Source organism: Staurois parvus, unplaced genomic scaffold (assembly GCF_062004578.1).
Source record: "Staurois parvus isolate SC_StPar_1 unplaced genomic scaffold, SC_StPar_1.0 ptg000104l, whole genome shotgun sequence".
NCBI lineage: Eukaryota > Metazoa > Chordata > Amphibia > Anura > Ranidae > Staurois > Staurois parvus.
The window spans coordinates 7,194,841-7,266,929 of NW_028317900.1; the positions used below are offsets into that span (position 1 = coordinate 7,194,841).

General features: G+C 40.6%; 1 long non-coding RNA gene across 1 annotated transcript; it reads right to left on the reverse strand.

Annotated features, from left to right (window-relative positions):
• Positions 1-1,854: 1,854 nt before the first annotated feature.
• Positions 1,855-56,706, reverse strand: LOC149467679 (uncharacterized). Its single transcript, XR_016311898.1, has 4 exons — positions 56,575-56,706; positions 56,361-56,422; positions 6,627-6,785; positions 1,855-2,012 (listed from the first exon to the last, which is right to left on the reverse strand). It is a non-coding gene; the product is annotated as an uncharacterized LOC149467679 (long non-coding RNA).
• Between the last annotated feature and the right edge of the window lie 15,383 nt (positions 56,707-72,089).

Genomic DNA, 72,089 nt, shown 5'->3' on the forward strand with positions numbered 1-72,089 from the left:
AGGTCTCCCTTGAATTGGTTGTCAGGCATAGGGCCTCTTACAGTGACGATCATTGGAAGAAAATGACCTGTTACACTATAGTTGGAATATTGGAGAGCTTAATAAAAGACTGCATAGATGAGTTTTTGATAGAAAAACATATATTAAGCAATAGACAGCATGGATTCACAAAAGGCAGAAGTTGTCAATAAATCTTTCTTTTTATGAGGATGTATGCAAAAACTTAGATAAAGGAGTAACTGTGGATGCAGTATACCTGGAATTTGCAAAAGCACACATGGCTATTGTGTAAGTCAGAATACTGGCCTGAAAACTCAGTTTGTAAATGGATAGAAAACTGGCTAAAGACTGTTTTCAGAAAGTAGTGAATCATGATTCCTACTCAGAATGATCCAAAGTTATTAGTGGTGTAAAGGTCGGTGTTGGGATATTTTTAAGATATTTATGTAGCACTACCCCTAGTGAAGCTGCTGAAATGTTTTGTGATTTCTCTGCACACCTAAAGGTGACACACCTCGCTCACATAGCACTTAACAACACACCTTGAAGTATTTCAAATAATTTTTTGGGCCATGCATAGCCTAAAAGAAGAGAGGATTAGCATGTGAACTTATACAAACAAACAAGACAATAGCGTTACTCAAAGAGTTATGGTTAAACATATGCAGTATTCTGAATTACAGCAATTAACAGAGCTGAACTGCATTTGCCTAGCAACAGTATATAAAGTCAGCCCCAACTTGCTATAACAGTCCCTGTTCTATCACACTGGCCAGTGAAGGAGGAAAAAGTAATAAAAAGTGTTGTCCAGCAAAGTTGGGGCCTAGACCCAGAGCACACTTTCCTGGATCTCTGGACACATGCTCTTATTGAGTAAAGGTAAACTTCAAGTCAGGCTGGGATAGAAGTTGCTGTGAACTCTGTTTTTAAATTATGTTAAGACAGTATCTCTTTTTCTTCCTTACAGTGGAGGGAGTGCTCTCTAGTACAGTCTTTGTAACCAAAGGGGCACTTGATTGTTCCCAAATAAAGAGAAGTTAAGTCAACCCCACTGGGGCAGGACTATTTCACAGAATCAAGAAAAGTCAGCATCCAACTGGCCTGGGCAAGTTTGTTCATTTTTCCTGTTTTTAGCAAAAATGTATTTGATTCTTGCATTCACTGTGCCACAGCTCAGGTGACTTGGAACAAGTGTACCCAAGTGACTGAAAGACAGCTGAATGAAAAGAAGTCTCTGGGGTGAATAAATAAAATGTGTCTGAGAGACACTTTCCACGCAGCTTAGAACATGAACATTTTTAAGCTGATTGACTGTGCTCCAGTTGAGAAAGGTTCACACTTTTATTAATTCTAAGTTTTAACTCCTACCCTTTAAAACTGTCAGAATGAAGACTGACTAGTTTGGCACCAACCAGTCACCAAATGTTACATGTTAATGTAATTTTAAACTGTATTTCCAATCATTTAAATCTGCAGTTATCATTACACTAATAGCTGTGGATCTTGCCATGAAGGTCCTTGTTGTATATATTTTTATAGGGTACCTGTCCCCATTTATGTTCTACATTATGCAAGCATGGTCCACTGTTGTCACCATCAGGATACCATGCAGCCGTCACCAGAGTACATAGAGGTGGACAGAAAGTGGCTACAAGAGACCAGTAAGATGAATAGGATAAACAAAAGAGAAAACACATATTCACAGTGGCTTATTGGTTAGCACATTTGTCTTGCATCACTAGGGTCCTTGGCTTGGAAACTATCTGCATGGAGTTTGCACGTTCTCCTTGTGCTTTTGTGGCTTGACTCCAGGTACTCCCACACTTTCCTCCCACATTCCAGAAACAATTAGCATTCAAAAAGAAACAAACTTTTATTGTTCCGTTATTTGTACACCAACAAATTCAAACTCCACAGATAGTCCAAAAGTCCCACTGAAATAGCTATAGAAACTGTGAACTGGCAAATCAGGGGTCTTGCAACTTCCAATGATCTGTAGGCTAGTGGACAAGCTAAAGAAAAAGAAAAGAAAAGAAAGGTAAGTGCAGACTCTAGCACAGTTAAACCTTTTAATATAGCTTGGTAATGTAAAAAAATTATTAAATTCACAGTTAATAATGTATAAACAGGCACATCGGTACTGGATGGAGTCTGGTATGGTAGGACAGGCCTCTGCTTGTGTGTGAGTATTCCACATTCACAACAAGACTGGGCTGCTGGAGGATGTAAAGAGTCAGCATTCCCATGCCTGTCAGTTCAGTTACAGCACAGGCACAGCAGGGTTATTGAGTGGCTTTGGCTGCACTACACTGAAAAGGTACTGCATGCCCAATCTAATCCACTGAACACAGACTGCTAGTGGAAGCCGGCCACACGTACAGCTATGGGGAAACACGGGTGGCTCTCACTTCAAGAGGGAAGATGCCAGCCACCACAGGAGAATGCAGAGCATCATATCATTGCCATGACAGCGCATTTCGGGGCATGTCAGTTGGCTCTTGTCTAAATTGGCCCTAGAATGTGTATGAGGTAAGGACCTTAGCTTCATGAGAGCAGGGACTTATGTGAATGGTTAATATAAAAGGGCTGTGTGAATAATCAGTGCAGAGAAATGCCTGTAATACATGTTATTTAAAAAAAACAAATGTTCAGAATGTTTTTTTCATTAGCACACTAAATGTCATTGTCTCTAAATCTACTTTAAGCATTATTGTTACATTTGCCTAACCTTTTAAACAATTATTCAACCCCATATATTCTACATTAGGGATTACAATTATACATTTTTTCTGTGCATTTCTAATTGCAAAACAGACACTACTGGCCTATTCCAAAAGACACATTTTTGTAAATAATTTTTTCTTTAATATCTGTAATTTTATATAAAAATAACAGTCTTGCATATACAAAGCTTGTCATTACTAAGAAATGAAAAAATGACTTATTAAGAAAACAAAGAATATATGAATCATGCATGCTACATAGAACAAAGCTACATGTTTGCAGGGAAGCTGTATTGTTTGATTTAAATGGCATAGGCAGGAACTTACCAACTGGAACAGCAAAGTCATATACAAGGAAAATCAGATGCTATTTTAATTTCCTGGGTTAAAATTGTGTGTTCCAACCCACAAGGGAAACACTGGTAACAATATTTAATAAATATCATAAACTGCCGAGACACAACAAATTGTTCATAAACTACCTGTTTAATTTTTCAGGGCTATCACACCACATATTTCCTTATTAGTTGTGTGATCCAGCTGGGTGGAAGGATGGATGGCACCTGTCAGCCATGGAATATAATGCAGCGGTTTTATGAATTATTTCTATGAGCAAAAGCCTATTACATCTGACAAGAGGATGATGATATTAGGCTATCATCATTCAAACGGTATCCACCCGTTCCCCCTTTCATCCATCAGCCCCCCTTGCATGCAAGTTTAAAGCCAGTGTGTCTACACAGCCAACCCAAGACAAATATGCCTGCCTTTTGCCGAGTCCATGAAACATTTAGCATTTCATTATGAATCACAGCAGACGACAGTAACAAATGGTCCAGTGGATTTGCCTTGTTGTCAGAGATGGGGAGAAGAACAGCCAAGCAAAATGTCTATGTGGGTCTACAATGATCAATTCAAAGTAGAAACCTCTGCTCTCTTATTATGTCACAAGACTCAGCAGATTTTATCACAATGGACTGGTGATCGAACATACACTTCTAAAATTCTGTAATAGCTCAAGTGATGTTTGTGCATTACACTGCAATAATTTCAAATTATTTTTAAAGAGGAAATCCTCTTGTCACATACAATTCAGCTAAGGGGTTAGCCTTGAAAAAAAAAAGATATTATGATAATAGGTGGAGCCTGGCAGGCTGTATTGGATATTCCAAAAGTGAGATCTCCCTGCCATAGTTCTCCTCTCTGTTCCTGATCCTTTGCAGCTTTGGGTGGTTCCATCCACCATTGCATGTTCCAGCACCTCCTGCAATAATTAACTAAATAAAATACATTAAACATTTGGAAGAAACATCTCATAATGGTCACAGCAGACCCAGGAACTCAAGATCTCCCCAATAAAGTCACCAGAGATATAAAAATTGTTACTTGGTTTAATTCTCCATGATTTCTTAGGACGGGTCTCCCTATGGTAATGACAGGGGACAATGCCTGGCCAATGGGCATAGACATGATCACTTGTAGTCACCATTGGGAAAGTATATGACAGAATGACAACAAAGAGAACAGCTGGAGACCTTATAACAGGAAAAGCCTCAAAAAGAACCTTCATGGCAGGAAAACAAGGTATTCGTTTAATGAAAAGTGCATATCTGGACACCCTGAAAATGACTTTCAAAATTAGATTAACATTTTAATGCTTATATGAATTTTCAGAATCAGATATGCATATACTCTACCTACCTGTACTTTTTTGCCTTCAAATGCCCATGTTGACTGTTTTCTGGATATAACAGGTTCTGAAGCCTATTTCCAAGAGTTTGACTGATTGATTTTACAGACTCTTGTAATTTGATATTATTAAGGATGTTCCTTTGTGTCACCAATTTTTAATCTGCCTTTGTATTGGTAGCTGACTAGTGATGAAAACAGCAAAAATAAATTGCTCACATTTTGTTTTGGTTAAAGGGGGATTACTTATTACAAATTACAGTTTGATTACAATTACAGTGTCTTTATGGAAGACACTTTTTGAAAAGTTTATCCTGATATCAGTCACCTTAGAGCTCAACTTCACTGTTTCTTTTAAATCCCCGTTAAAGTGTTGCACTGTGCATCCTCCTCTGGTCCTGGCCACTGCTCCTCTCCCGGGCTGAATGATGCCCAATCTGCCCTAGGTTTACAGCAGAATCATACAGAGAACAGGGAAGCAAGAGTTTTGCTTTAAAGTGTACCTATAGCCAACACTTGTCTTTCTAGTTTTGAATAGAGTAGGGAAAGAATAAAACCTGCCATGTTGTTTTTTTTTGTCTGTGTACTATTGTGGAAACTTCCCTTCATTTCTTGTCCCAGAGATGCAACAGAAAGTCAGAGAAAATCTCCCAAGGTGAGGCAAACTCCTCTCTTGGACAACTGTCCCAATTAGAAAATTTCCCCTTACCCCTTATTCTGTTGACAACTCACTTTCCTTCTCAGTAACCATTGTCACCAGTACAAACTAAGGGGTAAATCTTCCCAAATGTGACACATTAAGCGTTAAAAACATGACAGAGAGCTTTATCCTTTCCCACTGCATACAAAACTAAAAAAAAGAGTTTTGCCTAGAGATATACTATTATTCTATGACGTGCTTTGCTTATCACAACCTCTAACTGATTTGTATTGTGATGCAAACATTAATCTTTTTTAGGTAACTAAAATACTCACTAATCATTGTAGTACGTATTAATTATTAATCAATTATTTGCTCAAACTTTTAAATACCTTGGAGTTACTTATAAAAGTAGTTGAAAGTCAATAGCATACAATTGCATATTGTCATTTATTTCATGAGGCAGTGTGCAAAATGCAACAAATGATTAGATTAGAGTTTACTAAAATCACATAAATGAGATATAGCTTCTTATTGGCTGCTGTAGTGTAACACTTGCACATTGTTCTTTGCTGTACTGAATATGCTCAAATGTGTAAAACCTCTTCAACAAGCAGGCTGCTTTCTAATAAATAAACTGTTATCTAATGTGAATGGATAGCTTCAGAGCCATAACTAGCACTAGCTGCATCAAAACTGACCACATTGCATATTTCTAATGGCATTTAACCAACAGTTATGGAACTATTTAAAAACTAGGACATATGTGTGTGGCCATTGCTCCTCAGTATGTCACTGAGCAGGTAAAAATTAGGAACATTAAAAATTCTATCACATGTCACAGTAGGAACTTCCCTTTTTTTAAATGCTAAGTATAGTTTAAAACCAGCTCTCAGTTCCCCATCAAAACAACACATCCATGTTGAGAGTCGCTCTGAAGGCCAGTGACTCTGTAAGAACCGGACTTATATTACATCAAATTGGAAACTACTGCATCTTCTATGAAGGAAAAACAATCTATGAATGGAGGAAGTGAATCTTTTATTCATCCATCTATCCTCCATTCATGGACCATTTTTTGTTCATAGAAGCTATAGTGGTTTCCAATTTGATGTAGCATAAGTCCGGTTCTTACAGAGTCACTGGCCTTCAGAGTGACTCTCAGCATGGATGTGTTGTTTTGATGGGGAACTGAGAGCTGTTGAGCTGCAGTTGCAGATATCTTTTCTGGTCAGCGAGGAGGGGATTTACAGAAATGACACAGTGAATAAATAGATCTGAGGGGTGGGAGATATTTTCAGCAGACCCTCTCTCTCAGCGATATTTCTAAATGCAGGCCATGCTTTCACAGGGCCATGTGTTACTGCAATAAAGAGTATATTATTGCACAGCATGAAATCATAGCTTTATAGAGATTAATCATGATGTATCTCTTATGTGTGTTCTATATAGGAAATGTTCTATGACTTATTTGTCTTCTGTACATGACAGCATAGTTATGAGTAGTATAAAAGTGACAGCTATTATTGTCTGCATTTGTGTAGACACTTGTTATTAATGTAATTTCATCATACCAGGAATTGAAATATGACTGGAGTTAGGTCCTGGAAGTGAAAAATACTTAGCCAGGATTGTGGATTCCAAAAAAGACTCGTCTGCATCTGGGAATCTTCAAATTGTCATACGTAAACTTGATCCATCTCCAAAATCAATTCTTATGTGTCCATGTGTACCTCAAAAAAACAAAATAGCTACATATAGTGCATTACACTCAATTATAACAAAATCAATATCAATGTGCACTTATGATCAAACATTATAAAAAAAATCACCCGGAGTCCACCAAATATGGCTGAATAAAATACTCTTACCCTAAAATTAACTTTAAATGACTTTATATCTCACTCTCCTTAAGGATCCACTCACGGCTGATCCTACGGACTCATCATCATCATATAAGGGATACCTCCAAAAAAAACGCATCATAGTGTGTCATCCTTTAAACACGTGGTCAGTGCTCCCTTCTTCAACACCACTTAGTGAAATGCAAAATCACTCTCCACCACCTTCCAAACCATGCACCTTACCGAACTACAGATGTCCAATAGCATAAATAGATGTAGGATATCATATCGAGTTGCGCTCATTCCAATCTGTTAAGATGTAGGATGGCTCCTCTTTAATCCATACTGATCCAATCTCCAATCCCAATAAGCATCATATCATAATTCAAAAGAAGAGAGAAAGACCATATAGTGTAGGAAAATTTATATAAATGTTCTATTTATTAAAATTGTGCTTACAAGACTCAACTTTCAAATCGCATATCTCCTCAATGAAAAACAGTGTATATCCATCCAAATACAGCACACTTTATCCAACTTTATCAAAAGGAGACCTCTTTTTGGGGAGTCCTCATTCGATCTAGTGCTGTGCCTATTTGTAGCGACTCTCTCCTCTTTCACTGCATTCAAAGGACAGAGAGGCAGCAGCGGGAACCAGAAAGCAGGAACAGGGATGAGCCACACTGCTTCTTCGGGAGTGAGCCTGCACATGCACCCCCATAGAAAGTGGATTCCTATGGTGGTGCATGGAGAAGAGGAGGAGCCAAGAGCACTGGCGGAGGACCCAAGAAGTGCAGGTAAGTATAACATGTTTGTTAAAAAAAATGTAGCCTTTATAATCACTTTAGGTAGAACTCCTACATAAATACTTGTGGAATGTATAGAGTCCCATAGACTATGTGCCTATTTACGCCAGCCATTTTTAGCTAGAGGTTGCCAGAGGTTCCTTCAGCTGTTGATGGTGTCTGCCAATTATGGTCCTGGTCCAGGGCCATTGTCACTTGACAGAGCCAACAGTATGACATTGATGATCTTTTTATCATTCTTCCCATTGAACACAAATGTAATAGTATCTTTTCTTTTACTGACCATAATGTAGGGATGTGCTTCTTCTACTCATCTCAAATGAAATGGTGCACTCTTTTCTCTGACCATCAATGTAAGGAGTATTTTTCCTCAAACATAGATATGGAATATAGATAAGTGGGCACACTCTCGCTAATAAGGGTATCCTTCTCCGACTAATCAACAATGTAAGGAGACATTTCAGACATTTCTACAATGACCACTAATATAAAGAGGCATTTCTCCACTACCCACCAATGCAAAGTAGTCTTTTTTCCTGGACAATATTATTTTGCATCTTAATTTTGCGACTGTAACTGAAAATTATTTCATCACAAAAAGCAGGAGGTGTTAAAAATTATCCACTTTTGGTCTCAATACACTAAATATGATACATAAATATTTTTTAATTTATTATTATATCTGCGACATACTTGCTAATGTAGCGTGAGCTGTAGATATCATTTTTAGCAGTGGTTTCTTGAGATCTCAAAAGTATTTTATGGTTTCCTCTAGGGCAGTGGTGGGCAACCTTTTTTTTCAACTGAGCCAAATCTCGCCAAAACCACGATTGAAATTTATTTTGAGAGCCACATTTTTAAAACTGAAAATACATAGAATGGTACACTGTTTTTAGTTTCAATAAGTTTTTATAGTAATTCATCCCCCATAGTAATTCATCCCCCATATAGTAATTCATCCCCCATATAGTAATTCATCCCCCATAGTAATTCATCCCCCATATAGTAATTCATCCCCCATAGTAATTCACCCCCCATATAGTAATTCATCCCCCATAGTAATTCATCCCCCATAGTAATTCATTCCTCATAGTAATTCATCCCCCATATAGTAATTCATCCCCCATAGTAATTCATCCCCCATATAGTAATTCATCCCCCATATAGTAATTCATCCCCCATAGTAATTCATCCCCCATATAGTAATTCATCCCCCATAGTAATTCATCCCCCATAGTAATTCATCCCCCATATAGTAATTCATCCCCCATAGTAATTCATCCCCCATATAGTAATTAATCCCCCATATAGTAATTCATCCCCCATAGTAATTCATCCCCCATATAGTAATTCATCCCCCATATTAATTCATCCCCCATATAGTAGTAGTAAGTAAGTAGCAAGTAGTAAGCCAAGTCCCCCCTGTGTCAATTCACTTACCTTTGCTCCGCGCGTTCCTCTCGCCGTGTTCCCGCGCCGTTCCGGTCTTCAGGGCGGACTGTTAGCAAGCTGGCTGGCAAGTTGTCCAAGAACATTGTTCTCTCCCCCTTTTTTTCACTATGTGATGCCTGTTTATGTGTCCTTGCTTCATAAGCCAGTTATAGACTTGGGCGGGTGGCCACTTTTATGCATGTTTGAGTTTTTGGTACGTGGGTGCACTAGGGCCCTGGTTGCCATTGTGCTACATGCTGGGGTCCAGTGCACTCCTTTGCCTTTAAGAGGGGTGGCTCCCTCAGGTCCACCTGCCCTTGATCTATCCATTAAATGCATGTGCCTCTACTATGGGGACTCATAAATTTTAGAGTTAGGACCACAGATGATCAGGGTGCCGTGTCGTGGCTCTGTGGCTTACGTATGTATTTGCAAATGTGTGCTAACTAAACCCCTGTTATAAACGCATACTGTTAGACAGGTTAATTCGGTTGTTAGCAAGCTGGCTGGCAAGTTGTCCAAGAACATTGTTCTCTCCCCCTTTTTTTCACTCGGACTGTGAGAGGAGCCTAGCTCCTCTCACGTTCGTCACGCTGCCCCGCCTACACACATCCTGACAGCCAATCACTGGCTATCAGGATGTGAGTGGCAGCGAGACTGGCCAATCATTGCATTTGAGCTCGCTGCCATGGCTGTTTTTTTTTTGGATCACGCTGCAGAGTCCCTGCCGCCCGAGAGGAGGGAGGGGAGCGGACGCCCGGCACACAAGAGCCGCATTAAAGCGTGTAAAGAGCCGCATGTGGCTCGCGAGCCGCGGCTTGCCGACCACTGCTCTAGGGTAAAAAGGTTGAGACTGGCTGACCTAAAACATATAATACTACATCCCAATCCAATTGGCACATAAACAACAACAAAACAATCAACATACTCTAAAACATTTCCCATTTAAAACAAAACAAAATATACAAAAGGATATTACCTTTCTTCTACATGATATTTGAAAAATTCAGAATGCCTTGGATATGACTAAGGCCTTTGATACTCTTTTCTGGACTTACTTACAGAAGGCTTTGCAGATTTGTGGTGTGGGATATTATTTTCTTTAGTGGATTCATAGCCTTTACAGTATTCCGTCTGCTACGGTCCGTTATCATGGAGTTGAATACTCTCATTTTTTAATTAAGGGTGGTACATGTCAGGGTTGTCCCCTGTCTCCTGTCCTTTTTATCATGGCTCTTGAACCCCTCGCTGTTCGTATTCATCGGATATTTCGGGTCTTGAGTTGGCGGGATTACATCACAAGGTTGTCCTCTTTGCGGACGATAATCTGATGTATCTTTTGTCTCCACTTTTTTCTCTCCAAATCTCTTATTGCTCTTGACTCATCTCTTTCCCTTTCCCTTTTTTTGCTTTCCCTCATCTCTCGGGATTACATGTAACCCTACTAAGTCAATGGCTATGAACATTTCCCTCCCCCCAACAGCTTTTGACAAACTCTAATCTCAATTTCCATTTCAATGGACCTCTACTCTTTATTATTTGGAAGTCAAACTTACACCTTCTTAGGATTTGTTGTACCAGGTGAATATTCCTACTTTACTTTCTCAACTAACCCAGCTGCTCTCATCTTGGCAGTCTATGTCCTTATCTTGGTTTGTAGGGCTCAAGCAATCAAAATTACTTATATTCTCAAGCTACTCTACCTTTTTCGAGTGCTCCCTGTTCGGATTCCGCCCCATACTCCGCATCTTACAACACCAAATTTTACAGTTTGTATGGGCTTCTGGACGTCCTCGCTTGTCTAAACAGTTGCTTTACTGCCCACGTATTTGGGGAGGTCTTGGTCTTCTGTGAATTCAGCATTATTATATTGCCACCCAAGTTACTCCCCTCATTCAGCTTTTTTCTCTAAAGGACTTACCTTTGTGGGCAATGATAGATACTTTGGACACGCATCTCCTTTTGCCTTCAGCTTTACCTTGGCTTCCTGTGTCCTTGCGACATAAATTGTTGAATCCTGTCTTGACACATGCTTTAAAAACCTGGGACTCATGTAAGTATTCGGCGGGTTTGATTTCCCCTCATTTACCTCTCTTACAATTATTCGATTGTCCGCTTTTTCCCCTGGGGACTCTGATAAGATGGCCTTTTGTTGGTGGATAATTCATGGTTTTACGACGGTCCACTTGTTGATTGCGGGTCGAGGTATTCGTACGTTTGCGCAATTTTGAGAGAGTCATTCTATTACTCTCTATTTCGTTAAGTTATTTTGTTATTTGCAATTACGTCGCTTTGAATCCAAGGTTTCTTTATCAACGAAAAATTGATGGCGGTATTGGAGGATAAACATGATAAGTTTCTTTCTGTTTGGCAACCATGGGTGGATTACCAGCCAGTTTCTTGTTTTACTACAGGTGATTGTAGCCGTATTAGTGCACTTGTGACAGAAACAATTGAGTGCTGACGTGATACTTTTTTTATTTGCACTAACATACAATTTTGAGGACAAGCTTTCGGGGTATGTCCCCTTCTTCAAGGTCCAGGCAGTACTATTTCACAAAGTTTTAGCAGAATGTTAAAAGAGATGTTGAAAAAAAAAAGAGAACGAAAAGAGAAGAAAAAACAGTAAGAAACACACACAAACAAATGTACACAGCAATGGTTATAAAACTAGGATTAGACTAGAGATAAGACACAGCAAAAGCAAAGACTGGGGGGGGGGGGGACAACACTCACAGAGGGGGTCGTAAAACTGTTGGATAATGAGTGAGGAATCCCATGTCCAAATTAAGGCCGTTATCTCTTGTATCAAATAGAATTATCATTCTTAGTTCAAAGGTTTTCCTTTCCTGAATAGTTTTGAAATTTCCTTTAAGAACTAAAATACTGAGGTCTTCCATAGTGTGGTCTGGTTGTGTGAAATGGTGTCCCACAGGTGTGCAGAAGTCATCTTCTTTATGTTCCTTGATGGTATGTCTGTGCAAATTTTATCTGCTGCTTCTCTACAAAAGACAGAGTTTTACCATAGATTATTATTATTATTATTATTATACAGGATTTATATAGCGCCAACAGTTTGCTCAGCGCTTTACAATATAACGGGAGACAATACAGCAACAATACAGTTCACTACAAGAGGGATAGGAGGGCCCTGCTCCTTGGAGCTTACAATCTAGAAGGGAGGGATGCAGCTACAAACCTATAAACATTGCCATCTGCTAGTTGAAGATAATAACTCTATTGAACACAGTTGTACAGTACTTGTTGCACAAAATACATAAACATTGAATTCCAACACCCCCACTCAACAACAACTCCTTATATTAATCCCATTTCAGATCCCAGTTCCATAAATCTGTAGCTCTGAGCATGTCCTTGTCTGCAGTATACTCTCTTCATTGGCAGTTCTAATCCACTTTTGTTTCTCATGGGTTGGAAGTCTTTGCATCTCATCTCATGAATCTGGCTCTGGTTTTAATGCTATGTGAGCAACCGTTTGGCTGGGATGTCTTTATTGCTTCTGGTGGATCATGGTTTTTTCTTTTCCAGTATTTAGCTTGTCTGTGTTAACTTCAATTTCTGTGTCACTTTGTTGTCTTCATGTGACACGGATGTGTTAGTTCATGAAATTTTGAACACACTGAAGTTTTATCAACAGTGACACTTCTACTGATGGTTACCTTGTTTGTGTCTTGGTGTAGAATTCTGTATCCCTTTTGAGACTCACTGTACCCCACAAGTGCACCTTCCTTTGCACAAGCATCCCATTTTGTACATTTTTCTTTTTGTATGTGCACATAGACTTTGCTACTAAAAACATGTGGATGATTCAAAATCAGGTCCTTTCTATTCCACAGTTCATATGGCGCTTCCTTAATTGATTTTCCTGGTAGTCGACTTTGGAGATAGCATGCTGTCAAAATTGCCTCCCCCAGGATGTAGCTGGCATATCTGCATCAAACTGCATAGTTCTTCCACTCTCACATATAGTACAGTTCATTCTTTCAGCCATCCATTTTGTTCTGGGTTGTATGGTACAGTAGCTTGAAATATTATGTAATGCTTTCTGAGAATTGCCTGTGTTTATTCAGTTCCATTGTCTGTGTGCAATACACTCAGCATTTTGCCAGATTTTTTGCTTACTTGAGCTAAATTCTGTTCACGTTTCTCTGGTACTTCACATTTGTTGAGTAACAGATATAGTGTAGTATACTTGGAGTAATCATCTATAAAAGTGAGAAAAAAAACCTGTTCTCTCCTGGAGTCAATTTTTCCATTGGACCGCAAAGATCTGACTGAATTAAGTCCAGAGAGTTTTTTAGCACTGCTGTTACTCTGCTTTGGAAAGAGTTTTCTCGTCATTTTTCCTTTTATACAGTTGGTGCATTTCATTGTTTGATCACATGGACTAATTTTTATTCCACTCGCATAGTCATTCTCAGCGTGCCCAAGTCGTCTGTGCCATGTGTGAATGCAGTTTAAACAAGATCATCTATAATTTTAGCCTTTGCTAGTAATGGCACAGCCTTTTTATGATGGCACAACTGTCATCTTGGAAAGTTGCTACATTGCCTTGTTTTGTGAGCTTCTTCACTGACAAAAGAGTATGCAGGACATTTTTCATAGGTACCTTTCTTGTGACACTCTGGGAAATAGGACAGCAAAGATAACCATCTCCCATTCCTTTTGATTCCATTACTTGTCCATTAGCTGTGGTGATATTATTTGTTTTACTCTGGTCAAGGTGAATGAAGAAATTTCTGTAATTTTCATGTGATTAGTAGGTTCTGAATCAACACACCATGCCTGCAAAGATTAGGTGCAACTTTTGGATTGAAAAACATATGAATTATCTGAAGAAAAATCAGTTTCTTCCTTCACACCCTTGGCCTTTTGTAGTTTAGTTGTTTTTTTTTACTCTAGCTTTACATATTCTACAATATGCTTTTAAAGGGCCTTGTTTCTTGCACACACTTGTTTCTTGTTGCTTGCAACTGTTTTTATTTCTATTTTTCCTCTTTAAAACAGATTCTGTGACAGAGGCACCATCACTATTAATGCTGGATGTTTCAAGCATTTATTCATCCATAAGCTTGACCTTAACATATTCCAATGTCAGTTCATCATCTGGATGTGCATCAAGTGTTGTGACAAGCATTTCATAACTTTCTGGTAAACTACTAAGTAATAGTGCTGCAACATGAAAGTCTTTTATCTCTTCTCATATACCTCTCAGGCCTTCAACCATTTCCAAGGTGTGTTTTATGTATATCCTGGCATTTCATCAGCTTGGTTTGGTATAACTTTCTAAACAAATATAGTTTATTGCTGAGATTAGCTCTTTCATGTACCTTTTGTAGTCTTTCCCACATTTCTTTAGTAGTTTCCCACTTACATATATGTATGATTGAATCTTTAATGTATTTAAATATTTTTATTATGTTTATCTTAAAACATTGACATGTTAATTTTTCAGAATATCTTATAGTTGTTGATATATGTTTGTACAATTTAACAATTTGAGTAATAGTCCATTACCAGTTGCGATCTGACTGGCAGTACAGGTGGTGGTGGTGTCATATGCAAAATTAGATTTTTTTTACAAGCATTGTAGCATCCTCCTAGTTAGGTGCTACTATAGGTATTTGTAATTTTAGTTGTTTTAAGCTCTGCTGTAACCAGTCGAGCTGATAGAGTGCTTTGGCCTATTCTGGGATCTGTAGCTGCAGTATTTCCAGAAAGAAATTGGAACATAGTGGAGAGTAGAGTCTGGACTGACCCCGTGTACAGCCTCAGCTAATCCCTGGTTTGGAAAGTGGCCAGCAGGGAGCTGAGAGGTGTATATAGGGGATTGAGCAGAAAATAGCAGGGTCCTTCACCTGCTGGATATTGACCAAGGCTGGATGTGCTGTCACACCTTCCAAGGCCTTTGGAGCTCCAAGAGAGCTTGTGGGTGGTTCAAATTCTGGAGAGAGCTGCAGGATCATTCCCAAAAGTCACAGGAGCAACTGAGGCAACATCCAGAAAATATTTAGCCAGGAGGCTCCTGCAGCATTGTCTGTTGATACTGGAAGGAGGCAACAATTAACCAGTGACACAGTGGGTAGGCCTGAGAGAAATCCTGGGAGAGAGACTGTTGCCACTTTGCACCATTTTTTTGTGTAAGGACTATTCCATACCTGCTGCCAGGATTATTTAAACTGTAGGATTCCCTCTGTGCTGAGCTGTACATTGTTTTCTGCACAAGAGACTGTTCTCTAGGAGTTAGCTGTTCTAGATAGTGTTCTCGAGCACGTACATCTAGTTCTGGGTATCCCAAAGCCCATCCCTATCCCCATTCCAAACCACAAAAAACACTAGCTATCTGATCACTTTGTGAAGGACTGAGTGGGACTTAGTGCACCTGGTTGAAAATACCCTATGACTGGCTGTTTGCATTAAATGGGGATCAGAACCTGGGTTAAACAGCGGGAGCAGCCAGAAGGTCTGCACTACAGCATTAAAAATACAGCAATAAAAAAGAGTCAGTTTTGAAATACAGATTGAAGCATACCAAGTGGTTGGCAGTCTGTTCTGTTAGCAGTTTGACACCTGAATTGGCAAGATAGTGCAGAATTATCAATACTACAGAATGCCATAGGCAGTACTGTCACACCAGAAAAAAAGGAAAGTAACAATTTAAAAGGTGTCAGATTTTCTGCAAGTACAACAAATGTACCTTGGCTGTCTCCTTTGTTTGCAGTTTGGCCAATGCAGTGGCACTGTGACAACTAGTTTGAATATCACATGCATATTTCTCACAGAAAATAAAACAGTCCATAACTCAAAGGGGTATAAGACCCATAAGCAAACATTTATTATATTGTAGATTACCAATTCTTAGATGTGATGGCTGCATTAGTTTTTCTTTCTTTCCTTCATTTTCACTTGGTGGTGTGGCCAGTAAGCCTGTTGTTTTTCAACAGATCAAGCTGTTCTGTAGATGTAGCAGTTAGAGGCTTGGGACTAACTATTTACTACTGACAGGTAACCTAAGGAGAAATACAGGCTGCTCTGGAAAGAATGACATGGTTGTTTAGAGGAGTACAGTATGAAAATACTTGAACAAAAATGAGTTGCATGATCATGTTGCCCAAAAGAAGCCTTTACTGCGCCAATGCCAAAAAAAGCTTCATGAGGCATGTCAAGGTGTAGTCAGGCATATTGTAACTGCGGCTCAAGTAATGTTGTATTGTGCTCCTTATAAAAACACATTGTCTTTTCCCCTCTCCAGAAGTGCCGTGCTTTTCTTTCCATTTTGGAGGTTGAACAGAGCAATAGTGTAATAAAGGAAGTCACTTTTTATCAGATAAGAATTTTTTCTGATTTATACAGATCTGTTTGGCAGGGGTAGACTGGGCCAGGAGGTGTGGGGGGGGGGGGGCAATTGCTCCGTGGGCTGCTCTGATGCCCCATAAAAAGGCTGCACCGTCATACCTCCTAACCTCCGTGCATCACGGTTTGTGGGGGGGGGGGCTGTGGTCCCACACGCTGCAAGCACATCTCTGTATGGCAGCCAGCATCTTTCCCCACTGGCTGCCTCTGACATATACACAGTCACTACACTTAGTTTTAGAAGGAGGGGTTGGATATGAAATCCTTACCTCCCCCTCTCAAAGCGCCCCCAGCGCTGGCTTCCACAGAGGGGATGACCCCAGGCACCCTACAAGAGATGCGAGGCAATTGTCCCAGGTGCCCAAGTTAGCACCCCCTGCCAGGCAAGTTAGTGGAGCCAGAAGCTGGAATTTGTTATAGCACTGGGCTCCAAGACGCAGGGCTGGTTCACACTATGAATTGCTCCTGCTGAAACATTCCTTTGCGATTCACATGTGCAGTGCGATTTTCATTTGAATGAGCTCATGTGATCCAGTGCAGGCAAATGCACAATGTTTGTGACCAGCATTTGGGATGTCGTTAAGTTAACATTGACAACCACAACAGATCGCAACTGCAGTGCATTTTGAATGCAATGCAGGTTTCCTGCACCCTATTCTGGTGTGAACTGTCCCTTAGTCCAGATTTGCCAGATTTTGTTCATATCTCGGGAAGGTCCCACCAAAATTGGGACAGTTGGTAAGTATGGATTTATATTAGATGGAGAGAAGATTTGTGTTTTTAGGGTTTGTACTGGGAGGCAGGATCTGAATGTGTGAGAAAACTGGGGAGAGGACTTGACCCAAGATTGGGGGGAGGTTGTGCTGGAAAGGAGGACTTGGGTAAGAGGATCTGTGCTAGAAGTAGGGGAGGCGTTTTGCTGGGAGGGGGATTTGGGGATATGGGGAATTTGTCCTGAAGGGTTTTGAAGAGGGGGGAAGAAGGGTTTGTGTTGGAATGGAGGGGTACTGTGGCTTTTTGCTGCAAGTATTTGTGTTGGGAAGGGAATTGGGGGGGGGGATTTGTGCTGGGAAAAGGGAGGAGAAGGATCTGTGTTAGAAGGGGGATTTAGAGGAAGGGGGAATTTGAGGGGCATAGAATTTTTGCTAGAAGACAAAATTTGGGGGATTTGTTGCGCTGGGAAGGGGGATGGGGGGTTGGGGGGGGTGAGGAATTAAGCTCTGAATGCCCGTTGCTCTTCCTTATGGTTGCCACTCAGTCATTGTTTCCCTCAGGCTGCTTCCCTAGACCCTACAGTTACAGTTGGGGAACCCATTTCCTTTTGGAAACGGAGTAAGAAGACCGTGCACCAAGTCGCTGCTTATCCAACTTTCAGAAGCTCCCTTTCCACAGTAGACATGTGCATGATGGAAAATTTTGGTTTTGTTTCCTTTCGGATGCATTTGTTCATCAAAATATCTCGTTTTATCATATTCGTTATGCTGAACTGATTAGCTTTCGGAATTTGTTTTAAAACTTTGGAATTCGTTTCATATAGTTGTTGATCTGGGTGGGTTCCAAAAATGTTGCGGTTTTTTCGGAAGATTACTATACTGTATTTTCAATATATTATCGAATTGGACAGATTCGATACTTTCTGACACTAATCCAACCCCCAAGAGAAATGGCATGAGCTGATTTGACATTATTGACTGGCATCATGTGCATCCAAATTAAGGAATGTAATGAAATTCTGATCCATTCTTTATCTGAATCAAAACATTAGAAAATTTAATTACTTTTACCATGGGCATGAAATACTATCTCATCATGTGATGTCATCTGAATGAAAGGAATGCATTTGTTAATTTTGTTATAGCTTTTTTCGGATTTGTTGCCATTCATTTCTGTGTTCATTCGGTGATTCAGATACATCCAAATCTCAGAAAATGACATTTTTATTCGAAAAAACAAATAATAATGTTTTGAAGAAAAAAAAAGTTTTTCTTAGTTTCTATTATAAAATTTAGCAAACAGGTATATTTTCTCCTTCACTGATGAGGCTGCACTGATGAGCACTGTTAGGCAACACTGATGGGCACTGATGAGGCAGCACTGATAGGCAGCACTAATGGGCATGGATAGGCTACACTGATGAGGCTGAACTGATGAAGCAGCACTGGTGGGCATTCACGAGGAGGCACTGATGAGGCTTTATTGATATGCGGCACTGATGGGCACTGATAGGCGGCACTGATGGACATTAAAAGGAAGCATTGAAAGGCACTAATAAGCAGCACTGATGAGCACTGACAAGCAGCACTGCTGGGCACTGATTGGCAATAATAGGCAGCACTGGTAGGCACTTTTGGGGGCTGAACTGATAAACAGGGCACTGATAATCAGTGCCCTGATTATCAGTGTAGATGTCTCCTTTCACACTTGCCGGTTATCAGTAGTACTTTCCTCACACCGTAAGGCAAGTGTGTTTACATAGTGATCACCTGTGATTGGACACAGCTGGTCACGTGGTAAATGACCGCTGTGTCCAGGCCCTTTACCGTGACATGCGATCAGCTGTATCTGAAGGACACATTGATCACAGAGAGCGTGGGTGTGCGCCTCAGTGGGTGCGTGGGGGTGCGGTTCTTGAAGGACGTCATATAACGCCCTCCCAGAACTGGATAACCACGCTGTACCCATCATTTGGCTATAGAGCGGTCAGCATGTGGTTAAGTATTACACTATGGGTGGCCTGTTTTTATTAACGTTTTTATTTTATTTAACTGTAATGAAGGTGAGCAGCCACTTTGCGCAATTTAGATTGATCACATTGGTGAAGATTCATTGAAATTACGGATTAATTCAGCACAGATTTTCTGTATACACATTGACTGGATATTAATTGAGAGGACATTTTAATTATAATAGTTATATGTATTTATTTATATATTTTTATGCTCAGTTCTTTCTTTATTTATTTAATTAATTATATTGGCTTGCACTTTACAGAGCTGATGGTGTAAGTGAGAGACACTTAATTGGCATATGAAACATGAAGAACTAATTTATTGAGAATTATTCCTTAATATTATGGTTTAATAGATTATTGATTTATCAGTAAAGTTTTAGCACTGGAATATGGATAATAAATAATTTTTAAGGTTGTGAGGTTTTTTCAGATTTGCGGCACCAGTTTGTAGTATCAGTTTCCACAGATTATATACAGTTGTGTCCAAAATTATTCAACCCCCAATGCTGTAAAGGGGTTTAGGGACTATAGTGTACATTTGGAATTGTATTCAGAATCAAATCCTACAAGGACGTTGTAACTACCCAAATGCAACTAAAATGACATCAATTGTTTATGTAATACAGTAGTAAATGGTTCTTATGTGGTTTCTTCATTGCCACAATTATTCAACCCCTTAAAGACTACCACTCTGAAGAACAGAGGTTCATACAGGTGCTTTCCATCAGGTATTGAAAACACCTGTGGATGTCACCGAGCAGCAATCAAGCATAATAAGCACCAATTAGGCAGCTTTAAAATGACTGTGATACTCAGCTCCTTCTAGACATTTACTGGTGTGGTTACAAACATGGTGAAGGCAAGAGAATGGTCCAGGAAGACAAGAGAAGAGGTGATTTCTCTTCACAGGAAGGGCAATGGCTATAAGAAGATTGCAAAGATGTTAAACATACCAAGAGACACCTTAGGAAGCATCATTCGCAAATTCAAGGCAAAGGGCACTGTTGAAACGCTACCTGGTCGTGGCAGAAAGAAGATGCTGACTTCGACTGCTGTGCGCTACCTGAAGCGTAGAGTGGAGAGAAGTCCCCGTGTGACTGCTGAGGAACTGAGAAAAGATTTGTCAGATGTGGGTACAGAAGTTTCAGCCCAGACAATAAGACGCACACTGCGTAATGAAGGCCTCCGTGCCAGAACTCCCAGGCGTACCCCCTTGCTGTCTCCAAAGAATAAGAAGAGTCGACTGCAGTATGCCAAAAGCCATGTGGACAAACCACAAAAGTTGTGGGATAGTGTTCTGTGGACTGATGAAACAAAATTAGAACTGTTTGGGCCCATGGATCAACGCTATGTTTGGAGGAGGAAGAACAAGGCCTATGATGAAAAGAACACCTTGCCTACTGTGAAGCATGGTGGAGGGTCAATCATGCTTTGGGGCTGTTTTGCTTCTGCAGGTACAGGGAAGCTTCAGCGTGTGCAAGGTACCATGAATTCTCTTCAGTACCAGGAGATATTGGATGGAAACGTGATGCAGTCCGTCACACACCTGAGGCTTGGGAGACGTTGGACCTTTCAACAGGACAATGATCCCAAGCATACCTCCAAGTCCACTAGAGCATGGTTGCAGAGGAAAGGCTGGAACATTTTGGAGTGGCCATCGCAGTCACCAGACTTAAATCCGATTGAGAACCTCTGGTGGGACTTAAAGAAAGCAGTTGCAGTGCGCAAGCCTAAGAATGTGACTGAACTGGAGGCCTTTGCCCATGAAGAATGGGCGAAGATACCCGTAGATCGCTGCAAGACACTTGTGTCAAGCTATGCTTCACGTTTAAAAGCTGTTATAACTGTAAAAGGATGCTGTACTAAGTACTAAGATTGAATGTCACTTGGGGGTTGAATAAAACTGATAATGCTGTGAGCACAGAAAAGACATTTGTGGTTATTTCATTATAACTGTTATGTTATATTTGTCTGACCTACAAGTGCCTCTTTAATGTAAATGTAAGCAAGATGACTGAATGATCAAAAGCAATGTCAAACTGGCCAAAACACTCAATTTCAGTGGGGGTTGAATAATTTTGGACACAACTGTATATATATATATATATATATATACAGTATATTTATTCACTTGCTGATGAGATTGCGCTGCACGGTAGAATATTGGTTTGCTTTGTTATCATTGTTTTATGAAACAAACTACTAGGATGAGATCCTAAATCAGTTGCCCATACTCACAGCTAAAAAAGCCAAATGTAACAAGTTAGCATCTAACATACCCCTACAAGAACACAATAAAACTGTGTTTAATTACACCGAGTATTTATCTCTCACTCATACTAGTACTTAAACACTTCCTATGCAAATTACACATTTATATCCAAGTTGATAAAATGCATTAGATTCCATGTGTCCTGTTAACCAGCAACGCTCTAGAAGTGCTAAATGTATTGTAATGTTTATGTCTAGATAGAACTTTTCCTTAAAGCAGAGTAGGAAAGGTTTGTTGAGAACCTTTGTCTTCTGCTGACAAATTCACTCTCTCTTTTTGTACTGGTGACCATTGCTAGCGAGACAGAAAGTAAAAGAAATCCAAAATTTTACACAGAACAGAAAGAAAAGAAAATTGTTTTTAATGGGGACACCTCATCTTGTGACACCTATGAGTGGATTTATTTTCATATTGGATAGATTTCCTCCAATTCCTGTTCTGTTCCCAGGACAGAAAACTAAACAAAATCTTTCCAATGAGACAAAATCAAAATAACAGGGGCTCGAGTTATCCCTAGTCTATCCAAAGCAAAAAAAGTCTTGACTAGTTGGCTAGAGATACACTTTATTAGATTATAGGATAGTTGGCTACAGATACATTTTAATAGACTAGAGCAGTGGTCGGCAAGCCGCGGCTCGCGAGCCACATGCGGCTCTTTACACGCTTTAATGCGGCTCTTGTGTGCCGGGCGCCCGCTCCCCTCCCTCCTCTCGGGCGGCAGGGACTCTGCAGCGTGATCCAAAAAAAAACAGCCAGGGCAGCGCGCTCAAATGCAATGATTGGCCAGTCTCGCTGCCACTCACATCCTGATAGCCAGTGATTGGCTGTCAGGATGTGTGTAGGCGGGGCAGCGTGACGAACGTGAGAGGAGCTAGGCTCCTCTCACAGTCCGCCCTGAAGACCGGAACGGCGCGGGAACACGGCGAGAGGAACGCGCGGAGCAAAGGTAAGTGAATTGACACAGGGGGGACTTGGCTTACTACTTGCTACTTACTTACTACTACTATATGAGGGATGAATTAATATGGGGGATGAATTACTATAGGGGGGATGAATTACTATGGGGGATGAATTACTATGGGGGATGAATTAGTATATGGGGGATGAATTACTATATGGGGGATGAATTACTATATGGGGGATGAATTACTATAGGGGGGATGAATTACTATATGGGGGATGAATTACTATAGGGGGGATGAATTATTATATGGGGGATGAATTACTATAGGGGGATGAATTACTATAGGGGGGGATGAATTACTATATGGGGGATGAATTACTATAGGGGGTATGAATTACTATGGGGGATGAATTACTATGGGGGATGAATTACTATATGGGGGATGAATTACTATGGGGGATGAATTACTATATGGGGGATGAATTACTATATGGGGGATGAATTACTATGGGGGATGAATTACTATATGGGGGATGAATTACTATGGGGGATGAATTACTATATGGGGGATTAATTACTATATGGGGGATGAATTACTATGGGGGATGAATTACTATATGGGGGATGAATTACTATATGGGGGATGAATTACTATGGGGGATGAATTACTATAAAAACTTATTGAAACTAAAAACAGTGTACAATCCTATGTATTTTCAGTTTTAAAAATGTGGCTCTCAAAATAAATTTCAATCGTGGTTTTGGCGAGATTTGGCTCAGTTGAAAAAAAAGGTTGCCCACCACTGGACTAGAGGAAACAGAAAATTCCATTATGAAATGACAGGCATACGATACATGGGTTATTTTAGGAGATAATCTGTACAACTAAAATGACCTGTGATCAATCACCAACATATGGCTTCCTATCCCGTACAGTGGAATGTGATATTAATGTTTCCCACATGATCACGCAGTGTTGCAGTTGTAGGTGCGCACTCATGACTGCAAGCTACTTGTGTAGTTTACACCTTAAGCAGTCATTTGTTACATCTGTTAATGATCTATTGCTACTCTTAGCTAACTAATTTTAGTAAATTTTTACAGCACAATTGTGTTACTAAATTCACTAGTGTAGCTTAGTCCTTGACAGTACCATACGAAGTGCCACAAATCTACATAGACATAACCTGTGTATACTGTCAAAACACACAGTCCTTGAAAACAGCTGATGATTTGCTAGTTCAGTACTATAAATAAGTTTATAAGAGAATTCTCCTACAACAGCACAGAAAACATTATTAAACCGGTCCATGCATCAGACACGGACTCATTAATAAGTGTTCTCCTGAATGTCTAATTGCTGAAGCACAGCAAGTCAGATTATTTTGACACCTGACATGCAATTAGAACATGGTCACACGGCTAAAGAAAGATTTTACACCTTTACAACCCCCCTTTTACATAGAGAATGAATAATTAGCATATTTCTTCTGCTTAGAATAATAATAAGGGCCTCAGATCAGGATTCGCTTAATGAGGTAAAATTCAAGTTGTTGACATTAATACATGTGACATATTTTTTCAGTTGTAAAAATAAGGCCTGGGAGGCGTCTTCTCTTACATGTGTGCTGTACGCCTCACTAAAAACAAAACTGCTCAGAGACAGACAAAAGGCCCAGTTGCCCACGTAGCTTGCATTGTAATCAGAAGCTGGAGAGGTTGCCTAAAACAGTGACTAGGGATGAACATATCTGCCTAGGTTCTTAGAATCCTGCTTAAAATCAACAAACCCCACACTTAGCAGTGAACCCTATTGAAGCCTATGGGAGGCAAATCTTGATACTAAATTCTGGCCTAATTCTAAGGCTAATGGGTAACGTATTGTCAAAAAAGGGCTTAGTAAGATGAACATGAGGGACATTTTTCAAAGCAACATTTTTTTTTATATTTTCAATATTTTTATTAAAAAACTGTAGAAAATAGTATACAGAAAAATAGGAAACATAGCCCACCTACATGGTGAGTTGTGGTGAACAAACAGATTCATGGAATATATAGGCACATAGGAATACATCAACCAATGATGTTGTAAACAAGAGAACACAGCCCCAGTAGGGTAGCACACATTCCATCGGTCAGTAAACATGGACAGTTTCAAATAGCCATCTGACAAAAATAAGGAGACCGAAAAAATTAAACAGAAGAGTCGAAGAAGAGAATAAAGAATATAATGGAGGAAAAAAAAAAAGAAAAAAGAAAGAAGGAGGAAGGAAAGAAAAGAGAGAAGAGAAGAAGAGAAGAGGGCCAGCCATAGGTCCATTAGATAATAGAGATATACCTAATCTAATCTCAAATTTAGAAGTATTATTGTTAACGATACTCGTAAGTTTATCATTTATCATAATTCAATTAAGTTTCTGTTTGACCAAGTCTAGCGAAATGGATGACTGTCTCCAACATCTAGCTATAGTAATGTGTGCTGCCAACAAAAGATAAAGGATTAATTTAACTGATTTCTTGGGAATATCAGTGGGCAACAGATGAAATAAGGCTACTTCCAGTGATTTACGAATATTAATTCCTGTTACCAAATAAATGAAGTTAAATATTCGGATTCAAAATCTATGAACTACTGGACATTTCCACCATATGTGGAGCATAGTGCCCTCTTGTCCGCAGTAGCAAAAGCAATTAGGTGATACAGATGGGTACATTTTAGCAAGACATGTAGGAACTAGGTACTAGCGAAAAAGTGTTTTATAATTGGATTCGGTAAGAGTAGTATTATTTGTAATTTTAGAGCAACGTTTTTTTTAATACCACACAACAGAGGGTCCTTATAATATGACTTTGAGGGACACATGGGAATCCCACCATTCCTTAAAAGCTGAACTAAACCCATTGATCTAATGGTTTCAAAAAACAGTTACATTCAATTCCAAGCATGCTGAGAATGCTAACTGTCACATTTGCTTGTGCTCTCAACTAAACTGTCACACCATCAAATGGCTGGTGTCATAACTGATTACATGTGCATCGCTATGGCAGTTGAAGATTAAATAGAGACCAAGATGGCAGCTTCCTTGGCTGAAAAAGATAGGATGGTTTGTTCCACTTTAAATTATTTGCGTGAGAGATGCCTTTTAAATCAGAACAGGTACATTTAAGGCATGCCATAAATGATAATTTTCACAAGTGCTTGTCTTCTCAACCAAACTGTCAAGCCATCAAATGGCAGCTGTCATACCTGATCACATTTACAGCACCATCTGCAGATCTAACAGAGGCTAAGATGGCAGGTTCCTTGGCTGTAGAAAATAGGAGGGTTTAGTTCCACTTTAAGCTGTATGTGATGTTATGGAGCAGTATGATTTTCATGGACAGTGTCAGAAACACTATATCTAGCATCAAACATTTTGGATTTGTAACTGATATCTTATCTTTTATATTTAGCTTGATTTAGCAACTTCCCGTCTGGCCTATAACAGAATGATGGCCGAGCGGGAGCGCTGCCATCCTGAGTGGATGTCATATGATGTACTCTCAGGATCCCTGCAGCATGATCAAAATATAGACAATATGCTTGGTAGTGTCCAGAGAGTATGCAAATAGAGAGAGAAAAGATATGTTTTATCTTGTACAAAAAAATTTGAGTTTTTATTTCTCTGAGAGACAATAGCAACAAATAGTGTTCAGTGTCCTAGCAGAATGTAAGAGGTTTTGTTAGGCCACAACACAAGAAGGAGAGATTAAACAGTTTTTATCTTTTAATAAACATAAGAATGTATTATTTGGAAGGCAATAGCCACACATATTGTATAATTGCTAGGCAACAAGTAAGCAGCCACAACACAAGAAGGAGGAACAAGACAGGTTTTATCTTGAAATAGAAATTAGAATATATTAGAGGCTAGACAGTGCAGCTTTAGATGTCAGCAGGCATCAACTGCCATCTGGAGCTGCAAAAATAAGTTACATTATACTATTACAACCACTCCCAAGTCCAAGTCTTCACATGTAGTTCTACTTCACCCCTCTTAGCACACATCCTCATTTCCCTCAAATTTTTTACCCTGGTAAAAATATCACCCCCAAACCCCCCTCCTAGCATAAATACACCCAATACCTCCTCCTAGCACAACTTACCCTTCCCAGCACAAATCCTCCCTTCCCACCCAAAGCCCCTCTTCTAGCACAAATCTCCCCTTCCTAGCACATCCCCTCCCAATCCCCTCTCCTAACACAATTTTCCCACAAATTCCCTCTTGTAACACCAATCACCCTTTCCTAGCACAAATTTCCCCCAATCCCTTCTCCTAGCACAAATCCCCCACAATCCACACTCTTAGCACAAATTCCTCCCCAAATCTCCACCCCTAGCACAACCCCCCTCCTTCTTCCTTTTTTTTTTTTATTTAAATATTTATTAAATTTTTCATGTTAATACAAAAACCCAAAAAGGGAAAAAATTCTCAAACAAATAAACATTTATAACATTTCTATCTTTCCCTTACTAAAAACTCTTTTCTTTCCCATCCCACTACCCCCCCTTCCCACCCCTCATCCCCCCTCCTCCCCCTCTGCAGACTCTAGCCCATTCTACTCCTTGAGGCTTATTAATTTTTTTGCTAACATCCTAGTTCATATTTTCCTATATTTCTCTTTCAATCCTGCTCTTTCCCATTTTTCCCATCTCCTGAAATAAACTCTCATCTTATCTTCCTGTATATGGTATGATCTTTCCATTCTACCTATCTGGTTTACTCTATTAATCCAGTCTTCCTCCTTCGGTACCTCAGCCTTCCGCCAAAACTTAGGTATCAACCCTTTCGCCGCATTCAAGAAATACCAAATACCTGAGTCTTTATATTTATTTACTGATGTCTCCACATTGTGTAGGAGGCACGTCGTTGGGTCTAAGCCTATGTCAATTTCAGTTATTTCTTTAATCAATTTGACTATTATCTTCCAAAAAGCCTGGATTTTCGGACATTCCCACCATATGTGAAACACCGTGCCCATCTCTCCACATCCTCTCCAACACTTATTTGAATTCTCCCCATTCATCTTGTGCTCTACACTCGGTGTAATGTGCCATCGTGTCACGCACTTATAGTTAACCTCAACCTCTCTCATACTCACATTATCGTGTATCAATCTAAACATCTTTCTCTGACTGTCTTCATCAAACTCAACTCCCATATCTCTTTCCCATTTTGTGATAAAAATTAACTTTGTGTTTGTGTCTAATTCTGTGAGTATTCTATACACTTTTGAAATACCGTGCTTCCCATCCCTTCGTGTCTCTAACAACCTTTCCAACATATTCCACTCCTGTTTTACTCTCAGGGGTTTCGGTAGATTTCCAATAAAACATTTCAATTGATGATATTTCCACTCATCTATTCTAATAAAAATATCTCCCTTATTCTCCATTAAATCTTTAAGTGGTCTCAATTCCCCCTCCACCAGAACATCTCTCAGTTGGGTATCCTCCTTTCTAAACCATCTCCCTGATATCTTATTTTTTCCCGGAGGAAAGTAATCAGTATTTGTGAGAGGCATTAAAATAGAATTAAATTCCCATTTCATGTTTTTGTGTAAATTGTCCCATATCCTAAGAACATTTAAAGTGTAGATACTTGTGCTTTCTTTGATTCCCCTGAACTGTGGTGGAACCCATATCATCTGGTTCAATCTAACGCCACTAAGATCATTTTCAATTGTTACCCAACTTTTCCCCTTATGGTTAAATGTCCAGTCATATATTCTTGCTAAAACCACTGCTTTATAGTATCTCTTGACATCTGGTAGACCCAATCCCCCTTTCTCTTTAGTCCTGCTCAATGTTTCATATGCTATTCTAGGTTTTTTATTCTTCCATATGTATCTTGTTAACATTTTTTTCATTATCTTAAAGAAGGCTTCTGGGATTTTAATTGGTACCATTTGAAATCTATACAGTATTTTAGGCATAATTACCATTTTGACTAAGTTTATACGTCCTATCCAGGATGGATTTCCACCTTCCAGTCTTTTTAAATCTTCCCTGATCTCATTTATCAAAGAGATATAGTTTAATCTATACAGATGCTTAGATGAGGCAGTGAGTTTTATTCCTAGGTATTTTATCTCTTTTTCTCTCCATATAAAGGGGAATTCTTTTTGTAGTTTTTCTTTTTCGTTCTTTGATATATTAATATTCAGAATCTCTGTTTTCGTTGGATTAATTTTTAAATTTGATAGTTCACCGTACTCCTTCAGAATCTTCATTATATTTGGGAGAGTTATTCGGGGGTTCCCCACATAGAACAATAAGTCGTCCGCAAAGGCCGCTACTCTGTGTTCTGTGGATTCTATCTGAATTCCCTTTACCGATCCACTATTTCTTATTATTGACAACAAAGGTTCGAGTGACAATACATATAGCAGGGGGGATAGTGGGCAGCCTTGTCTTGTACCATTAGACATTCCAATGGGTTCTGATCTCTCCCCATTTACCGTGATGATTGCAGTAGGCTCCCTATATAATTTACTTATCCACTCTCGCATTCTATCGCCTATCCCCAGTACTTTTAAGTTGTCCATCATAAAGCCCCAGTCCACTCTATCAAATGCCTTCTCTGCATCAATTGACAAGAGCACCACCGGGGCTTTCCCTTTTCTACTTTTCTGAATAAGCATGAGGGTTCTCAAGCCGTTATCTCTACCTTCTCTCCCCGGTACAAAGCCCACCTGGTCTCCATGTATCCATTCAGGCATCAAGTCCCTCAACCTGTTTGCTATCACCTTTGCATACAGTTTAGTGTCAGTGTTCAATAATGAAATAGGTCTATAGCTGGAGCACTGAGATGGATCTTTTCCCTCCTTATGAATAAGCACTACATGGGCCTGTAGGGATTCTCTCCTCACTTCCATCCCACCTCCCAGAGCATTCATATATTTCTCCAGCTTGGGTAACAGTACTTCACTAAATTTCTTATAGTACTTAACTGTATAACCATCCGGGCCTGGGCTTTTTCCCCCCCCTGTGCTTTTTAATGCTGTTTTAATTTCTTCCTGGGAAATTTCTGCGTCTAGGGAGTTCAACTGTGCTTCACTTAGTTTTGGTAATCCCGCATTTTTTAAGTATGTCATCTTTTTTTTATTATTAATTCCCTCTTGAGTTTCTTTTAGAGGGCCTTGGGGACTTATATTATATAACTTTTTGTAATACTCCGTAAACACTTTAATAATCTCTTTATTTGAGTGGACCAACTCCCCCTTTGAGCTTTTTATCTTTTCTATATAGTTCCTATTTTTCTTTTTATTCAAAGCTCTCATTAGATATCTTCCTGGTCTGTCTCCCCATCTATATCTCTCGTTCAAAACCCTGTTGTATACTCTTCTCTTCTCCTCATCCATCAACCTCTCTAGTTCATCTTTTTTATCCAGTAACTTCTGTCTCGTATCTTTTGTTATTTTCTTCTTATGTATCTGCTCTAAGTCCAATATTTCTTTTAATAGCCGACTGACCCTCTCTCTTCTTTCCTTTTTCTTCCTTGCTCCTGCCGCAATCAAGATTCCTCTTATGAATACCTTATGGCTTTCCCAGACTGTGGCTATCGATACTTCCTCTGATTCGTTCTCCTTAAAGTATACCTTAATCTCTTTCTCGATTTTCTGAACTACCTCCTCATCCAGAAGAAGAACCTCATTTAACCTCCACCCTAATCCTCCAGTCCACCTTCTTCCCCATCCCATTTTCATTACGACCGGAGCATGGTCCGAGAACGTCCTTGTCTCTATGTCAATTTTAACCAGGTGATCTATAAGTTGATGGTCTATTAAGATGTAATCTAATCTCGAGTATATCTCATGTGCATTAGAGAAGAAGGTATAGTCTCTGTCTTTCATATGCGTTATTCTCCAGGTATCCACTAGTTGACATTCATGCATCACTTTCTTCAAAGCTCTCAGAGACCTACTCCCCTCTCTCTGCACAGAAGAGGTATTATCCCTTTGTGGATCCATACAGAAATTTAGGTCTCCAGCTACTATCAAACGCCCTTTTTTGAATTCCATTAATTTTTTCAACAGACCCTTCATATATATCTCCGGGTTTTTATTAGGGCAGTATATATTGGCTAAAGTACACTCTATCCCCTGAAGTCTACCTTTTAAGAATAAAAACCTCCCCTCCGGGTCGGCTCTTCTATCCTCCAGCTCAAATCTCATATTCTTTGCCAAACCTATTGCAACCCCTTTTGCTCTTTTAATTGGAGAATCTGCATAGTACCATATTGGGTAGTGTTTGGATTTCAATTTCACGTTTGCCTCTATCTCAAAATGCGTCTCCTGTAAAAATACCACTGACGTCGCCCTATGATGTAACTCATTAAACAACCTAAATCTCTTCCCTGGACAACTCAGTCCATTCACATTATAAGTTATAAACTGTATTTCTTCCATCTTTCCCAATTAACTCCATCTCTCTTCCAGATTGCCTCTTCCTCTTTGTCCCTTCTGTCGTGCAGAGTATTAACCCAATACCTCCTCCCCTCCCTCCCACCCAACTCCCGTCCCACCCAACTCCCATCCCCTCCCCCCTCCCACCCATTTTCCCAACCCACCCCCCTTCCTCCCCCTCCCCTCTTTTTAGGCCTATTGATTGCCTACCGATCATTTGTGGTAATACTATCCACTTTTGATTTAATCTATAGGGGAAAAACTCCAGCCCTGGACAGCTTTCCGCCCTTCCCCCCCTCCCCTTTAACCCCTAAGTCCTACCAAGATATCTCAATAACAGTGGTTTGAGGGCGGCAGGGACAAGGCGGAGAGAGACAGGAGGGCGAGAGAGAGAGACAAAAAAAAAAAAAAAAAACTATTTCTCTCCCTCTCTCCATCCCCCCCCCGCCCCGCCCCCCCCCCCCCACCAACCAATTGCCAGTCCTCTTTTCTTTTCGTTCTAATTTCCCAGTATTCTTCTTCCCAACCAGGAATCTCCATTCTTTGTAGATTGAGTCTGTCGCAGAAATTTTTCAAATCTTCTGGGAACCTAAGATATGCTGTAGTTCCATTTCTCCATCCTATTAGGCACTCAGGGGTCCCCCATCTATATTGCACCTTTTGTTCTTTCAATCTTTCCAATAGAGGTCTAAGGGTTCTCCTTCTCCATAAAGTCTCTGGTGACAAGTCCGCATATATCTGTAAGTCCTTTCCTTCATACATAATTACTGCTTTTCCCTTTATCCTCTTCCAAATTTTATCTTTATCTAGGAATTCACAAAATTTGACAAGTATATCTCGTGGCCTATCCTTTCCCGAATTTCCTTGGAGTTTTCCTTGTCTAGAAATTCCTTCTATTTTATATTTTTCCATATTAGTACTGTCCATTATGGAATTTAATATTTTACAGACCATCTCTTGCAAATTTTCTCCTTTAGAATTCTCTGGGACTCCACGTATCCTAATATTTCTCCTCCTATTCCTATTTTCTTGTATCTCAGCCTTATAAAACAGTTTTTCTTGGGCTTTCCCCATGTTAACTATTTCTTTTTCCATTTCGGCAATAATTTGGGACTGTTTTTTGACTTTTTCCTCCGTTTCTTCCACTCTCACCAAAAGGTGTCCCAGATCATTTCGAATATTTACAATTTCTTGTTTTATTGTTTTCTCCAGATCTTTGAACATTTCTGCCATTTCTTTTTTGTTTGGTATTTGTAGCTCTGTCTCCATCTCTGTATTAGCCGATATTTGTTGGCTGCTAATGTCAAGGCCTAGTGATAGTCTAGGGCTACTTTCCAGGCTTAGATCTACTTCACCTTTTCCACTTTTGCCCTGAGTCCTTTCTGGGGTTATATTTCCCTGGGAAGTGTATTTTTTAATAGTGCCAGTCTGAGTCCCTTTTAGCCCACTTCCTTTTGCGCTTTTATTTTTCATTCTTCTATTGCTCTTATTCTTCTTTATAGGCTCAGGGGTTAAGGAGAGATAACTATTAATATATACGTCACTACTTATCCACTCATTTGATTTTCAAGCTTTTCATTCATCTTTCCTCTTCTCCTTTTCCCTGCTTTATATTTCCCACTCAAGGGGATCCCCTCTCTTCTCTCACACACTGCCTCTCCCAACAGCCCACAAGAAGCACGTAATTTTATTGAGACTCGGTCAGAGTCACTCACCCTGCTCGTATCTCTCTTCTTCTCGGGGCCCGACCAGCATTTCTCTCTGTCCTTCAGCTGGGCAGTGTGTTCGTTTTAGGGGTTCCTCCAGAAAAATCCTCCTCCTTTCTCTCTCCAATCCCCCGTGTCTCTCCTCCTTCAGAAGCAGGACTCAGAGCAATGGGCCAACCATCAGAGCCCCAAACAACGGACCGACCAGCACGACCCCCAGCAGTCCAGCAACGATCAAGGTCCCAGCCAAGAAGCCGGCAGACAGAGCTCCGGGTAGAAACCGGCTGACAGGGTTCTGAGCACTGGGCTAGGATGCAGAGCTCCGAGCAGTGAGCCTACCAACAGGGCACCAGACTATCGGCGCTAAAACAGGGGACCAGGTATTGGGTCGGCAGCCGTGCTCCAAGGAGTAGATCCAGAGGCCGATCAGCTCCTCTCTCTCTGCACCAAACACCGGCCGGCTTCTTGGTTTCCCAGTGGTGCTTAGCGGCCGGCCACGTGGCTGCACCACTCCACCTTATCTCTCCGCTGCCCGACACACCTTCACCCCGAGCACCGGAGCCGGATCCCTTCTCACAGATCAGCTCTCCCGCAGGGTTCCTCCATCCATCCAAGGGGGATCACCGCACCGCAGCTCCACATCACAGGTAGGGGTTTGGGGAGGTGGGTGAAGGAGCTTGTCCGAGAGCTCCTACATCTGGCTCTCGTCAGCCGCCATGGTTAGGCTCCGCCCCCACCTTCAGAAGCTGTGAACCCCCCTCCTTCTTCCTAGCACAACCCCCCAATCCCCTCTTAGCACAACCCCCCTCCCCAATTCTCTCTTCTAGCACAAATTCTCCCCAACCCCCCCCCCTTCTAGTACAAATTCCCCCAATTCCCCCTCTCCTAACACAAATGCTCCTCCTTGACACAAATCCTCCCCCAATCCCCTCTCTCAACACAAATCCCCTCACCTGACACAAATCCCTCCCCCAATTACTTCTCCCCTCTTAAACCTCCCTACTATTTCTCTCATCTCAGAACAAATGATTGTTACCCCCCTTTTCATTGTGTACAGTTCCCCCAGCCTGTAAGCCACCCCCCCCCCCCGAACTTACAGGCAGGAATTCAGGTAGAGGTTTGGGTTGTTCTGTGCTCCCACTCCTGTCAGTGGAGTGATCCTCCAAACAGCAGATTACACAGCATTGTTCTTCCATTGGGCTGTACACAGTTTGATTACACAGCCCCCTATCTCCTCTATTCACTGCTCATCTCTTGGCAGCAGGAGGCCAGGGAATGAATCAAACACTGAACATGCCAATGTGAGAGCGATCCTGTGTCATCTGCTTTATGGAGGATTGCTCCACTGACAGGAGAGGAGAGCACAGCCTGCACCACTTACCTCCTGTAATTTTTTCTTTGCACACTTCACTGCTCTGGGCTGCTCTCACCTTGTCCCAGCTGTGAGTGCAGGGATAAGGGAAGGCACTCATCTGCCAGGCACAGCGCCCATGGAAAGATCAGCTTGGGGGGCACAACTGAAATTTGGGGGCATAGCCCATCCCAGCAGCCCCCCCAGAACTGTCCATGGCGGAGAGTAGGGAAACCAGCAGCCATGGCTGCACCCTAGGCAGCAGCCTTGTTTGCCTAGTGGTAGCACTGGCCCAGGTTGTATGCTAGTCTTCACTGTTAAACTTTATACTCTATGGAGTATAGTCCTAAGCAGTGCAATCTATACACTGTGTTGTACGTTATATAGTCCTGATTGCTTTACTATATATGCTGTGTTGTACCTTACATTGTCCTGACCACTGCATTCTATACGCTACAATGTGCATCATATGCCTGCTGATATGCTTTGTTATACATTACATATTCCTTACCAAAGTGTCTCCACAGTTGCAGTGAAGTTTTTCTTAAAGGTAGGATCAGATAAAGTATTAGCTCTATGTATATGTAGGCAGTCCCGTCACATGTAGTTACCAGTGTCAGCAATAACCTCGCTGGCTGTGAGGAGAAGTGGGACAGTAATTGTATCATACTCATGATTCAGGAATGTTGCAGGACCAGGACCATGCCCGGTCCTCTGTAATAAAGAGAGCCTTAAGGGATAGAGTGGGGGCTGATGGCTCATTGAAATTTGCTGTCATCATGTACATGGCCATTGAGAGGGAACAGGAAGAGATGGAGCATGAACAGGCTATTGCCAAAAGCCAAGTTAGCACCACTCATGGAGTCGGGTGCCCCTTTGATAGCGAGGAAGCGACTGTTACATGTCCCTAACCAACCCCAAATGTTGATTTGTCTTCAACAGAAAAAATGTTAAAATACCTAGCTGATTCTGTGACCTCCCTCCAACAGGAAATGTCAGCTATTCGGAATGGGGTCATCCACCCTAGTGCTCCGAGCAATCCACTCTGGACCCAGATACCGATCACAGATGTTGGCAGTGCAGACAATTAGGCCACATCTCCAGGAACTGTGCAAAAGGGGGAACAAAGACTTTTAGAAATCGTCCTTTAAACTCGAGGGTCCCCGTGGCGGAGGAGCAACTCACGGAAAGCAATAATTCATGGCTCCAACGTGATCCTATGATGAGATTCTCTTACCCAGTGGTAACTGTGATCTTCAACGGCAGGCCAGCTAAGTGCCCGGTGAACACTGGATCAGAGGTTACTACTATGGTCTATAATTTTTACCAGCAACATTTTGTGCAGACCCCGTCTCTAGACCCCTCTTGGCTCCATCTGAAAGTTGCCAATAACCTGGTAGGTGTCACCTGGATGTCCATGAAGGTCTTTGGACAGTCCCTCACTCGGGTCAGAGTGGTAATGACCAGAGAGGCCTCCTTCTCAGAAATTCTCGTGGTGTTGGACATAAACATCTTAAAGGAACTGGACTTAATGTGCCTCCTTCAAGAGGCTTCATCACAGGCATCTGAACAGTCAGGAACTCAAATCCAGAATCTGATTAACACTTGCCGAACTGCTCAGACAGAGGGTCACAAACATACAGAGAAAGTTGGGATCATCCGCCTCCCTACCTGTCATCGGGCCACCAATCCCCCTCTGCCACAATCCCAAAAATACCATACTAGCCTCTTTTTCTCCTCTGTATGCACTGATCAGCTTTTCTACCATAATATAGGCACCCTAGGAGGTGTAGCTGACCACAGTGAAGGACTGTGCCATCCAGTTAACTACATTCCCCAGCAGCCGCTGCACACACTGTGCGCCACATTCCTGTGGGTGGGGCCAAAGTCCAAGACTGTGGTTGAGTCCTGTCTTCTTTTGGTCTTCAAAAAATGGCTGCTGCACCTCCTATGCTGGGGACACACAGTTAGGTTAAAAAAGACATAAGCTTGCCAAGTCCAAACAATAGAAAAAGGCAATTAAATGAATGAATTAATAAATAAATCAAAAACCTCCATATTCAGAACCTTATTCCTAGAAATAAAAAAACATACATTCCCCATTACTGTTAGATAACTAGGATTACGGTATACAAGATAATGATAATGAATTCAGCTTTCAGCAGCTTCTGAAGTCTGATTGGTTGCCGTAGGTCAGGATGCACTGCTACTCCTTTCACAGTCTTCCTGAATAAGACTTAGTGAATGATCTCAGAAATGAAACACATGACCATGAGACATATTTTAAAGCATGCAACAAAATCCTGACAAACTCATGACAATATGATGCATTGAAAAGCTACTTGGCATGTTCATGTCTTTTTTGGTTAGTGATATTTCAAGGAGGTCTAACCACAGCTGACCTGTAGAAAAGGCTAGAAGAAATATTTTTCAGTTGTCTTAACAGATAAAGTAAGCAGCAATCACAATATGGTTTCGTTTCCTGGGTGTGTGGCTTTATATAAATACTTACTGATAGAATGGGTACAAAGGCAAATATTCATATCTCAGAATGTTATGGAGTGTGACCACATGTACTTAGAGGAAAGGGACTAAGGGATTTATAACAGCTGTTTTTGTGCTCTACTGTGCTTGTAGTAAATAAAACATAACAATGTAAATTTGTAGAACGTAAAGATAATTACTTAGAGAGACACATACAAAGATATTGGTGTGCCCAGTCTAAAGACCTCATAACTGAGTCATGCTTTATTCTGTGGGATAATCTGAAAACCCCAGAAAAAAGTATGGGCCCCAAATGAGTTGGGGAGATGGGTGTAATTGCACAAAGTAAACAATACAAAAATTTTCCAGCATTCTTTACAGCTGCAAAAAGTGAAAACTGAGGTCTTTGTTACATACATTTGCAAATACATGTGAAGTCATACTGCCACATCAATGCATCTCTGCAGAACGTTATTGCTAACTCAAAACTAACTCAGCTCCCTACTTCTGTTATATAAATGGCAACCCTAAATTAAGAGCTCAAGAGTGGTCTGAGGAACACAACAATGAGTTGCGAATCCATCAAGCATAATTGGGATGTGCTGGAAATACAATTTCAATTCACGGAGGCCTCCACCTCACAACTTACAGGACTTAAAGGATCTTCTACTGACGGCTTGGTGCCAGATACCACAGCATTCATTTAAAGGTTTAGTGGTGTCCATGCCTTAACAAGTCAAGGCTGTTTTGGCAGCAAAAGGGGACCTATTCAATATTAGGTGGGTCATCATAATGTTATTTCTGATCAGTGTATAGCTATAGGCTTCAAGGTGAAGGAAGTATTAAAGATTTTTCAGTCTGTTGGTTAAACATGATTAACATCTGTAAATGTTACATATATAATAGCAAATCTTCTTTACTTATTGAGTTAAGGCCCACTTTAAAAACACTAAAAACAATGTACATTATCTATTATATTCAGGTATTAGTAATATAGACAAATTCATATAAATATAAATAGAAGTTCTTTTCTTCGGCTTCCCACTGTAGATATTAGAAGGAGGAAATGAAAAATAAAATAAGAGTGTATAATGTTGATATTTCAATTTAAAATTTAATTTTTTACGTTTTAAAAATAAAATAATTTTCGAGGAAAAAAAATTAAGTTGACTTAAAACTAATATAGTTTCTTTTTAAAATAGGAAATTTTGCATTTAGTTTAAAGTCATCTACTTATACTTCAAGTCTAGTGGTCAATGACTATATAGTTCTTATAGCTTATATTTAAAGAATGAGTAACTATTGATAATCTCTAAATTATAAAATTATTAAAAAAATGTACAAATCCAATTTACCCATAAGATTATTTCCCAATCTAATCATTCTTGGCCGAATCAGGTAACCATAATCTTGGGGAACTGTACATAAAATGCAGAGTAATAAAATAAATATTGAGTAATTTTGACATGTTAAGCTTATGCCACAACACATTTACATCATTTCGTGTTTTGATCTACTTAATGAAAATGTATCATGTAATTCCAAAGCTAGTGGAAATTAATATTCCAGGAGGCAGATCTTAGTTAGAAGCCGATTTGTATCTTTGCAATGGTAAAAAGCCTTAGCTTCTGAGTAGACAATTGTTGGTTAGATGGATGGTGTTTAATGTACAGTTGCAAGAAAAAGTATGTGAACCCCTTGGGATTACGTGGAGTTTTGCATGAATTGGGCATAAAATGTGCTCTGAATGTCATCTAAGTCACAACAATAGAAGAACACAGTCTGCTGAACATAATACTACACAAACATTAGATGTTGCCATGGTTTAATTGCACATAACATGTAAACATTCACAGTGCAGGGAGGAAAAAGTATGTGAGGCCCTAGCTTAATGATTCCTCCCAGAGCTAATTGGAGCCAGGAGTGAGCCAACCTTGACTCCAATCAGTGTGATGATATTGGATGTGTTGCTGACAGCTGTCCTGCCCTTGAAAAACACACACCTGTTTTGGGTTTACTGGTTTCAAGAAGCACTGTCTGATGTGAACCATGCCTCGCAGAAAAGAGCTCTCAGAAGACCTACGATCAAGAATTGTTGACTTGCATGAAGCTGGAAAGGTTTACAAAAGTATCTCCAAAAGCCTTGATGTTCATGTGTCCATGGTAAGACAGACTGTCTACAAATGGAGAAAGTTTAGCACTGTTGCTACTCTCCCTAGGCATGGTCGTCCTGTAAAAATGACTGCAAGAGCACAGCGCAGAATGCTGCATGAGGTAAAGAAGAATCCCAGAGTGTCAGCTAAAGACCTACAGAAATCTCTGGCACATGCTAACATTTTTGTTGACACATCTACAATAAGGAAAACATTAAACAAGAATGGAGTACATGGGAGGACACCACGGAGGAAGCCATTGCTGTCCAAAAAGAATATTGCAGCACATTTGAAGTTTTCAAAAGAGCACCTGGATGTTCCACAGCCCTACTGGCAAAATATACTGTGGACAGATGAAACCAAGATTGAGTTGTTTGGGAAGAACACACAACACTATGTGTGGAGAAAAAAAGGCACAGCACACCAACATCAAAACCTCATCCCCACTGTAAAACATGGCGGAGGGAGCATCATGGTTTGGGGCTGCTTTGCTGCCTCAGGGCCTGGACGGATTGTTGTCATTGATGGGAAAATGAATTCCAGAGTTTATCAAGACATTTTGCAGGAAAACGTACTACCATCTGTCCGCCAACTGAAGCTCTGCAGAGGATGGGTGATGCAACAGGACAATGACCCAAAGCATTCAAGTAATTCAACAAAACAATGGCTGGAACAGCACAGAATACGCCTTCTGGAGTGGCCCAGTCAGAGTCCTGACCTCAACCCGATTGAAATGCCGTGGCATGACCTTAAGAGAGCGATTCACACCAGACATCCCAAGAACATTGCTACACTGAAACAGTTTTGTGAAGAGGAGTGGTCCAAAATTACTCCAAATCGTTGTGCAGGTCTGATCTGCAAGTACAGGAAACGTTTGGTTGAGGTTATTGCTGCCAAAGAGGGTCAACCAGTTATTAAGTCCAAAGGTTCACATACTTTTTCCTCCCTGCACTGTGAATGTTTACATGTTATGTGCAATTAAACCATGGCAACATCTAATGTTTGTGTAGTATTATGTTCAGCAGACTGTGTTCTTCTATTGTTGTGACTTAGATGACGTTCAGAGCACATTTTATGCCCAATTCATGCAAAACTCCACGTAATCCCAAGGGGTTCACATACTTTTTCTTGCAACTGTATTACTGTTATGCATTTAGGCTGTATATACAGTAATAAACAGTATAATACAATAATACGAGAACACCCTGAGGGAGGGGCGAAACGCGTTGACGCATTTCCGGTCTATACCCCGTACGCCTGACGTCACTTCCGGTGAGTGGAATGCACGCTGAGCGGTGCGTTCCAGCGGCCATTTTCTGGGATCTGTGGAATGTCTTTCTCTGTATAGCTGCTGCTGTATCCTGGGCTGTGATGTGAGAGTTCTGAGGAGGCAAAAACAGTTTTCACTACTGGTCTGGAAGATGCTGGTTTTAAATAAATATGCCTTTTGAAAGAGAAAAAAATGTGAGTGGTAATAATCCTTAGTTTGAATAACAATATTAAGTGGCAATATCACACTATGTAAGTTTTTTTCTCCCTGGTTGAACGGTGGAGCCTATTTGTATCGTTGAAGATCCCTTTAGAGTGAACAGCAAAGAGGGCTTAGGATCCCTAAAATTCCTAAAAAGTGTCTCATTCACCTAAATCTGGTGAGTGTATTTGATGTTGGTTTCACGGGTGGAAGGTGGAAGTTCTTTTGGTGTATTTGCAGAGTCTTTGGGAAAGAAGAAATTCACTTAATATTTTTCACTTGATATATATCAATGTGATATATATATGACAAAACAAATTTTTTTGGTGTTTTCTGTGGACTTTCACTATTAATTTTTATTATTAATTTTTTATTATTATGATGCACTTTATGTATTGATGGTGTGTAGAGGTCTATGTTTGTGCTGGTTTATTCATTATTTATTGTGGTTTGTGTTTTTTGCACAGTGCACAGCAGCAGTATAGAACCTGTGGGAATCTGTTGGCGCAGGAGTAATAGTTTATATATACAGTAATAATATGCCTATTTCCCCTTTTTTATCTGGTAAGTGCTGCAGGAAGTGCCTGAACAAGGATTTTATTAGCAAGATTGATGGGTATTTTTTTTTTGGGATAATTTAGACAGATTGGAAACAACTATGGAAATAGCATTAACATGTTAAAGCTGGTATGAGATTTGAATAACTAACAGTAGACTTTCTTAACACTCCAGGACTGTGCAGTCTTCTCACCAGTTTTGGGGTCCTCAGTGTTCCAAGCATCATATCGGAAGGCCTGTGATGCACACCTCACCTAGACTCTGTGGGTGGTAGCTAGATTGTATACGTATATTTTGTAAAATAAAGTGTTTTAACACAGGGAGGGGTAGATATTGAAAATAAGTAGACCTTGAATTTTAAATTAATCTGCCAGGGTTCAGTTCATGAACAGTTTTGCAAATTCTGCTCAAATTATGAGAACTTTGCAGGGAACCTCGCTGGCTGATGTCTATATGGGGGCAAATCTTGGTTTTCAATGCTGTCCATCTTTAGAGCTAATTAGCAAGCTATTGTCAAACAAATATCAATATTTAAGCACCGAGCTCAGGGGACTATTATAATAGAAACTATCCTCTCTGTATCCAATTTTTCAAAGTTGGTAAACAAAACATGCTAGGGTAGCAGCAACTAGAAGTTATGTCAGGGCCCGCTGGAAATGATGCGGCGGAATTCATGGAGGAAAAGACTGGGTGAGAGTCCTATCACTTGACAGATGGACAAGGCTGTACCTGACTGTCTATGCACTTTATTTTGATGAGCGCTTTTTTATTACACTATCAGATGCTTTTTTTTTTTTGTACGTTGCCTGAGAGACCCCTTGGCAGAGAAAGAGACCGGACAATTTGGGCTCCTTTTAGAAGTTTATTAACCACATCCCACGTGCACTATTGCCTATCAGTAAAATGGTAGGCAATATGAGTCCTAAATGTTGAGGAGTGGCGTGCACTAGGATATGAGGGGGAGTGATCTATGTCATGTGGCTGTTGAAATATTATGATCTGAACTTACGGAAAGTTCACTTTGGGACTTTTAAAACCATAACACAGGAGGGGACTGTACTCATAATTTTGATTTTTTTTTTCATCTTTTATAATGATATAATGTATATGTAAGGTGTCACAGCGCTACCTCATATCTGGTTACTCATTAGAGGTCAGGTGTATTGGTTTGTATTGTCAAGCAAATGGCATGGAAAGCCAGACAATGCAAAAAAGGATATCTACCTACACAGAATTGCCAACTCTCCCTAATAGTTTCAAGGCACACTGAGAATATTAATTGCAAGTTATCCATTCCCTTGATTTATGGAATCTTTTGTCTAAGTTGACCACTGACAAAGCCTATGCTTTACAGATTGCTGTAATCAGTAGTGTATTTATGTTTTGTGCTGACCTAGGCAACACAAAAAATCTGCCGCCCCCACTGCCTGCCCAGCGCCTGACTGCACAGCCCACCCACCTGTCCGCTTCCTCGCCATACCACTACCCGAGGCCCCCCTTCCCCCCAGGAGAGAGGGAGAGAGACTCACAGTCACACCCTTCCTGGGCTCTTTTCTTCCGCCCAGCCCCAGTGCCCCTCGGAAACCTCTTTGGCACAATCACCACACAGGAACTTGCACAGGATAACCAGCATCCCTTCTTCTGGGGGGTGGAGCCACTTACCTGCAAAATGCCGCTCCAGGGAAACACCTTGTTTGCCTTGCAACAAATATGCCCCTAGTTCTAACGTGATTTTGTTTACGGCAAACATTGCCAATACCAGCGGGGAACCTGTACTTTCTCTCTAGATGTAAGGTTTACTTTAAAGAATTAAAGAAAAATTGGGCGGCCAGGAACAAAATGACACATCTACCATAACATACTTTTCCCTGGGAATTATCAAGCCCTGCTGTCGATAGCTCTTATACAGTATATCATGCAAACTGCATTCTTTATTTTTTTTTTTGGTTAGCAAGCCTTTGCACCAACAAAGCCAGATTAGCAAAAAGCTGAAGCTTTAGAAAAACAAGATTGTAAGTAGTCAAGTGCCTGTAACCATAACACTAGCAGACTAAAGTCTATTATTTATTTTGCAGCGTAACAACAGAAATAAAATGCAGCCTTTGAAATCATCCATAACGTGCTCCACTAGCACACTCTTCTTGTCAGCCTGAACACATAGATGGCGAGATGGATGGAAATGAAAGTCCCAGAATATTTCTACTATAAAGCACACAGATAATGCTGCTGTCACCAAAACACAGGAAAGAATGGCTAAGTAAAAAGGCATCACTTTTCCGGATTTACTTTCCATATTTTATGGTGCTTAAAAAGATCATGTCTTTCGCTATTATTGCTCACAGAAATGTGTCAAGCAGACCGCCAGAGAAAGCCAGGAAGTAAAACCGAGCAGGCATGAAACATCAAACACTTTTAATACATATATTATTTTTGGCCCTTATTTGACGTTATCGTCTTTGTGAAGTACAGAAGATTTTAGAACCAAAATTACCATTATTTTAGTTTGATAAAGCGTATGTAATGGTCCAAAACTTTGCATGATCTATTTCATAATGAGTTAATATTTTTATAAGTTGTATTTTTGAGGGAAAGTGCTATGATTTTGAAAAACGTTTGAGTTTTTATGAGCTTTTTATTTTGATTTTTTAGCTTTGTACTCAGTACAATGTAGTTTGTATTTAGTGAAGCTATACTGAATCTGTAGCTAAAAGTAGTCTTTTTAAGTTTTTCATAGAAGAGGCGAGGGTTAGAATCTCTGTCAGGTGTTTATTGCTGTCTGTGTCCCCACTGGGATATTCATCCTCTGTAATAATCCAGGTGACCATTATCACAGGAACAGAAAGTGATGGGAAATCTAACATTTTACAATTGTTACCTAAACTGTAGGGGAGGGAAATTCAGTCAGTGGATGCATCAGTTCTGGTAACAACTGTCTAAGCAGGAATTTTCTCCAACTTTGGAGAGATTTTTCTCTCACTTTATGCTGTGTTTCCAGGGCAGAAAGTGAAACAAAAGCATTTTAAGTCCCTATTCACTGGGATCCCCCCCCCCCCCATGTCATTCAGCAAATTACATGTCCCTTGGAGAGACACTCTCCTGATGACAGGTAGACATGGGGGCAGAGTCACCTGGTGATGTCACTGGGTGACCCCCACCCCCATGTTTACCTGTCATTTAGCGTGTGTCGCTGCACAGAACAGATCGTGCTCAGTGGGTGGTGGTTTTTTTTCCTTTCAGGTTGGCATTAATTGTGATTGACATTGGTTATACTTCAGAACATTCTTTTTTTTTTGGGGGGGGGGGGGGTTGTTCTTAATAAAGGATTTGTCAAAAACTGTGTCTGTGGTTTTTTTTTTACTTTTGACACTTTTTTTGGTGAATGAGTAGAGGTACATACTCATTCACATTGGAGGGTAGGCCAAGATCTGGGGGCCCCCTTGACAGCAGATGAGTCATGGTTGTTAAGCATGTGGTGGCCGCCTGCTCCTTAACAACTAGCTCTTCTCAATCAATTTGAATGTCGAATGAATCCAAATGAATCCAAAAATGTAAATATATATTATTTTTGGGATTCATCTGGATTCATTACTATGTCCATTCAGAAATTTGGATACATCCAAGTTTCTGAAAACGAACGAAAAAAATCGCACACATCTATTTTGCAGCAGCCAGACCGATCAGCAGAGAGACTCCTGGGGAGACATCACCAATCACTTGCAATAATAAAGAATAAGGTCATGGGTCAGGTCACAGGGGTAATGGTGTCTTCAGTGTGAAGGGATGGGGTCTGGGTGCATCATTTATTCCTTCTGTAAAATCTTCCCATCATTTATAGGTACAGAATTCTGCTACAGTCTCTTAGTTACTTTTCATTGCACCACCTGCCTAATAGCACCAATTTATTGAAAGTCATTTGCAAAAAAGTGTCACTAAAAATGCTCTCAATACCTGCAGCAGCCTGCATGTTCCTGATGGTACTATGGCATTCTGATCAGCAATTCTCTGGCACTCCTTGGTAGTGTCAAAGCCTAATCTATCCTACTCCAGTACCCTTCCTGACCTGTGATTGACAAACCTGTCCAGGTTCGATTAGCCAAGGGTTCAGCTAAACTTGTTAAAAATGTGCTGAGCTTGAACGTAGAAGCAATCCTATTGAAGTCCATGGAGAGGCAAATTGTGTTCTTAAATTCTGGCCATTTGTAGAGATAATGGGCAAACTACAGTAAAAAAAAATGCTCAGGGAGCTGGGCACTGCCATGGGGGGCATGTAACAATGCAAAAAAGGAACAAAATTAAAAATACTGTTTAGGGGGGAAAGGGTCTTTTCATTCAGTTGTAAGGCAACATTGAAAATGAACATGTTTGGGGGATGTCTGCCCAGTGCATGTTTAATAACTTGCACACAAGACAGATTTGTAGCAGAAAAACAAGATCCAAGGGTGTTTGCTCCAGATGCACTAATAACCATGTGTTTAGTTGGATATATACCTTTCCTGCTATCAGATTACCATTGCGTTTACTGAGCAGGAGAGAGGTATCCCAGTAATTCTGGTTGCTCTGAATAGGCCAAGGAAGATGTGGTACTTGGACATAGCCAGATTAGCAGTTGATTGTGGGCATAGTGCCATTCTTAAATCTACACAAAGATAAGGAAGTAAGAATATCCAAATCCAGAGTCCCCCACATTTGACATACTATAGCTGCTGAAACTCTTCAGTGTGTAAGGACCATTTGCCTGGATCTAGCTGCTGGTGACTTAAAAAGTCTTCCTTGCAATTTTTCACCTATAGATGGGTGTACCACTGAGAGCATTCAGGTATGCTATGGTGGTTGCATTGTCCAATTATATACAGACAGTGTGACCCTGAAGTTGCAAGGTCCAGTGTTATAAGAATAGAGAAATTCAAGTTCAAGTTCAAGTATGTTAATTGGAAGTGGAGCTTCCCTTGCTGACCCTGAATTAACAGGGACCAAACAGCCTACCTCCCTAAAAAGGCATCTTTTTAAAGTGTTTTTTGTTGCAGGTATGCTCTTTCAACCAGCACTTTAACTGCAACATACTCTTTATATGAACAGACAAAGCAATGGGTGGTGTCTGGCAAATGGAATGCCCCAAAGCATCTACACAATAATGCAGAGCTTGTGCAAAAAACTCAAACTGTTGACTCACAGAAGTGTCAGAATCATCCAAACCTGAGTTATGTGCTACGTGTTTTGCTCACATCTGCAGTGTCTAACATATAAAGTTCCTCAGTTGCCACAATAGAAGGCTATAAAGCCAATCCAATCCAAAAAGTGCTTAAATCTTTTATCCACGGGGTCCTTAAATACTGGTACTTCATCTACTGAAACTATCAATGTTATAATCAGGTAAGAAGTTGCTGGTTCAACCTCTGGTAAGGCCCATTTTTTGAAAAAAATTCCTTCTCTATGGGATGTAGCTGCACAAACCACTTCGGACAAACCACTTTTCCAGAAGCACCCAATCCTCAACGAGAATATCCTGCAAATGATAATGCAGAGGAAAAAACTTTAAAAAACAATCAACAATGCTTAACAAATGCAGCAAATTGGTTGATTGCTCAAAGAACTGGCAATCAGAATTAAAATATAGTTTCCTAACTAATCTCTCCCTCTGCAGTTTGGCAGTATTCCCTGCAACAGCTTCCAATTCACCGACACTAGCATGGACTTTTATAGCATGGACTGGCTTTTCTTAAAACCCCTGTATTGGCTCTTGTATACAGTCAGGTCCACAAAGAACCACATACCGCAAAGAACATACAGTGCATTATGGTTAAGTAAAAAAAACAAACAAAGCAGATTTGCACTAAGATTTGCTGAGACAATGATTCTCAACCTCGGGGATTTTCCTTGAGCTCCTGGAAGCAGAAAAAATGAATTGCCTACAGCTCAGGGTGGTGTTTTTATAATTTTTTATAATGACAAGCATTGGGCATTATTAGCTAATGGGCATGAGCTGCTCTTTGTTGTTAGTTTTGTCTGTTGCTCTGCCGTTAAGTGCCACAGGAAAGATCAGTGGCTTCTCAATTTTTCCTTACTTACCCACCAGTGGTCGCAACCTATAGGTTGTGCACCCCAAGTTCACAGCAACTTTACAATGCAAACTGGCCACATCTTCTACTTTTTCCATTGGAAGCTGCCTCACTGAGGCTGTTTTACTTTTTTTGTGGATAAGCAGTTTTAGAATTTTGGAAGAATGTGATGGATTACCTTTTTATGACTTCCAGGTGATAAACAATTATGGATACTTATTCTGGGATTTAAGGAATTAAAATGTATCTATAGAGCCCTGAATCTCCCAGAGCCTTTCTAGAAATCATCATTTATTAAAAAGGACAAATTTGAAGTGAAAAGGTTTCACTGTCAGGAGGAGGGAGTTAAATGAACACCTGTTGAAGAAATAACCCCTTACGCAGAAAGCAGTTTTTAGAACAGTGAAAGGTAAATGACAATGAGAAATTGGTCTATTAAAAGAATAACATTTTCGCGCATCAAAACAAAAGATTGATAATAGTGTAAGAGGCTAATTTTCGAAATAATTTCCCTGTCAAGAAGGAAACTAGAATAAAAAGCTCCTTCTGTGATTTAGCAAAAGAGATGGCAGGATTGCCAGCTAAAACAATACATGCAAAGTTACGGAAATGTTACAACTCAGGCAGGAACGATCTGATGGCAGATAAAGAGCATTTGGACAATCAAGTCAAAAGAGGACATTTTTTAAACATTTTTTTTTTTTACCTTTTCTTTGTATCTTTGTTTCTTTATTCCATAACTGCTTTTATGGTTTTTCTTAAAGACCCACCGGGGGAGAATTACTAAAACAGGAACACTCAGAATCTGGTGCAACTGTGCATGGCAGCCATTTAGCTTGCTCAATTAAGCTTTGACAATAAAACCTGGAAGCTGATTGGTTTCTATGCAGAACGGCACCAGATTTTGCACCCTCCAGTTTTATTAAATAACCCCCACCAACACCAAGATTCTAAAACTATAGAACATTTCTTATTTAAAGTAGGTATATCAATAACTGGATGACATTTGCCGAAATGTGCTGTTTTCCATTTTTTAAATTAGTTTTTTTGCACCACAGTGCTGTTGATCTCCTGCAGCCTCTTTGCAGCTACCTGCTGTGTACATGCATTTGCTCCATGACATTGACATGACAGTTGCATGACATTGCTTAGACCAGGTTTCCAGAGCGTCAGCATAGATGCTTAAAGTCCCCACAAAAAAGCAAGGTGACAACTCAGGAGACCAAATGGGAGATGGGGAGAGAGCATTATTATCCTTGTTCAGGGTCATATCAGGATTACCAGTTATTTTTTTGAAAAAAAAATCTTAAGCTTTAAAATATTTAACATGGATTTTAAAACTAGAATGGCATGCTAAAGCTTAGATGAGATTTTAGTGATTCAGTTTACTTTAAAGATTTAAAGAAATGCTACAGACTTTTTAACACAAGTCCTTTGCCCACTTAAAGGAGAAGTGCAGGAATAAAGAAAAAACACCATTATGGATGCAGAATCAATCCAATGCTGCAGTTGTTTCACACCACCTTTAAGACCAAGGAGTGTGTGATCACATGGCCACTAATCACACAGTTCTCGGTCTTCACTGGGCAAAAAGTGGTGACTGTCAGGCACCAGCTCTCTTCTCTGACCCTTCAGCACTCACTGGAGCACCAGGCTATGGAGGGGGTGACAGCAGCTGTTATAGGCTCTCAGCAACATGCTGAGAGGCTATGCCAGCTGCCAGTCAGGCATTTAGATGAATCCCGACAATATTGTAGGGATACATCCAGAGACTGGATTGACTCTATGATGTCCATGACAACTTTGAACTCCTTTTACCCAAAAGAGAAGTATGACCAAACAAGTTTTGGCCACACTCCTCTTTTAAAAGATATGTAAAGCTAAAACGCTAGCTCTCTGTCAGGTTTTTGTTGCTGTCTGTGTACATACTAAGTACGTTCATCTCTTTTATTTTGTCCTGGTGACCATTGTACCTGGGACTTAAAATGAGGGGAAGTACAACATGTTGAATTGTCACTGGAAGAAGAACAGAGGATAAAATGTCCTAAAGGAGAGGATTTCCCTTTCTTTGAAGAGATCTCCTCTCACTTTCTTCAGTGTCTCATTCCACTGAGTGAAGAAGAATCACCTAAATGGGTCACAAATGACAAGAAATACCTGGCAGGTATTGTAACTATTCCCTAACCAATCCAAAATTTAAAAAGAAGTGTTGGCTCTCTACATAAATGATAATATCTGTTTTCCATTATCCAGCGATTAGCCACATGTTCATACATGTCATATGTTTGTAGACGTTTCAAGGGTAGAAGCCCTTAATCTGCCTTTGCCCCTGGCACTTTAGGTACACATAGCAGCAAATTACATACTGTATGTGGATGATAGGGCCATCCCAACTACACCATCAAACAGCATATAATGTCATCTATGGTATGAAGACTTATTACATGTGATACAATATGACCTTTAGTAATTTCCATATTTTACATCTATATACTCAATTACAAACACAAAAAATTATGTTTATATACTACAGACTAATTCTAAAAATCTGCTAAACCTTTCGTCACAAGTAAAACTGAATAATTACATTTTTTTTCATTGTGTGTGAGTGGCTTAGAGCTAGGTTTCTGAATGTGAAAGGCTCAGTTTATTGTCAGTTTACGACAATAGGTAATACTAAAGAGTTTGGACAAAACTGAAATTTATTTTACAACACACACAAATTGCAGAGGCTTGTTACAAATGTCTTTTTTTTAATGTATTATTATTTGACTACCTCCACAGATGTCATATATATTATTGAAATTACTTTGTGTCAGAGCAAACAACTATTCATGCTCCAAAAGACAGACTTGGTGATGAAACGCGTAGGGAAGAGCCTCCTGCTGATGTCATCATGTACCAAAAGTGATCGCTGTTCTGCCGACTTTTTTAAATGTGATTTTTAAATGTGCATTGACTTTTATATACATGTGAGTGCATTGTTATGATAAATAAAGGTACCAGGTGATATTTTACACTATGTGGAGCGTTTGTATGTTTGCCTTTACATGAGGCTATGCAGCTGTAGACTGAATGTGGCTGCTTCAAGGATTGTGTTTGATGATGGCCCTGTGACTTACATGGAGAGATGCCATTGATGCACGAGTACACTAGCTAAGCTATCTATGACTGCTCTGTAATAATTGTCACTGTAATTCTTGGCACTGTTTTTGGTGACAGTGGAAACAATTGGTACTCTTTTGAGGAAGAAGGAAATTTAGCTATTTTGCCCCATTAAGGGACCTTTTGGGTTTTTTTAATTTGGGACTACAGTATTCTGAATTAACACTTGCACTTTATGGACACTTTTTATTTTGTATTCATACATTTTGTTTTTAATTTATGCATGAGTTTGTTTATTTATGAACTGTTTATGAATTGCATATGTTTACATATTTTTCTAGCAGTGTATTGATATTTTTGGCATTTGGGGGATAGCTCCTTTTCGTTTTTGCAGCTCTTGTATTTTTACTTTTTTGGGGGGGCACATTTGCGCGGTGTCTCTATTTTTTCTATACAACATTAGGATATCCAACAGCTCTCGCTACTTGAATAGAATAAGGGGTTAAATCGCTAGGGCTACCCAATTACTTTCCAAACGCTATCTATATTTTAGGAGGTGCCAGCCCCAGACCATATAACCTGCCAGAAGTTTTATAGGCAAAACGTTAGGTGATAATGTATTGATGTCTTACATTTTACACAAAGCCTACTGCCTTCAGGGTTAGACAACAAGTTCAGAACTGACTAACAGGGTAATAAAAAAGCCCACAACAGAAAACAGCTTTATGGCCCTCTGTTGACTTGTGCTTTTCATTATATTATCTCACCTCAGACGTTGTGGTTCTCCATGAATTTTAGAGAGGCCTCCTGCAATTCTACTACTTTCATGCCCTTCACATGCACCTCTGTGCTGGTGTGTGTACAAAACGGGTAATATATCTTTCCCAGCCAATGAAAGAAATATGTACAACTGCTCTGGTAAACAGTGACACAGGATCATGCCACGCAGAGAACAGCGCAGGCTAACGATGCAATTTTGTATCTCTTGTATGCCATTTAGGTTTTAAGCCTTTGCTTATGATAGAACAGAAAGGTCACTTGGGTGCTTTGTGAAATGTGCAAATATTTTTCTAAATTTGTTAAACAGGCATAATTTGAGTATCAAAGATATAAAAAATATTGAGATGATACTCAGCCACAGTAGGTACAAACACTAAAATAAAGACATATTCCAACACAGCTTGATTTTATATTCAGATTCAGAATCAGGTTTATTGGCCAAGGATGCACAGGCATGCAAGCATTTTGTTTTTGGTGTTAAAAAGTTTAAAAAGGGATTCCGCATTCTCTGCACATAAAAAGGCATTAAGGCATATGTGCATACACTCACACACCATGCAAGTCTTAGTTACACATAGTTAGGCTGACCATAGATGGATGGTCAGCAGGGACTGAACAAATTTCATTCCAAGAGCAGGCTTCTTTGTTCAACAGAAACTGATTGTTGGAAAGGTTTTGTCGATCAGCATCTGCATGTATTTTGATAGTGGAGAGTCCTGCTGTCAGAATACAATGTCTCAGTGGGGGAGATTCTTTCATCCACCCTGCTTGTGTGGATGGAGGAATCCGTTAGATGAACAAATAAATATGATCCATCTGTGGCTGGCTTTACTAAATACATATGCTATACTATACAAACAGACCATGTCTCACTTTGAGATATGCTAAAAATATATAAATAAGTAAGCGCCTTCTAGATAGCAGCAGCTGTACACCAAAGGCACCATATAAGACCTTCTAATAGACGATAATATACAAAAAGGTGCAGCGCTAAAACACAAATGAATAAATGTATATATACACGTACATAAAATCATACAAAGATATAAAGTGAAACTGTGCACTCATATATGTGCCACTAGATTTGTGGCTGGTACAACGTGAAGAAAAATGCTATATCCAAGGATAATATAGGGACATCAAATATCTCATCAAAGGTCTGGTCAGATCTGGTCAGGTCTCCTTCGCTATCCCACGCTTTGCACCGATCTACTGATTTCCAAACGACACAGACTGTGCACACGGTGAAACAATTAGGATACAGACTGCACACTCACCAGATACACAACCTTTATGCGCATTTGTATAATATAGGGACATCAAATATCTCATCAAAGGTCTGGTCAGATCTGGTCAGGTCTCCTTCGCTATCCCACGCTTTGCACTCAGCCTTCTCATTAAGTGATGACCACTCTGATGATGTAACTGGCTCCCGCAGGAGCTCTCGGTGCCGCTCACACGCGCCCGGCAAGGCTGATGAAAAGCCTGGACTCCAGGCTTTTCATCAGCTTTGCTGGCACTTGTGAGCGGCACCGAGAGCTCCTGCGGGAGCCAGTTACAGCCACAGAGTGGTCATCACTTAATGAGAAGGCTGAGTGCAAAGCGTGGGATAGCGAAGGAGACCTGACCAGATCTGACCAGACCTTTGATGAGATATTTGATGTCCCTATATTATACAAATGCGCATAAAGGTTGTGTATCTGGTGAGTGTGCAGTCTGTATCCTAATTGTTTCACCGTGTGCACAGTCTGTGTCGTTTGGAAATCAGTAGATCGGTTGAGATCTTGCTCACACCTTCACGTTGGACTTATCCTTGGATATAGCATTTTTCTTCACGTTGTACCAGCCACAAATCTAGTGGCACATATATGAGTGCACAGTGTCACTTTATATCTTTGTATGATTTTATGTACGTGTATATATACATTTATTCACTTTGAAATATGTAAACTTCAAAAGATGAAGTAGTACAAAGCGTGCAAAATGGCAATTGTGCAAGTCAGGATTCAAGTATTTATGAGTGTGATAGCTTAGAGCAAGAAACTGTTCTTGAAGCAGTAGTAAACTCTGAAACAAGAAAAAAAAAGCTGGGTCGTCTGCAGATTAAAGTGTTACTAAACCCAGGACCCTGCATTCACTATATCTGGTCTCCCACAGTACACACAACATGGAAATGCAATTATTTTAGTAAATATAAACTGCTAAATACCTTTTCTTATCAGCAGTTGGAGTAGTCTTGTGACTCCTATCAGTGTCCAGCCAAGCACTGGTTAAAGCTTGTAGAAGGAGTTTTCATTTTGCTCTGGGAGAATGCAGAACCCCTGACCTCTGTCTGGATAGTGCTGATTGGACCTGTGCTGATCACATGCACTCTTCCAAGACAAAAAAAAAAAAACCTCTCTAGCAATACACACTAAACTGAGCATGTGCAGAAGGGCTACGTGTTCAGTCTATCTTATCAGCGTGGACATTTGAACAAGAGGAGGCGCAAATAAGTCAGGATCAAACAGCCTTTTTACACAAAGTAGAGGATTGACTTCTTAGGTTCCCCAGTGAGTATAACAAGCATGTTTTACTGCATATAAGGACTGATTTTACTGTTGTGGGTTTAGTAACACTTTAATGTCATAATGTGCTACTAGGCACCACATACAGTGCCTTGAAAAAGTATTCGTACCCCTTGAAATTTTCCACATTTTGTCATGTTACAGCCAAAAACAAAAATTTATTTTATTGGGATTTTATGTGATAGACCAACACAAAGTGGCACATAATTGTGAAGTGGAAGGAAAATTATAAATGGTTTTCAACATTTTTTACAAAGAAATATCTGAAAAGTATGCCATGCATTTATATTCAGCCCCCCCGGGTCAATACTTTGTACAACCACCTTTCGCTGCAATTATAGCTGTAAATCTTTTTTCGGATGTCTCTACCAGCTTTGCACATGTAGAGAGTGAAATTTTTGCCCATTCTTCTTTGCAAAATAGCTCCAGCTCTGTCAGATTGGATGGAAAGCATCCGTGAACACCAATTTTCAAGTCTTGCCACAGATTCTCAATTGGATTTAGGTCTGGACTTTGACTTGGCCATTCTAACACATGAATATGCTTTGATCTAAACCATTCCATTGTAGCTCTTGCTGTATATTTAGGGTCGTTGTCCTGCCGGAAGGTAAACCTTCGCACCAGTCTCAAATCTTTTGCAGACTCTAACAGGTTTTCTTCTAAGATTGCCCTGCATTTGGCTCCATCCATTTTCTCATCAACTCTGACCAGCTTCCCTGTCTTTGCTGAAGAAACGCATCTCCACAACATGATGCTGCCACCACCATGTTTCAAGATGGGGATGGTGTGTTCAGGGTGATGTGCAGTGTTATTTTTCCACCACACGTAGAGTTTTGCTTTTAGGCCAAAAAGTAAAATTTTGGTCTCATCTGACCAGAGCACCTTCTTTCACATGTTTGCTGTGTCCCCCACATGGCTTCTCACAAACTGCAAACGGGACTTATGGCTTTTTTCAACAATGGCTTTCTTCTTGCCACTCTTCCATAAAGAACAGATTTGTGGAATGCACGACTAATAGTTGTCCTGTGGACAGCTTCTCCCACCTGAGCTGTGGATCTCTGCAGCTCCTCCAGAGTTACCATGGGCCTCTTGGCTGAATAATGCTCTCCTTGCCCGGCCTGTCAGTTTAGATTGACGGCCATGTCTTGGTAGGTTTGCAGTTTTGCCATACTCTTTCCATTTTCAGGTGATGGATTGAACAGTGGTCCAAGAGATGTTCAAAGCTTGGGCAAGAAGTGTATTCTTTACTGGCCTTTTTGAAGGATTGTGTCAATATTGTAAGTCCACTTCAGGTCCATGGAAATCATAGATCCCAGACATTGAAGGTCTCCACAGTCGACACAGAACTGTTGATTATGGTGAGAGGGACAATGTGGTAGACTTCTCCTGAAATCTATTAATATCTCCAGCAATACAGGACCAGCAGATCTACTTCACACCTGTATGCTGACTTATTGTCATCCCCAATGAGACCAATGATGGATGTGTCATCTACATATTTTAACACCTTAACAGGTGAATCTGCTGAGGCCTACTCATTGTTATGAAGGAAAAAGTGTAATGGGGAAAGCACTGCCATAGGGGCATGGGGGGACAGCTACCTGTAAGCAGGTTGAATTTAGCTAGATAGGTGCTGCCCTGGACAGGACAGTAGGGATTAATGCCTTTCCCAGTATTTTTGTTTTTGGCAAGATCTCTAGGTTTGATCCACTGCACCTGTGGATATAAAAGGGGATAGTGGACCGAGTCCAAGAGCTAGCTGGCTGGTGAGCCCTTTTGCCTTTTGGGTCTTTGCCTCACTGTACTCGGGAGAAGTATAGAATGTTGTGTCCTACTACGGTACTTGGACGTAAAGTCATCAGAACTTGGGGTTCACTCCTGAAGAATGCCTCTGATGGACTCTGCATTTACATGGATTCTACCTCTGCAAGTACGCTGGGGCAGCACATAGCCTGGATAGGACCTCATCTCTATTCCCTAACTGTTGAGTTACATTAGTTGTGCATTGCAAGTAATATCAATGTGTACTACAAAGCATATCTGTCATATAAATTATGCTGGAAAATCTAGGAACCTACACATCTGATCATCTTGTTTTCCTTGAAAAAAAGGGAGTTTCATTTTTTGCTGCACAAATGTCAAGTAACTTTTAAGAACAATGAAAACAGTATTGGTAATATGACAGCCATGGTCGGAGATTGCAGAGTAAACTTATATTCACATCCTCTCTGAATTGAGCAGCACAGTGGCTAAATGGTTAGCACTTCGACCTGGCAGTACTAGATCGTTGGTTTGAAGCCCAACCATGGCACCACCTGCCTGCAGTTTGCATGTACTCCCTGTGCCTGCTTGGGTTTCCTCCCACACTCCAAAGACATGCTGGTAGGTTAATTGGCTCCTATCTAAATTGGCCCTAATATGTGTATGTATGAATGTAAGTTAGGGACCTTAGATTGTACACCCCTTGAGGGTTAGGGACCGATGTGAATGTACAATATATATGTAAAGCGCTGCGTAAATTGATGGCGCTATACAAGTACCTATGATAAATAAATTCTCCTCCTCCTACCTTTTGTCATGGCAGGAACATTGACAAAGAGTACCATCTGACAATGCACAGCCAATACAGAGTCTGCCTTGAATGCTTGGTATATTGTTACAAGCAAGACTTTAAAACCAATAGTTAATTCATCATGCTTGTGCCACAAATTAGGCAGTCACATCTCATAAAAATGCTTGATGATAGCAGTTCACATAGACATGCGAAAACGTGAAGCAGACAAAACGATACAGCCATAAATCACAGCGCAATTCATATATTTAATTCTGCACATATTGTGCCTGTCTGGATTTAGGATTATGGTGTTGTTGTTTATAGGTGAAATGATCACTTTAAAGCCTTTAGAAATGTAACAATCTGCCAAGCATTGACCCTGCCTGTAACTGCAATATTTGGATTACATATTGTTTTGGTGAAGTGGAGGATACGGATGTGAACAGGACTATGAATCTATGTAATTTAGTGTTCTAATCACTATAGACAATCCATTTCTGTTGAGTGTCAGGTGCTCCTGAACTAAAACGTGGCAGCTGTTAGTATCACTGCAGGTCAAACAAGCTTCTTATGGCAGCAGATAATAGGTACAAGATTGGCATGACAGAGAGAAAAGTACAGTAAACAAACAAGTTGAAATCCTATTGCACCTAGTGAGATCTCGGTCTTTTCTTGTAAACACATCTTTATCGATCTAACAAAAAGATACATACCTTCTCTTTTTCTGGACATCTCCATGAAAATTGCTTTTCATCCAAACACATCAGGGGCAGTACTGGAAGAGTAAACAATGAAGAGCATATTAAAGAACCAGACAACCTAAAACACAAATTGCCTTTTCATACAAGAGCTGCTAGTGGCATCCACAAATATGCATGCCAGTTGTCCTTCTTTGTATAATAAGAGAGCTCAGCTTTCAATACTTACAGGATCACTCATGTCTTCCACAAGGTCATGTCTCCATGAAAGGAATGCTGCCGTTTTTTCCCCATCGAAAAAAAATGTTTAAACTTTATTTGTGCTGTGCACACATAGCAGATGACCAGCTGGAAGAGAGGAGGTATGAGCAGAATTGGATTAACAGAAGGCAAGTGGCTACTGGATGCAAGGAAATATATGGGAGTAATAATTCATTCATCAGTAGACATCAGGGAAATACAGGAAAAAATATCACTTTAGTGGTTTTAAGGGAACAAATGGGTTATGAATGTACTAGAAACCCAAGAAAATGTGGGTATATTAACACACTACACAAAAGAAAATAATTTAGTAACTGAGGGGATGCCAGGGAAGTTATGAGTAAATCAACCAATCAATGGATCAATTAAAGGACAAAGAATAAACAAGCACATTAGTCCACTAGATATCAGGAAAATTAGTAGACGACGATGATCTATGGGACACCAAGTAAAAGGAAGAAATAAAAAATAACAAATTCAGCAGAAGCCTGGGAAATGGCTGCATCAACACCAAGCACCAGAGAATACATACAAAATTATATCATTTAAGGAACATAAAGGGTGAAAAAAAACACAGAACCCAACCTTAGCCTAGGGCTCAGCAGAGCAGGTCAGCACTTCCTATATTTTGCATTTTAAATGATGCAATTCTCCATTAACTAAAGTATGATATACCAAGGGGCCAATTTAAAAAAAAGAGAGTGAATACCACTCTGCTGAACAAACTAGTATTACCTCACATTGTTCCCTACATTTTACATTTCACTCATAAAATGCAAACTACAAAGCCTTTGCTGTCCCAAAGAGTGACCTGTGTTTAAGGTATATTTAAACTTGAGCTGGATGATATTTAGTTTCTTTAACCACTTCTAGTTCGGACACTTTTACCCCCTTCCTGACCAGGGCAATTTTCAGCTTTCAGCGCTATCACACTTTGAATGACAATTACGCGGTCATGCAACACTGTACCCATATGAAATTTTTACCATTTTTTTGAGACAGATAAAACTTTATTTTGGTGGTATTTATTCACCGCTGGGTTTTTATTTGTTTTGCTATGTAAATGAAAATGTCCAAAAATTTAGAAAAAAAGTGTTTTTCTTATAAAATTTTGCAAATAAATAATATTTCATCATAAATCTTGGCCAAAATTTATTCCGTTATCTTTTTAGTAAAAAAAAAATGAGTTTATAACCAAAAATTATAATTTTTAAACATTTTTTTTTACATTTTTATTTTTTTTTTAATATTATTATTTATTTTATTATTATTTATTTTTTTTACATACTGTCACCCTCGCAGTACAGTGTCACCATGGTAACACTGTACTACTTTTGGGGGGTGATGAAGATTTTTTATTTATTTTTTTACACCATATAGGGTGTAAAAGCAATCATTTCTCCTTCTTTCTGTCTGCATTCTTGCAGCCATTGAGAACTACTGAGTGAGCTGTGATTGGTCACAGCTTGTCACATGGTACAAGGCTGTTGTGAATAGCCTTGTACCATGTAACTTCTGTGATCATTCACAGATTTCACACGTATTAAGCAATGATGTCAGAAGTGACATCTTGCTTACTACTTTGCATGTGATCACTGATGGTCAGACAATCTGTGTTTTACTGTGTCTGGAGGACACAGCAGGCACTGGATCGTGGTGCTGCGCGCTCCCGGGGAGTGCGCACAAGCAGGGTGCGGGGAGTCCATTTATAAACGTCCACCCGACCCTGCAGTACCACCGTCCGGCCGTTTATATACAACGGCCGGTCGGGAAGTAGTTAATGTGGTTGCAAAGTATTTTATTATTATTATTTTACAGGATTTATATAGCGCCAGCAGTTTGCTCAGCACTTTACAATATAACGGGAGACAATAGAGCAACAATACATTTCAATACAAGAGGGTTAGGAGGGCCCTGCTCCTTGGAGCTTACACTCTAAGGGGAAGGGGCTTGTGGTAAAAAAGGTAATAACTGTGTGGGATGGACTGGTAGGAGGAATAGAAGATTCAGTTTTTTTTTATTAAAATAATAAACAGGATGTTATGGGGGCAGACACAGAAGAGGAGGAGCCCAGAGTGCTGGCAAAGGACCCCAGAAAAGGAGGTTAGGGGCCACTAACATTGGACACAATGGTATTGCACAGAGTGGCCCCTAATTTCCTTTTCTGGGGTCCTTTGCCAGCACTCTGGGCTTCTCTTCTTCTGTGTCTGCCCCCATAACAAGCCGTTTGCTTTGCGGGCAGATGTGGAGGTTTGCTCCCGAGAGGGGCTGTATGTGTTTATAGACACATATAGTGAGGCGTAGCTCCACTTCCAGCTCCCTCCTCACTGGATTTGATTGACAGCAAAGCCTGTGAGACCCGGAAGCAAGGGAAAGAAGATCTGCAGCCAGGCAACACTGGATTGATAAAGGAATCAGGTAATTGCTGGGGGGGGGGAATAGACAGTGCAAGGTTTTTAACCTTATTGCAGAGAATGCAAAATACAAAATACTGTTTTCATCCTTTTTATCCATTTTTCCACTTTTCAGTGCTGCTGGTCTTGTAATCACTTCATGTCTATGTGTGCTTGCTCCAGTATTGGCTTCGCAATAATGCTCTGGACCAACAGAAATCTGCCTAACATATTTAGTGGTGTTACTGGTTCTTTTATCAAATAAATATCACAGTTTTGGCATAATGGTTTAGATTTACCTGTTCTCCAGTATCTGAACAGACACATATAACATATGCAAACAACTGAATGAGTACCTTGACTCTAAAGCCATTTTCACTTGTTGTCATATGAGTGCTAATGTATGCTGATATTGGTTGGTTGAAGTATACACTGATTTTATGTATCTTTTGTTCAATCTTTCAGATTGTTCTTGGTGCCTGATTTCCCATGTCTGCAGAGGGATGACCTACAGCAACCCTTCATCTGAAAAATTGAAATATTGTTTTTGAATGGGCTCATCCTTTAGGTCCCTTCCAAATGGGATGGGCTCCATTGGAGTCTGCTTGCTCAGCAGGGAATCTGTCCGCTGAACTCCACTGAGCAAGAGAATGGCTGTTTCATGACAAAGACACAGCACACTCTCCTCTATGGTGGTCAGATGTAAACGGACCACCTCTGTGTTTATACCCAATGGCTATCTGATCTGATCCGCTAGATGAATGGGGAACGTATTCCCATCTGTCTGTTTTTATCAGAGAGGATTGAATCAGATGTAGGTGGGTTTAAACCAGCGGTTCTCAACCTGGGGGTCGCGACCCCTTTGGGGGTCGAACGACGCTTCCACAGGGGTCGCCTAAGACCATCGGAAAACACATATTTCCGATGGTCTTAGGAACCGAGACACCGCTCCTCGCCGCCGCCACCGCCGTCTCCAGGTGTGGGCGGGATGACATGCCGCCCCTGTCATCTGGACACACCTCGAGATCAATCCTCGCCTGTGATTGGCCGCCGGCACTGTAGCTCAGGAGAGGCACAAAGGCGGCCAATCACCGGCAAGGAGGTGGAGCTTGGAGAGGAGGAGCCGAGCGGCACCGCGAAGATCGAGCGAGTGAAGAGGAGGAGAGCGGCCGGAGAAGGAAGACATCTGACAGGTAAGTGTCGGTACCATGGGAGAGGGAGGGAGCGTGCGAGCCCAGGCTGGAGCAGGGGTCTGCAAGGTAAGTATCATTGGTGTCAGTGGGAATAGTGCCCCATCATTGGTGTCACTAATACCAATGATGGGGCACTATTCCTCCCACTGACACCAACGATGGGACACTATTCCTCCCACTGACACCAATGATGGGGCACTATTCCTCCCACTGACACCAACGATGGGGCACTATTCCTCCCCCAAATGACACCAACGATTGGGCACTATTCCTCCCCCACTGACACCAAGGATGGGGCACAATTCCTCCCCCCACTGACACCAACGATGGGGCACAATTCCTCCCCCCACTGACACCAAGGATGGGGCACTATTCCTCCCCCCACTGACACAAAGGATGGGGCACTATTCCTCCCCCCACTGACACCAAGGATGGGGCACTATTCCTCCCCCCACTGACACCAAGGATGGGGCACTATTCCTCCCCCCACTGACACCAAGGATGGGGCACTATTCCTCCCCCCACTGACACCTATGATGGGGCACTATTCCCCCCACTGACACCTATGATGGGGCACTATTCCCCCCACTGACACCAATGATGGGGCACTATTCCCCCCACTGACACCTATGATGGGGCACTATTCCTCCCCCCACTGACACCAATGATGGGGCACTATTCCTCCTCCCACTGACACCAATGATGGGGCACTATTCCTCCCACTGACAGCAATGATGGGGCACTATTCCTCCCACTGATACCAATGATGGGGCACTATTCCTCCCACTGATACCAATGATGAGGCACTATTCCTCCCACTGACACCGATGATGGGGCACTATTCCTCCCACTGACACCGATGATGGGGCACTATTCCTCCCACTGATACCGATGAAGGGGCACTATTCCTCCCACTGATACCGATGATGGGGCACTATTCCTCCCACTGACACCGATGACGGGGCACTATTCCTCCCACTGATACCGATGACGGGGCACTATTCCTCACACTGATACCGATGACGAGGCACTATTCCTCCCACTGACACCGATGACGAGGCACTATTCCTCCCACTGACACCAATGACGGGGCACTATTCCTCCCACTGATACCAATGACGGGGCACTATTCCTCCCACTGATACCAATGACGGGGCACTATTCCTCCTCCCACTGATACCAATGACGGGGCACTATTCCTCCCACTGACACCAATGATGGGGCACTATTCCTCCCACTGATACAAATGATGGGGCACTATTCCTCCCACTGATACCAATGATGGGGCACTATTCCTCCCACTGATACCAATGATGAGGCACTATTCCTCCCACTGACACCTATGATGGGGCACTATTCCCCCCACTGACACCAATGATGGGGCACTATTCCTCCCCCCACTGACACCAATGATGGGGCACTATTCCTCCTCCCACTGACACCTATGATGGGGCACTATTCCTCCTCCCACTGACACCTATGATGGGGCACTATTCCTCCCCCCACTGACACCTATGATGGGGCACTATTCCTCCTCCCACTGACACCTATGATGGGGCACTATTCCTCCCACTGATACCGATGATGGGACACTATTCCTCCCACTGATACCGATGATGAGGCACTATTCCTCCCACTGACACCGATGATGGGGCACTATTCCTCCCACTGACACCGATGATGGGGCACTATTCCTCCCACTGACACCGATGATGGAGCACTATTCCTCCCACTGACACCAATGACGGGGCACTATTCCTCCCACTGACACCAACGACGGGGCACGATTCCTCCCACTGACACCAATGAAGGGGGCACTATTCCTCCCACTGACACCAATGACGGGGCACTATTCCTCCCACTGATACCAATGATGGGGCACTATTCCTCCCAATGACACCAATGACGTGGCACTATTCCTCCTACTGCAAAATTACAGTTATGAAGTAGCAACGAAAATAATTTTATGGTTGGGGGTCACCACAACATGAGGAACTGTATTAAGGGGTCGCGGCGCTAGAAAGGTTGAGAACCACTGGTTTAAACAGACACGTCCATTTACATCCACTGCTCCACAGAGGGGACTGAGGGGTCCATTGGGGTCTGCCTGAAAAACGGACTGGCAAATCTGATCAGTCTACTAGTGTGAAAGGGGCATTAGTCATCTTTTGACTTTCTATACATTTCTTCTGCCAATACCTAGCTGCTCACAGGAAGCACAGTCTATCCACGTAAGACTTCTTTGTTTTAACTAGACACTATGGTAGTACATAAACTCACTCCATTCCCTGTTGTTGAATACTGTAAATCAAGGAACCACTTTTTAACCTTTTTTATAACAAAAGTGTTCTGAAAAACACCCACTGCAGATTCCTTGCTAGCTCTCACATACCGGAAGCCTATTGGTAGTAAGATGTTCGTCACCTTTAACCCCTTAGTGACTGAGAGTAAAACAAAATGTTAATATCTAAGCACATTATTGCAACTTTGACATGTGTTAGTAAAACTATACATATCTTTGCAATTGCTTTGTGTATCCAGGTGGATTATACCTTGTTTTTTTTTCAGGACAAATTGGGCTTTCTTCTGGTGGTAAATGGTAATGGATATCTGCTGACTGTTTTTATTATCAAAAGAAAACTGGCCTCTTTTTTTAAAAAAAAATCTGTATATTTCTTGCTATTAACATAATTTACCATAAAAGAACAACTCAAGATAAATTCTGCTGCTGACGATCACAGCGATGCCACATATGTGTATGTTATTTGTTGTATATACATTTTGTTTTTTTGTGTTTCCTGCCTAAAACACACTGACACTGACACAATCTGACACTGATACTAATTTTAAAAAAATATATATATATAAAAAAAAGATTCTACCCAATGGCCATGGGTATATACTGGCCATGACCTTTGACCCATACATTGACCCTAACACTAACCCTGGCAAACCTTGACCCAGTTATTTTTCTTTTTTTTTTAAATGATTTACTTTTATACACTTTTGTTAATACCTTCCGCTCGTCAAGAACAGAAAGATACAATGTATCTTTCTCTTCATTCAGAAGAGGAAGTAAGCACAGGGGTGGGCTCACAGTGACTGATCACTGTGACAGCCAGTCAGAGGCTATCAGGTGACCCAGAACCGGGAATCGCGGGTCCCAAGAGATACGCATATATGCATGTTATGGATAAAGACCCTCTTCGGTGAGGCTGCATATCTGCGTACAGTTGGCGGGCAGGGGTTAAGTCTGCCTTGGATGTCAGAATCTAATTTTTGAAGCAGCAGAAAAAGGTAGAATGGGATAAGAAGCTACACAGGAAAAAGCTGAATTATGATTGGTGACACAGCTTATTGTACATGCTAAAACTTCCTGCAAATTACCGTTTTGACTAATGGATTATGTACAATCAGGCTCCATGTGATCTTTCAAAAATTCAAAGTAGGGGTTTTCATGTTGGTATAGGGCAGACATATATTCTTGTTTTATGAAGCACAGTGGGAGGTGAAGCATTTAGCAGGTATTCAGACTTTTGGAGGGGTGGGGGGAACAATAGAAAATATCTGGGAACAATCCAACTTCAAAGTAGGGGTTTTCATGTTGGCATAGGGCAGACATATATTCTTGTTTTATGAAGCACAGTGGGAGGTGAAGCATGTAGCAGGTATTCAGACTTTTGGGGGGATGGGGGGGAACAATAGAAAATATCTGGGAACAATCCAACCCAACCAATCCACTCACCTCCCAAAAACAAGCTTGGACAGGGAAAATCTACATAACTGAGTATGGCCGATAGACTTACAAATGCTCTTTCACAGTGAGGGGGATTTACTAAAAGTGGAGAATGCAAAATCTGGTGCAGCTCTGCATAGAAATGAATCAGCTTCCAGCTTTTTTTTTATCAAAGCTTAATTGAACAAGCTAAAGTTAGAAGCTGATTGGTTACCATACACAGCTGCTCCAGATTGCGCACTCTCCAGTTTTAGTAAATCAACCCCAGTGTGTCTATACCCACATTATGGCTAATTTAACACTGGAAATATTGTCACTAACTCACCAGTGACTGGATCGATAAGAAGTACAAATTAAAATACTCACCTTTGTTCAGTCAGTGACTAACCAAGGTTTCTCTTATTGCTGTAAAATTGTTGTAATGAAATTTTTACAGTCCCATGGCCCACGTCTTTGCATTATATCACTAAATATGCCCCTACAATAGAGCTATTTATTTAAAAAAAAATCAATTTCACACTTAAAATGGAAGAACAGATTGATAGGAAAATTTAGGGCTAAGTAATTTTCATTTCAACCTGTTGTAAGTTCAAATATTCAGATTCAAAGGGTCATTTCTAATTTTTTTTCCTTAAAATTTGATTCGATATTCTGAGCAGGTTATGGTAAAAAAAAAAAATCACCACTCAAATAAAAGTCATCTTATTTCAAACTCCTCTTAGATGAACTCAGTGCTTCCCACTAATACAAGCTTGAATACATATAAGACGAGTTACAGTAAATTATCACACTCTATATAATATCAATCTATGAGGTATGTGCAGATCCCATATTTCTGTAATTTTAATCTACCTGCTTTAAAAAAAAAAAAAAAAAAAACAATTTTATATTTATATGTATTATGATACCTTGATAATGACAACAGAATTCCAGTTGGTTTATGAAGATAAGAAAAAATGTCATAATGTCATGAATCATATTTCCTTGTCGGAATTGAATCTTTTAAAATATGCATGTGTTTCTTTTTTTTCCAACTCCATGTCAAGGTCTGATGCTGTCTTACAGATTGTGCCAAGACCATTGTTGCTTGAGCTCTCCTGATTTTTTTAAGCAATCACTCTACCATTCTATGGGTTAAATTTCCATTTTCAGACTTAAATCTTGTCTTATCCCCCCTTCTTCTTAAGTATGCAAATTACAAGAGGTTATTGTTCTAAAGTGAAATTAAATAGCTATGAAAAAGCCAGACCATTAATAAAATTTCCATAATATCCCCAGGATATGCCAGCAATTTCTGCAGTTGTGGATAGGAGGAGGAGTTGGTAGGGAGAGTGCTATATTTACATGGCATTGATGTAATTAATTGTGTAAAACACAGGAGTAGATGTGTCTGAAGGGGGCTGGGGTGGGAAATTCACAATTTGCTGTCATTTCTTTTCATTTTTCGCTATAGCTATAGACAGCAAATAAATGTGTCATTCAATAATAGAGAAAAATAGAAATGTAGATGTCACCCAATATAATGCTGGCCCATATATTTACCAATGGTCATAAATTATTAGTTATGATCTTAAAAAAGATCTTTAAAAAATGTAAGATTGCATCAAAGGACAAGTTCACAGATATTAAGAAGCCTCAGCATGGGTAGCCTGACACTAGACCTATGCCAGAGGTAAGGAGGAGGTATGTAAAGACCTGCAGAGGGGGTGGCACAGCTTAGGGGGATAGGGAGGGGGGCTGAACAGATTAGAATTTTGAACTTGTACTGCACATAAAAGGATTATCTCCCTGATTAAGTTATTTTTTTGTTTATTTAATGTTCCAATACCAATATACAGGAGAGACTTGCAGTTCAGATTCTTTAACCACTTCCAGTCCACCCATAGTCTACAGAGAGCGGATGGGAAGCTGTGCCAATGCGGGCTAACGTACCTGTACGTCAGCCTGTGTTGGCAGCTCCTGCATGTCTCACAGAGCGCGCACCAGGGAGCCTGGCAATTGGTAAGTCGTCTAGACACATTACCTCTGGTGCCTGCATGGTGTTGGACACAGCAACCACATAGCAAACACTAGAGACTGAAGGCTGCATGTACACTCACAGACTGCTGTGCCAGCCAGCCCCAGCGTCTCTGATCATTGCCCCAGTTTGGGAACAATAAAGTGTGCAGCCAGACCCTGTCACCTGTACCAGTGCTCACAATAACACCGCCATACTCCATACCAATGGCCTGATCACCACCATACCAGCATCCTGATCTCCATCATACCCTACACCAGCATCCTGATCACTGCCATACAGATCACTGTTCGGCATTTTAGCGTATCAACTGATCAATTTTCAAATATACATCCCATAGTTTGTAGACTCTATAGCTTTCACACAGACTAAATAGTATACAATGCTCTAAAAAAATTAAAGGAACACTTTGAAAATACATCAGATCTCAATGGGGACAAATATCAAGCTGGATATCTATACTGATATGGAGTGGGTAATGTGTTAGGAACATAAGGATGCACCATCATTTGATGGAAATGAAAATTATCAACATACAGAGGACTGAATTCAAAGACACCCCGAAAATAAAAGTGAAAAAATGATACAGCAAGCAAGTCCATTTTGCTGAAATTTCATTGCAGCAACTCAAAATGGTACTCAGTAGTTTGTATGGCCCCCACGTGCTTGTATGCGTGCCTGACAATGTTGGGGCATGCTCCTAATGAGACGATGGATGGTGTCCTGAGGTATTTCATTCCACATCTGGACCAGGACATCACTGGGCTCCTGGACAGTCTGAGGTGCAACTTGGCAGCCTCGGATGGACTGAAACATGATATCCCAGAGGTGGTTTATTGAATTTAGGTCAGACGAGTGTGGGTGCCATTCAGAGGTATCAATTCCTTCATCCTGCAGCAACTGCCTGCATACTCTCACCACATGAGGCTGGGCATTGTCGTGCACCAGGAGGAACCCAGGACCCATTGCACCAGCGTATGGTCTGACAATGGGTCCAAGGATTTAATCCCAATACCTAATGGCAGTAAGGGTGCCGTTGTTGTCTAGCCTGTAGAGGTCTGTGCATCTCTCCATGGATATGCCTCCCCAGACCATAACTGACCCACCACCAAAACGGCCATGCTGAACAATGTTGCAGGCAGCATAACATTCTCCATGGCTTCTCCAGACCCTTTCACGTCTGTCACATGCTCAGGGTGAATCTGCTCTCATCTGTGAAAAGCACACGGTGCATGTGGGGGACCTGCCAATTCTGGTGTTCAATGGCAAATGCCGATTGAGCTCTATGGTGCCAGGCAGTGAGCACAGGGCCCACTAGTGGATGTTGGGCCCTCAGGCAACAATCATGAAGTCTGTTTCTGATTGTTTGGTCAGAGACATTCACACCAGTGGCCAGCTGGAGGCCATTTTGTAGGACTCTGGCAGTGCTCATCCTCTTCCTCCTAGCACAAAGGAACAGATACCAGTCCAGCTGATGGATTAAGGACCTTCTACATCCCTGTCCAGCTCTCTTAGAGTAACTGCCTGTCTCCTGTAATCTCCTCCATGCTCTTTGAGACTGTGCTGGGAGACACAGCAAACCTTCTGGCAATGACATGTATTGATGTGCCATCCTGGAGGAGTTGGACTGCCTGTGCAACCACTGTAGGGTCTAGGTATCGCCTCATGCTACCAGTAGTGACACTGACCCTAGCAAAATGCAAAACTAGTGAAAAGTCAGAAAAGATGAATAAGATAATAAAAGTCAGTGGCCTCCACCTATAAAACCATTCCTGTTTTAGGGGTCTTCTCGTTGTTGCCCATCTAGTGCACCTGTTGTTAATTTCATTAACACCAAAGCAGCTGAAACTGATTAACAACCCCCTCTGCTACTTAACTGACCAGATCAATATCCCAGGAGTTTAATTTACTCGATGCTATATCCTGATTAAAAAGCGTTCCTTTAATTTTTTGAGCAGTGTACAATGTTTTAGGATATATTTACCCCAAAAATGTAGCAGAATACATTTTGGCCTAAATTTATGGAGAAAACTTATTTATTTGCAACACTGTATAACAAAAACTGGGCAAAAAAATTTTTTTCTCAAACTTTTTGGTCTTTTTTCAAATTTATAGCAAAAAATAAAAAAATCCAGTGGTGGTAAAATACCACCAAAAGAAAGCTCTATCTGTCTAAACAAAATTATAATACAAATTTCATATGGGTACACATGGGCCACATTCAACCTGCTACAAGATTGTGTCCAGCCCACAGCTAGGGTCAGCAGCATATCTACAATGTGCATCAACTGAGGATTAAAGTTAGCGGAGGCTGCCCATGGTCTCCATTTCTGATGTAAGGTGGATTTTGATGGGAACCCTGATGTAAGGGGAAATTCGAATAGAAACCATAATGTAAGGGGAACCCTAGTAGGGATTGTTCTTGCCCATGATTACCTGTAAAATATACAATACTGCTATCACATACCTTGGTTGGAGGCCAAGCTGACGAGGCCAGCTGCCTTGCGGCTTTGGTTAGAGCACTCCTGAAGGTGGTGACAGAGGTACAAGGCTCAAAGAAGCATGGGTAACGGTAGCTTGGTAGCAAGTGACTGCCAGGGACATGAAAGTCATCAGGGTGAGCTAGGATCATACACGTGAAGCTGAAGCATAGTCAGATAGCAGGCTGAAGTCAGTACCAGGGAAGCAGGCAGAGTGAGGTCCAGTAATAGGCCAACGGCAGCCCAAGAGAAACAGGTAGAGAGTAGTCAGAGGCAAGCTGAGGTTGCTATCTGAAATCCACAGAGCAAGGTCAGGAATGAGCCGGGTCAGCAATGGAAGATCAGTCAGTATAGGCAGGAACATAGGTCATGGGGAAGTTGAAGAACATCCAGTGATTAGCACACACCAGGGTTTCCTTTAAATAGGCAGCTTGGCGCCTCTGTGCATGGACATGTACACCAATGTGTGTTGGAACACACAGATGTGCCCTCTGCATATTAGCCCAAGCTCATCTGTGTGCTGGTACATGTGCATGAGCATTAGCTGCACAGAAAGGAGCATTAGCTGTAGTATTAGCTAAGCAAGGATTGGTCCTCTGACAGCTGCCCTCCTACTGAGAAGTTTGGAGACCCCTGTTCTACTTTATGATAATATTCTGCATTTTATTTAGACTGGAGTTTATCTGTGAAAACTTGTGTATCAGTCATGTACATTTAATCCAATATCCAATCTCATCATTTCAACAAATATATACATTTTATCCCCATGCAAGCTCTACTTTACTAAGTACCAGAAAACTTTTGTTTTTGCTGAAGTTAATCACTTCACATGTTCTCCATTCACCACAAGATTCTTCCTTTCTGTCTCTAGACACTTCACACCCTGTACTGTGCTATATCTGATGTAAGGTATGAGTGACAAACCAAACAAACATGCATGGGGTTGGCAATTTCATGAATCACAGCATGAACTGGCAGAAATAACTCTTTCAATTTAAATAACTAAAGGTATCCATAAACATGAGATGTTAGTTACTCAATCTGTCTGAGAAATCAGGAAATGATTGTATATCTGAGGGTTACCCTCATCTCGTGCAGATTTCCTGAGCCAACTGACCTCGGGAAACAATTGATCGTCCAAGATGAATTTTTATCATTGAAGCCATTGAATTTTAATTCTGTTTTGAAGAATAAATAAACACATACATGCATATTGTGTTTTGCGAATAGGATTTTGGCTGATATACAATATACAATAATACTGATAAATAAACGTGATGTATTGGCTGAAATTCTATTTATTTCTAATATACACTATGTTTTTCCAGTTTATATGCCTTGATTTATATTCATGGATAATAATATATAGGTCTGGAGATTCCTTGAAGAGGAAGAATATATAAACCCACAAATAATTTTACTATATGACCCTTATTTTTCATTAGAGAAAGCATGTTCGCACACATAAATATGTGCTGTATATGACATAATTGTTGTACAAAACAATTGTGGAGCAATAATCAACCAACCATGTAATGTTTATGGGTACCCGAACAGACAAGAGAATTTTTGATAAACATGTCCAGCTAAAACTATCCATAGATATGAGAGGACAGTCGCACATAACCACCAAAAGATCTTTACTGTAAAAGATTTTTCCACAAACCTCAGATGATGTTTACAGCTATAAGTGATGAGTACAGGACACTCCTGTAGTGTAGTTCATCACTATTACCTTCAATTTCTGTTGGACAGGGATGTGTGACATGAAATGGAATCTCCACGATCTATACAATCATTTTGCGGAATAAATTTATAAGTATGCAGGATTGCTTTGATTAAAGGTAAATGACACCCCCATCCATGGCCTTATCTTACAAAATAATAGTTACAGTTGTGTTCAAAATAATAGCAGTGTGTTGAAAAAAGTGAATAAAGCTCAAAATCCTTCTAATAGCTTTTATTTCCATACACACAAATGCATTGCGAACACTACACATTCTATTCCAAATCAAAACATGAAGAAAAATATATCAAATTTGTGTTGTTCCTCTAAAAAAATTTAAGAAAAGTGAATATTAGACTGTTCAAAAAAATAGCAGTGTTTGTATTCTTCTTTACAAACTCAAACATTCACTATATAAACTGAAAAATGTTTGAAGATTTTGCTTTCCTTTGAATCACTTAATTAATATTTTGTTGTATAAGCACTGTTTCTGAGAACTGCTGTACATCTGTGTTGCATGGAGTCAACCAACTTCTGGCACCTGTGAACAGGTATTCCAGCCCAGGATGATTGGACTGCATTCCACAGTTCTTCTCTATTTCTTGGTTTTGCCTCAGAAACTGCATTTTTGATGTCACCCCACAAGTTTTCTATTGGATTAAGATCCGGGGATTGGGCTGGCCACTCCATAACATCAATCTGGTTGGTCTGGAACCAAGATGTTGCACGTTTACTGGTGTGTTTGGGGTCGTTGTCTTGTTGGAACACCCATTTCAAGGGCATTTCCTCTTCAGCATAAGGCAGCATGACCTCTTCAAGTATTCTGATGTATTGTAACTGTCTCCGGCCACTAGACCCAAAAAGAACAATCTTACTTTCATCAGTCCACAACATGTTGCGCTATTTCTCTTTAGGCCAGTCAATGTGCTCTTTGGCAAATTGTAACCTCTTCAGCACATGTCTTTTTTTCAACATTGGGACTTTGCGGGGGCTTCTTGCAGATAGCTTGGCTTCACATAGGCGTCTTCTAATTGTAACAATACTCACAGGTAACTTTAGACCTTCTTTGATCTTCCTGGAGCTGATTGTTGGCTGAGCCCTTGCCATTTTGGCTATTCTTCTGTCCATTTGAATGGTAGTTTTTCGCTTTCTTCCACGTCTTTCAGGTTTTGGTTGCCATTTTAAAGCATTTGCGATCATTTTAGCTGAGCAGCCTATCATTTTCTGCACTTCTTTATATGTTTTCCCCTCTCCAATCAACTTTTTAATCAAGGTACGCTGTTCTTCTGAACAATGTCTAGAATGACCCATTTTCCTCAGAATTTCAGAGAGAAATGCACTGTAACCAGCATGTACAACATTTGCTGCCTTCCTTCCTTAAATAAGGGCAATAATTGCCACCTGTTTTTCAAAGAATGAATGACCCCACTAATAGAATTCCACACTGCTATTATTTTGAACATGCCCCTTTCAATTAGTGATTCAATTACACAGAATCCGCAGCATACATGTCATGACTGTTGGGTCTGTTGGATTTCTATTAGTCTACTACACCTGCTAGTAAATTATTTGCCATGTAGAAATATCATTTCTACCAAAAACAGTGATTGATCAGGTTAGTGATGTCTGACTGCTATTATTTTGAACTCAACTGTATGTAGGAAAATCTAAGTCAGTCAACTCTTCCCCGAGATAAGTTGGCCTACAGAGGCTTCAGCGTGCCCATAGTGCCATTACTGGCCAATTTAGGTAAGCATTATGTCTATAGAAATCTTAGCAGATGAGAGAAGTATCTGTAAATTTATCTGTAACAGAGAGTCTTGCAGGGAGCCTGGAAAAGTCCTCTTTGGGATTTACACATCTCCCAGGCTCCTTTCTTATACATTTCAAGACCTCTAAACAATTTAAATAGCGCAATTTATAAGCAGAATTGGCTAC